General features: G+C 41.5%; 3 protein-coding genes and 1 pseudogene across 4 annotated transcripts; 1 reads left to right on the top strand and 3 right to left on the bottom strand.

Moving 5' to 3' along the window:
- Window positions 1-1,545: 1,545 nt before the first annotated feature.
- On the bottom strand, window positions 1,546-16,236 carry LOC114447243 (serine/arginine repetitive matrix protein 2). The gene is made up of 8 exons (XM_028423401.1): window positions 15,897-16,236; window positions 9,361-9,506; window positions 8,698-9,289; window positions 6,128-6,665; window positions 5,530-5,591; window positions 4,604-4,700; window positions 4,377-4,495; window positions 1,546-2,420 (listed from the first exon to the last, which is right to left on the bottom strand). Exons 1-8 carry the CDS (start codon window positions 16,098-16,100, stop codon window positions 1,851-1,853), a joined length of 2,328 nt encoding a protein of 775 aa, XP_028279202.1. The 5' UTR covers window positions 16,101-16,236; the 3' UTR covers window positions 1,546-1,850.
- A 3,281-nt stretch (window positions 16,237-19,517) lies between these two features.
- On the bottom strand, window positions 19,518-24,397 carry fam98a (family with sequence similarity 98 member A). 2 transcript variants are annotated; one of them, XM_028423252.1, is made up of 8 exons: window positions 24,262-24,397; window positions 23,441-23,589; window positions 23,139-23,273; window positions 21,785-21,966; window positions 21,599-21,679; window positions 21,405-21,521; window positions 20,858-21,025; window positions 19,518-20,790 (listed from the first exon to the last, which is right to left on the bottom strand). In XM_028423252.1, exons 1-8 carry the CDS (start codon window positions 24,297-24,299, stop codon window positions 20,131-20,133), a joined length of 1,530 nt encoding a protein of 509 aa, XP_028279053.1. In that variant the 5' UTR covers window positions 24,300-24,397; the 3' UTR covers window positions 19,518-20,130. The 2 variants fall into 2 exon arrangements, with proteins under 2 accessions (XP_028279053.1, XP_028279054.1); XM_028423253.1 differs by lacking the exon at window positions 23,441-23,589 and having other exon boundaries at window positions 24,262-24,389.
- Window positions 24,398-26,388: 1,991 nt separating this feature from the next.
- On the bottom strand, window positions 26,389-27,683 carry LOC114447537 (nuclear factor 7, ovary-like; annotated as a pseudogene).
- Window positions 27,684-33,004: 5,321 nt separating this feature from the next.
- Window positions 33,005-67,772, top strand: rin2a (Ras and Rab interactor 2a). Its single transcript, XM_028422766.1, has 12 exons — window positions 33,005-33,238; window positions 45,561-45,645; window positions 49,260-49,360; window positions 51,732-51,942; window positions 52,135-52,246; window positions 54,293-54,365; window positions 55,036-55,127; window positions 58,891-60,498; window positions 64,790-65,098; window positions 65,179-65,310; window positions 65,399-65,562; window positions 65,651-67,772. Exons 2-12 carry the CDS (start codon window positions 45,586-45,588, stop codon window positions 66,107-66,109), a joined length of 3,321 nt encoding a protein of 1,106 aa, XP_028278567.1. The 5' UTR covers window positions 33,005-33,238; window positions 45,561-45,585; the 3' UTR covers window positions 66,110-67,772.
- Window positions 67,773-71,533: the final 3,761 nt, after the last annotated feature.

Here is a 71,533-nt window from a genome sequence, read left to right as displayed (position 1 = left end):
GAGACACGCTGCTTGCTGTCACGGTCGCCGTGGAAAAGCTCATCAAGCTGTGACAATGCTGTGAAGAAGACAGCACCGTGGATAACCTTTCCTGCTTCAACCTCCGACCATAGTCAGGGAGCACAGAGGACGAGCTACGGTGCTCGTGGTTAACCCCCACCGTCACAAACAGCTGGAGGACCAGAGCACTTTCCTGTCCCTGCAGGGCGGCAGCTTTGTTCTCATATTCTTTACGCTGTACATATACTTCTGGTTAATAAATCGCTCCTCTCTCAAGCTAACAAGTCATCTTCTCTTCCACTCCTACACAAACACGCTGTCCTGTATCCTGCACACTCACACACAGGTGAGCACACACGTACTCACTGCCTTCCTATTATAAGGCATATAGGCCTACAACTCTCATAACACAATGATAAAAACTAAAAACTTTAAACAGTTGCTTTTTATCCAGTTTACACATATGTAAACTGTACACATAAACCGTGTGCATGTATGCATGTATGGAAACGCGACATAATTCCATGACCAGGAAAAACGGATGCAAATTTCTGAGTTTTTTTCTCGTAAATCTACGACTTTAAATCTCAGAATATTGCCCCCCCTCCTCTTCCGGGTCAGTATTTTGTTTTCTTACATTGGCCCTAATACGCCGTCGTACAGTAAATAAGTGCGTGTGAGAAAAATGTGCGGGCCGCACTAACACTAAACTTTGATGTCAAGTGGGGGGCCACAATATATCTTTCTAGCTACTTTGAGACCCCTGCAAACCATCACCAGGTGTCTGTGGTGGGACGGACCCTCAGGGATAAAGAGAGGAAAAGATGATGACATGCTCATCAGGTCTGTTCTTGGCTCATTAAATCTGATAAACATTGTGGCGCTTTAGAAAGATTTACTTTCACTATACCAATGTTGAGTGCAATTATTCATTTTATTAAAGATGAAAATTAAGATGTATATTCATTTGTTTATTAAAGTTCATGCAACACAAGAATCTTATAAAATGTTAGCAAAGCAAATGTGAAAGCTGCACTTTTATTCTTTTAGTCTGGGATTTTCTACACAGAACAAGAACACTTATCTTGTTTGCGATATTATACTTATACCTCTAGCTAAACTGAATGTGTTTTTACACTCTAAATTTCCTCTAGGTGCTTTAGTGCAGGTTCATTGTCAGTGGTAGAAAAAGCTCCCCGTTCGACAGGAATAAACCTTGAACATTGAGCAGTGAGCAGGAGAGAATTCAGGAACAGTCTTGTTCTTTTTTGTATGAATTTTCTGAACATTTCTTGGCCAGCTTTTACAAATGTATAAAAAAATAACAATCAATATATCATTTACTGCTAAAAGATTTGCAAAATTTTATATTTGAGAATTATCTTTAATTATTTATTTAAAGATAAAAGGTGATAATGTCTAAAACTCTGACAAATTAAATTAGCCATGTGCAGGCTAATTTAATGTTGAAATATGCAAGTGATGCTTTTCTGCGAGTGAACTGGAAATGACCGGTGAAGATGAACTTGTTAATAAACAAAAGCTAGCTGCTTATTTTTTCAAATCATTTTATTAAAATACTGAATCAGGATGCAAGGGCACACATCAGCATATACACAGTCATGTAGAAATGTGTGTACGTACTTGACAAAAAACGCACACACTGACATTTTGGGAAACAAACCTGTGTGTCTAATAACACTATAAGTTCCCAAGTTAGCTTAGCCTTGGTGCACACGGCTCAGGAGAAGGAAATGATGAAGAAACTGTTAACACAACGATGATGGCAACTAGAAAAGAATGTAACAACCTGTTTACTGGGACGGCAGAGATGGAACTGGTGTATACTTTTAAGACTTGTGCTCTTTCTCCTTCCCTTTCTTCTTCTTCTTCTCCTTCTTCTTTTTCTTTTTCGCATGTTTTGATTTGGCTGAATTCCCTTTGTAATCATCACTGCTGTCACTGCTCGTAGCTTGTTCTCTGCTGCCCTTGGATGACCTGTCCTTTCCGTCTACATCTCCCACTTTGATTTTGCTGTGGTTCCCAGCTGCCTGCTCCTTCTTCACCTCCTCCTTGATCTTGACGTTTAGAGAAGGTGAAAGAGGAGGAGGTGTCCCTCCACGGGACACTGTGATAAGCATTCTCTCTCTTGTCATTTCATCTTTTAGGGAGAGGTTTTCCTGATACAGCAACCTTTGGCCCTTCTGCTCGCTGTCGAGTTGTTTGCTTCTGTTGTCTCTGTCGTCCCTCCAGTTTCTCTGGTAGGTTCTGCTGTCCCTGTGCTCTCCTGAATCTCTGTGGTAACCATAATCCTTGTGATCTCTCCTGTCTGTGGGGTGTGGGTGTTGCTTACTGGTGATACTGTGATGATTTGAGTTTCCTTTGTTGTCTTTAGCATGTCTGTCCTCTGACACTTTATGCTAAAGACACATGAAAAAAACAATGTAAGAACAAAACAGAGGATCTGTTTTTCATCTGGTCTTCAATAAAGCTAAAATAACAAGAACGACCTAAGAGAGGGAGAAAAGTCAATACATAAAAGAGTAAATCAACAAGGAACCCGTACATGATGTACAATTCTACCCAAAAACATGTGACCCCTGTATGTTTTACACTCATTAGACACTGTATTAGGTCTACCTGTTCAACTGCTCCCTAATGAAAATCTTGTCAGCCAATCACGGGGCAGCAGCTCTGTGCATTTACAGTAGTGCTCCAAAGTTTGCGAACCTTGTAGATTTTTCTATCTTTCTGCATAAATATGACTTAAAACATCAGCATCAGGGAATTAGTCTTGTCCCTGACATGCTGACATGCTTGGAAAGCTCTTTAGTCTTTGCCATGATGAAGAGTTTGGAATCTGGATTGAGCGATAGCTTCTGTTGAGAGGTGTCTTTTATACAGGTAACAAGCTGAGAGGGCTCCCAATGTCAGCTCCTTACCTGTATAAACACACCTGGTAGCAGAAATCCTGCTGATTGATGGAGGATCAAATACTTATTTCGCCGTTGTCAAGCCAAGCCTCATTGAAAACACACTTCCCCATGTTTTTTTAGGACAAGCAGGTGAAGTGACTCAACATGCAGGCATCTCAAACATGGCGGCAAACTGACCAGCAGTTATCGCGGGATTTGTAGTGCCACGTTCCAACAACGGTAGCGATCCAAGCCCCTCAGAAAGAGAGACAATGCAAAAGCAGCTTCTGATTGCAGCGTTTTACTCACTTTATTGAAAAAAATATAAAAATTTGACCAGATAAATTTAAGACCTTTGGGGGAAAATCCGGTCGTTTTAAGACTTTTTTGGTCCTTAAATTTAAAGTTTTAAATTTTAGACATTTTTAGACTTTTAAAAACCCTGCAGGAACCCTGGTCAGAGGTCAGAGGAAAATGCTCAGACTGGTTGGAGGTAGATAGAACAAGAACTCAAAGAAGTCTGCAAATGAGCACCTCTGAACGCACAACAACCTTGAAGCAGATGCACTACAGTTCTGACTACTGATTTGGGGCCAACAGTCTGTAAGACTCCAGTCTAAAGGGAAAGCCCATATTTCAGGTTGGAAATGGAAACACACCTGCTCTCAAACTTTCTGAATATTTTTATATTTTTGGATATGCTAAAAGAGAAACCAGTAAACCAGCTAACAAGCACCTTCCTGATCAGAACAGCCCTGCTGTGATATTAATACCGTATTTTCCAGACTATATGTTGCACTTTTTTTCATCCTTTGGCTGGGTATGCAACTTATATATGAAAAATTATACAAGTAGTTAGCCTTGTGTCCTGGCGTCCCATTACAAATATAATGGTTGCTTTTCAGTCCCTCTCCTGACGGTTCTCTTCCACCTCCAGCTTGTCCACACTTTGCATTCCAAGCATAGGTGACGCGCACGTTCATGGAACGTGTACTTGCAAATGAGCTGATAGGCTGACAGGTCGCTAATTCCAGACAGCTATATGAGCGCACAGCAGTCTGCCTTTGACTCATTTACAGGATGTTTATAGGAATTTCTGTGCGGTGAAGCTGATCATTTCTCTACGTGAGAACTTGTTGAAATTAAGAGGAATTAAGAAGAATTAAGAGGAACAGGCAACGTTACGCTAAAAACAGTGATTTAACACTTGCCCGCTGGTGCGACTAATAGTCCGGTGCAACTTATCTATGGTTTTTTTTTCTTCTTCATTACACATTTTTTGGCTGCTGTGACGTATACTCCGGTGCAACCTATAGTCCGGAAAATACAGTAGTCATTTAAACAGGTGAATATTTTCTTTTCAGAAATTAAAAGAGTCAAATTGAACAGGGAGGACGACGAGAAGGAGAAGGATTAAAATACCAAAAAAGCTTTAACTTTACTAAGACTACTACTACTTACTGTGCTGGAGTTACTATGCTGGTGGCTGGCTCCATGTTTTTCAGCAGAACTTATATCGCCAATGAACTCCTCACATTTCTGACAGTAAAAGCCAATCACTGGAATTAGAAAATTAATTCCTGCAAATGGATAAGAACAATAATGATCCACACATGGTTTTAGTCACACATATTTCAGAGCATGGGATACAACAAGAAGGTCAACGATGAACAAGGAAACATGCTTACCATCCTGATTTAACAATTCTTCCAGTTCTTTCCCCAAGGACTCCATTTGACTGACTTTAGCTAGTCTCTCTTTTCTCCTGTCTTCAATGCTACCTGCCTACAAAACACAAGTTACAATTTCAGTTGATTTAATGTTTTGAGCAGGTCTCTTTACAGGTCTCAATACCCATGCTGACCTGCAGTCCGGCCCCTGAACAATTCCTAGGCCTACGTTGTCGGGGGGCACAAACATGACCCACTGAGCAGTTTCCCCCTCACCCTCTGACCTCTCCTCTACTCTCCTTAGTCTGGCTCATACTGGTAATATCGTCTCATAATCTGTGTTAACTGTCTTCCTCGTAGTTTTGTGCCTCGCTCTCTCTCTCTCTCTCTCTCTCTCTCTCTCTCTCTCTCTTTGCAGGTCTCAAGACCTGCAAACTTACCTGTAGTCCGGCCCCTGATCTCTCCTGTGCTCATCGACTTCACTAGCCCCTGCTGCTCATCTTTGCTTTGATTACTATCAAATTACTATCACTACTTATGGACTGACGATATATATATAGATATCCATTATAATATAATCACTGTTTCATCTTGCTGTCATGTTTGCTCTGTACTGTATCATGTTTGTATCATGTTTGCTCCTCTCTCTCGCTCTCTCTCTCCTTCATCCTCTCTGTCCTGTCTCCCTCTTCTCCTCCTCTACCCGGCCGACTAGCAGCAGGACTGGTTCCTCCTTAAGCTGACGGGTCCTGCTCATGGTTTCTTCCTCTTAAAGGGAGTTTTTCCTTGCCACAGTGCTCTTAGGGGGGTTCGGGTTCTGGGTCTCACGCTCTGAGTTTCTGTGAAGCGCTTTGAGACAATTTCTGATTGTAAAATGCGCTATATAAATAAAACTGAATTGAATTGAATTGAGCTTCACTCTGACAAGGCCTGAAGTTCTTTACCTTCTGTTTATCAGATGATGTCTGAGGGGTGTCATCACTTTGTGTCCGTTTCTCCTTTGTAGCTTCAGAAAAACATTTACAACAAAACAAAGGATGAATGAGCATGACTGCAATTGACCTACAATTGTCATAAAATCAACATGAGAGAAATAAATCTCAAATCAACTTGGCACATCAGCACTGCAGATATTGCATATATATCCTGGTACTTTTCTGCCTTAAGTGGGTCTGGCTAAACCAAAGTAGTGAAAACAAGGGGGGTGTTACCTGTGAAACGGGTGCACCGAAAACACCCCCATTAGCACTTCGTACATTCCTCCTGATATAACTACACGCTACAAAAAGTCGACCAATCAGAACTTTGGTCGACCCAGAATGTCATTAAGTAATTGTTATTCTTTTATTTTTATTTTTTTGTAAATTGTAGAATATATTGTATCCAATGCACAGCCCCAGACATGTATGTTCAAATCTATCATAATTTAAACCTACATACTAAAAGTGATCACAGTGTGAGGGCATGATTAGTAAAGCAAAACAACATTTTATATACAAAATGTTATAAACTCTGATGAGTGATTCCACAGAAGATGCTCACCTTTGATCAGAGACTGCAGAGACTCCAGAGCTTGCCGTACACTGGGGTTACTTAGTGCTGGCAACGCCAAGTTGACCGCTGCTGTATGTGAAGTGATAGGAGCAGACGGCAGCTCCTTCACCTTTGCCATGATCTCACTGATGTCTGTCAACGTGCCCAGATTTTTTGATAGGCTCTTTACTTTCTCAAAGTCGATTCTGTCCAGAACAGGGTTTGAGGAACCCTTCTGAGGGGGATCAAACAGATCCCCTAAACTCCTGAACATAGACTTGTTCTGCTGATACCGCTGAGTGCCTGCAGTGGAACGATCCATATCAGGTAGTTTGGTTTGTCCTCCGATCTGAGAAGACTCATTCCCGTACAAGAATGACTCTTCATCTTCAAGCTCATCAGCTTTCTGGACTGGGGAGTCATGTTGACCATTACCTTGGAGCCAAGAGAAGTCGCTGCCTACTCTTTCATGAGGCAGCAACATGCTGTCATTTTCTGGTGACTGTGAACTCTCATGTCTGTCCACTTTTTTACTTTCATCTGAAGCCTGTGCAGAAAAAAACACAACAATTAGATTGACTGATGCCTACTAACAACATGTTCAGGAGGACTTATTAACCTTAAACATGTTAAATACGTATCAGCATTCATTCGTCATTTGCTTAAAACATTCCGGAAAACAGTAAACAAATGTTCTGCTACAGTCCCTGTGTGTGTCCAATATGACAACTTTAGTGAAAAATCATGTGAGAACTATATCCCAACAATCTATCACTATGCTTCAAGCAAGAAGGAAAGAGTCACTGACTTAAAGTATTTCTACAGCACCTTGAAGATACAGACTACATAAGGCAATTAACAGCTTGCAGTCATGTTTTGTACAGTTTGTACCCCCACCCCCCTCATGCAATTCTTTGTTTCTTGTGTCCAAAAACCCAAGACCTACATGTCAGATTCTACAGGCCTCACTTAGCATGCTCAGTGTTAATGTGACAGACTGAACAAGTACAGTTTGTTTGAAGGGTTACCAGGAGAAAGACTCTTCTGTCTAAAAAGCACATGGAAGCAGGACTGAGGTTCACTAAACTGCATCTGAACAAAGAACAACACTTGTGGAACAAAGTCCAATGAAACTAAAGAGCAAAAACAAATATATCGTATCACAATATAACATATATATCAGGAGTTTCTGAGAAACTCAGAAGGATTTTCAATGCACATCAGATCCTAGTACACTTTAAGCCCAGCTCTACACTGAGACAAAAACTGGTCCACCCCAAGGACAAAACTCCCAGGGACAGACAGAGCAATGTAATCTATGCAGTTCAGTGCAGTGAGGAATGCTCTGATCTCTACATTGGTGAAACCAAACAACCACTACACAGAAGGATGGCTCAGCACAGGAGAGCCACCTCCTCAGGACAAGACTCAGCAGTTCACCTTCACTTTAAAGAGTCATTCCTTTTCCATTTCCATTTCCTCTAGACAGGGAGGACAGATGGTCTTAAAGAGGAGTCAAAGAAGCCATCTATGTGAAATTGAAAAAACCCTCTCTAAACAGAGGGGGAGGGCTGAGGCTCTCACCTATTCACAACTCTGTGCTTTCATCCCTTTCTAGCAGACTTCACTCCCACTCAAACTCTAACGATGGGCCGTCAACTAGTCCTGCACATGACCCAGACACTTTCTGGTCGTTAACTGACCATTAACCAACTAGTGGGATCTTAGTCATGTGAGTTCCTGCAAGATCCACCCACAGAGTTCCTGAACACATAAAACTCAGATTTCCAACCAGAATAGTAGCAGAACTGAAGAAGCCACTTGGGGGAGTGGCGAAACGTCTTCAAAAAACAATCGATTTAAACTCTTGGAAATGTCCTATGGACACATGAGACATGGAGTTGTTTGGTCTTAATGATCACCACCATGTCTGCTGAAAACCAAACACAACACTTCAGCAGAAACACCTCATACACACTGTCAAGCATGGTAGTTGAGGACTGATGGTTTGGACCCGTTTTGCAGACACAGGACCTGGACACCTTGCAGTCACTGAATGGACCATGAACTCCTCTGTATACTAGAGTGTTCTAGAGACAAATGTGAGTCCATCTGTCTGACAGTTAAAGCTTGGTGGAAATTGAGTCATACAACAGAATAATAATCCAGCTAGTCTACATCAAAATGTCAGAGAATTAAGATTTTGGAATAGCCTAGTCAAAGTCCAGACCTCAACCCAACTTAAATACTGGGGTGGGACCTTAAGAGAGCTGTGTGTAATTAATTGTCCAAAACCTAAAATGAACTAAAACAATGTTGTGAAGAAGAATGGAACAAAATTCCTTCACAACTGTGTAAGTGACTGATCATACAGGAAACCATTACGTCAAAGTATTGCTGCTAAAGGTGGATCTAAAAACTACAGAATCATACTTATTATGACACACTATCAGAAGATGTATATGTTTTACATTGATATACAAAACAGAAATAAAAAGGGGGTACTAACTTCTGAACATTTTAGCAATTTACTGTCCTGCTCGATAAAATACTCAGTGCACTGTAACAGTAAGTCGTACCTTTACAGTGAGAATGGCATCTTTGAGAGTGGGCAACCGCTCTTCTAGTTCTTTGCTGTTCATCACCAGCTTCAGTCCTTCTAGGAGACTATTTCCTGCCAGACTGTTACTGCTGCTGTTGTGGTCAGGACTCCTCTTTCTCTTTTTGTCTTTGCCGTGGCTCTTTTCACTGCTGCTGCTTCGTGACCTTCTGACTCGACTCTTGCTCCGCACATGGCTTTTCTTGCTTCGGCTTTGACTCCAACTCCTACTCCTACTGTGCACCCTGCTTTTGCTTCTAGCTCGACTCTTGGCACGACTTTTGCTCCTTCCTCTGCTTCGGCTGCGAACTCGACTTTTGCCCCTTGCACGGCTCTTAGCCCGAGATCTGCCACGGCTTCGGCCACGGTTTCTGTCGCAACTTCTGCTGCGACTGCGACTCCTGCTCTTAGCCAAATGCTTCTGGCCTTCAAGATCTGACCTTACTGCTTCTTTTAGGACATTTGCTGATTTAAATGCCTCAGCCAGGTTGTATGCCATGTTCCCTTTGAGATAATCTGGGAGAGGTTTGTTGGCTGCTATGCATCGCAGGAATTCCTCTCCAGCTCGTTCACTGGAAATTAGCAAACATTTTAGAGTTCCAGCTATGATTTAAAGTTAGAGTTATAACACATACACACATACCTGTTATCTGGTGGCCGGTGATCTACAGTTGTGGTATTCCATCGTGGGACCTGACGGTCTGGTGGTTCTGCAGGTGGGACAATCTGCTGGCTGCCTCCCAATGCACTCACTGTACTACGGTCAATGGAGAAGCTGCTACAGGGGGGCTGAGAGTATTTAGAAATGCATATTATTGTGCTGAACAAGACACAGCTGCATTGGCATATTTCTGCATTTCTGTGGTCAGGTTGTATTATAATACAATGCTTTAAAAGCCGATTTCCACAAAGCTAGTACATATTTTTCATGTTTTTCAAGAATAAGTTACCTTGGTTTTTGTGAGTGGGAAAGCAATGAAGCTAAAAATCTAAGGAGGCTTACCTTGCACACAACAAAGGACCCTTGTGTTGAGTTACCCTTGTGCACTTAAGCAACTATGCCAAGTGACCAACTTAAACTCGTGTGGGAGAGCAAATAAAGTTGACAGTATGTGTTGCCGAGAGAAACTTGTACATACATTTGTGACCAAGTTACTCTTGTGCAAGAAAAAAAGCTGAGCAGTAAGTATACAAACACAAGCAACTGGGTGACAGATGTATGCACCTCAGTAAGTCAACCTTTGTAGACGTGTGTTTCTGAGTTAACCTTTTATACATCTTGTGTAAGAAAAAGGTGTGTTCAGGTGGCCGAACCTATGTCACAGCTATATGTATTGGGGAGCTGGCTATGAATCCAACAAATGAGTTACTCTTGTGAATGTAAGCTTTTGTGTTGCTACCTCCTGCACAAATGTTTTAGCGAGTTGGTGTTTTATGGATGCTTTATCAGCTAGAATGATTCATTACAAGCTTTTATTTAGCCATCAGCTACTAAACTACAGTTTTCTTCCAAATAAGATGAAAAGAAACTTTTGCAAGTTGCAGCCATGCAAGGCTTAATCACAGTCTCTGTGAGGCTTTCTCTCTTGTGAGAGCAGATATTTCTGCTGCAGAGGCTGCACTGCAAGGGGGTGGATGTTGCAGGGCAGCTAACTGTTTCACTAAGGTGAGTCAATAGACTGTACACAAAAGCTATACAAGGCTGGGCCCATATTTGTACTGTCGACTTTCAAAGTCCAACATGCTTCTTCTTCAAGCATAACGGACGTGCTGCCATGTCAAAAAAGCTCTGTCTTTCTTTTCCTGTCACAGTGAAATTCTCCAAGACCTTGGATGATTTCAGAAATGTTTTGGTGCCAGTGGTCCACTGACACATCTGCATCCAGTTTGCAAAAAGTCCTTCACTGTGAGTACCACCATTTAGTAATAACGTGACTGATGTCTTTTCATGCACTCTTAGTGTTCCTGATAAGAATAATAGCAGGTTAAACAGGCCCCTAGCTTGTCCACTATAATGGAAAAAACAAAAGAACAAATGCAGCTAAAGTAAAGTAAAATAAATTCCTAAGACCTTTTACAATTAATTACTATGTGTAGGCAACCTAGAATCAAGGTCTCTAAAATAACATGGGTAATTTCACCTATTTCCCATTATTTTCTATTGGGTTGATTGACTGCAGTTTCTTTGGGATTTAATAAGCACAGTCTATCCAATCGCTTATAAATTATAAATGGTTTGTCAATCAAAGAGACAGCTGTATGACAGGTCCCATTAGTTTGCAAATAACATAAATGTTTTGGTTACATTACACACCTTTGCATCTTACAATAAACTATGGCCATATGTTCAAGGAACAGACAACATATAATATCCATTGTTAGAGAAAATTTCTCAAAGCAAAGGTCAGAATATATATATTTGAATATATATTTGGTCCGAATATATATATTCCTTTGCTAGGATATGTTTATATATATAGCCTATATATATATGGTTGGATTGATGCATGGAACCAAAACGGCAGTACAATACAGTACAATTTAAAAACTTTGACAATATTTTTGTCACATAATATAGAGCTGTAGAATGCCATCAAATTACATAAAAGTAGAGTTGCATTTTAAAATAAGGGGAAAGGAGGGGGTGTATGTTTGTTACATAATGTTATATAATGTTCACCATAATATTTATTTCCATGTATGTTCATCGTAATGCTGGAAATACTATCACTTCAGACAAAGCTTTTGTTTAATTTACCTAACTTCAACAATACTTTGCTACATATCCACCTCTAGATAACATAACTTATGCCAGCTAAAATCTTCAAATCTCATTTCCATTCAGTATGCTTGAAAATAATCTGTAATCCTCTGTTTGGGTCCTCTCCTCCTCATCCTCCTCCATCCAATGCTGGTTATTGAGCCCTGTACTAACTTATGAATGCACTGATGTTCCAGGTCACAGAAACTGTGAATGCAACTTTCTTTGCATGCACAGATACAGCAGAACTAACTACCCCGTTCACACTGGGGAAATAAATCTGGCTAAAGCGGGATCAGCATCCAGATGTTTTTTTTCTGAGTGTGAACACCTTGAATCTGGCTGTATCCAGTTTGATTTCAATCCGGCTAGATCCACCTACGAGAGGTGGATCTAGCCGAATTGGCTCAAATGTGGCTCAGGTATGAACGCAGACGTGGCTAGCGAATCGGGCTAGCGACGTGATACTTCCGGTTAGCGACATGCTACATCCGGTTCACGGGGCGTGACACGGGACAAAATAGGTCTGAACGCATCCAGCTTAAAGGCTGTCTGGACTCAATCCTGACTTTCTCCAGTGTGAACGGGGCCCCAGTGTTCACACTGGAGAAAGTCAGGATTGAGAAAGTCATTCCAGCTAGAGTAGGATTGAGTCCAGACAGCCTTTAAACTGGATGTGTGCTTAGACCTATTTTCAAATCTGGCTAGCACACACTTGTGTCCGCACTCAATCCGGCTTAATCCAGCGTATTTTGCAGTCCTCCAAACCACTAGGTGGCGCCTCGTAATATACAGAGTCCGTTCAGGCCACGGTAGGACCGCGTGTGCGCATGCGTCGTGCGTTTTTTTTTCCCGTGTCGCGCCCATTGACAGTAAAAACTATGGACAGAGCTTCCGTGACGTCACCCGTTTGTTTCTGAAGAGCCGTTTTGAGTCTCAGTGGGAGGTTCCGGGACGTTGATGACCGCCGCCATGTTGGCAGCGTCACGTCGACTAAAACTCCGAATATGGACAAAGAGGGGGAGCACGAGCGGGGTTTAGGGGGGCGGGCGATCGTGGAAGCAGGAAACTCATGCTGTGATACGTCAACTGTCTGTCACTCAAGCGGCAACGCCCATAATTAGGCGTAATTTTAAGTCCGAATACAATTGAAACGAGTGAATTGTAAAAAAATTCACCCCCCCTACGATTGACACTAGAAGAGAACCTATCATCTGAGACCACAGCGATTTTTTGTACCAGGCTGTAAACATGTTCTTTTCTGCTGTGAAATCGGCCATTTTAACATGGGAGTCTATGGGAAATTACTCGCTTTTGGAGCCAACCCCCAGCTGTTGCAGCGTGAATTACAAGTTTTGACACTTCCGCATGGGCTTCCACTTTGAGCCCCGAAGGTTGCCGCTTGGTCGCGCCCCGTGAACCGGAAGTAGCATGTCGCTAGCCGGATTCGCTAGCCACATTTGCGTTCACACCTGAGCCACATTTGAGCCAATCAGGCTAGATCCACCCATGAGAGGTGGATCTAGAAATCAAACTGGATACTGTCGGATTTGAGGTGTTCACACTCAGAAAAAAACATCTGGATAGGCCCGAATCCCGCGTTACTGAAACCTTACGAAAAATTACAACATGACTATAAGACTATTTGATCGTTTTCCGAAGCATATCTATTTATAGAAGCTGCCGGAATGCCGTACTGGACCGCTCTGGTCCGCTTTGACCCCGGTGTATCGCTGTCTTTCTTTTCTTTTCTCTCGTCTTTTCACGTGTGTATCCTGTCTGCAACTTGTATTGTAGTTGCAACCACCTGAAATGCCCAGATTTGATTGGCTGAGAGTTATCACGTGGGATGGATACACTCGTATGCAATTGGTCTGTGCTATTCCTCATGCGCTAAACCACTACCGTAAAGTCAATGAATGCTGCGGCAGTTAAAATAGAAGCGCCCCGTCAGGTTTTAAAGGATAACCTTTGGTCTATAAATTCGGGTCCGTATGGGACGGCTTCTGGGTCCGGACCTGGTCCGCCATTTGGTGACCCCTGTTCTAGACCCAACAAGTTAAACATAATGTGAACAACAAAACTAGTATGATAGCAAACAACCGCACAAACAAAGTTGGGGTAGGGCGTAAAGCACCTTGCCTTTCCCGTAATCCGAAATGAAGACAGCAAACAAGATTGCTTTCACAAATGTTCCATACACATGCCTGTTCAAAGTGTACACAAAGGCAACAAAATGGAGGATAAAGACTTTACAGTAAGTTACAGTAGAACATACAGTGAACAGTACATGATTCAATGTGTACTGTGAATATTAGACTCACACATGTATTCTGTACAACTCTTTGATCAGCATTTCATTATCCTGCAAAAGCTGGTTTTAAACAGTACCAAATGCAGATAACAATTAACTATCAGTGGACTACACAGTCCAGAGAAACTCAAACTAACCTGGAAATATATAAAGACCAGTAAGTCTACTGCGATTTCATACACTGCCTTACACTTAAACAGTAACACAGTTTAAATAAATGTCCGCAATAACTACTTTTGTGGTTTTGGTACATTTCTAAAATTGTTTCAGCATGCACATCATGAATTTTCATTTGGGGAAAACAAACCTCTCTCGAAAATACACAATTCATAAAAAGTTTTTTTAACCAAAGACTGTAGATTGTGCAACAGCTACATACATCCATGACATACAAACACAGTGCAAGCAGTGTTCTTCCTTCAGTGATCAGTCAGCTCTGTCCTCTTTTTCCAACTACAGGAGGATCCTCCTATTTTTGGTACAATGCTGTGTTTAATTCCATTGATTCATTTACATGTCAGCCTGTAAAATATAGGGGAAAAATCAGAGGATATTGGTTAACCATTAAGAAACAATAATAAAATGGTAAATATGAAATCACGCAAAAAGAAGCTGAAATTATTCTTAACATCAGGGTTGCATGGTGTGGTGTTACAACAATATAATGATACATTTACAATGTGAAATTAGTGCAGGACAGCTTTTGTTGGCATTACTGAACACCCTACGACCCTTACTGTCTACTTTAAGAATAAATTACCAATAATTCATCCACCTGCTATATTTAACCACTACAACAAAATTACAATATATTATCTGGAATTATTGAAAATGTTAAACATAATTAGCAGTTAATTTCTGCAGAAAATATTATATTAATAAGTGCATGACTGGGTTGGTTAGCTACGTAAGCTAGCTATTTACATCACTGATCGTTAATGCTGGAGTGTTAAAATTAGGGAATCAGCATCTTACCTCATGGTTGATGGACTCCTTATCCTCTTTGATTTTTCAGCGTGAGCAGAAAACATACATACTGAGCTTTTTGTATGTTTTCTGTTTTTTTGTTGCATTTTTTCTTCTACCAGATTTATATATACTCTGCCTCCATTTGGTCTAGACTAGCTGTCACTGTTGGTGTGGCCGACACGAAGGTCAGGACCGATCAGATGCAGACAGCAAATGAGACGGTACATTTCCAGCAGCCCTGTCCTCTTTGAAACAGAATCTATTCTCCCACATGCACAAACTTCATGCATGTACTTTCTTTGATCTGAAATACACACCAAAATATACAGAATTGCATTTCTGATAAAAAAAAAAAACATACAACATACACTGCTAATGCCTGCAGTTAGACAGTTGTTTTGTATGTTATATAATGCACTCCACGAATATGCACTATAAAGAATTAACACAACTAAATGCTTTTGCAAATTTGCCCATAGTGATGTATAGAAGACACATAAAGGGCATTTACACTGTACTCAAAGTCATATGCAACACAAACTCTGCTGTGCCCTGCCTCCTTCCACTGTTCAACATACTAGATTTACATGACAGTAATAAGAAGAGCTTGCTATATGACTCAGTTGCACTGAAACATAAATCCAAACTCTACAGATCCTAATCAACCAGTCGATTTTTTGCCATTTGTTGGAAGTCAGTCAAGCCTGAACATCTTGTACGAATGGTTTAATTTGCACAATGTTTCAATTGAAACGTGATTAAACATGAAGAAGGAACAAATTTAATACATGGTTATATGACAAAGACATAATAAGCCATGCCTCCCACACATGCTATTAAAGTAACGATGCTGGTTTTCTATAGGATGCTGTTTTACAGTGTAAACACAGAAGTTTCAGGAAGTGCACATTTGAAATTATCCTGGCCTCCAAAACCTCAAAAGAGGGGTAGGGACTAGGACCAGTACCTTACAAGAAAGGGCATAGCAAGATAGGATGCTGAGCACTACTATGTCCTGATACTTAACTACACAAAAAGCTAGCTACATCTGAAGTTTATCCAAGAGTTAGCTAGCACTATGCTAGCTAACTCTCTATCTACCACGTCTGTTCAGCTGCTAGCTTCAGGTACGTACACTGATAAAATGCCCTCTCGGTGTCCTGTTGTCAGCATAGTGGCTGTCCAGTGCCGAGGCGGAAAATGCTCCGCAAGCTCTGGGTGGTAAATGTCCAGAAGGAGGACCCGAACTGGGCCCTCTGAACCTGAATGGAAAGCCGTGAGGTGGTGGAGGTCCGAACGGCGGCGGTGGACGGTGTGGAGGTTTGTCTTGCCGGTACATGTTCAGATGAGCATGCCAACCTCGGTGTCGCCAAGAAAATGATTAATTTTGTGCCTATGTTGCCACACAATTGAGTGTATCTGATTTTCAGTGCATGTCTTACAAACTGCAGCTGCCGCCGGAAGTGATACAATGATGATACAAGAAAACATCCGGAGTCAGCATTTCAAAATAAGAGCCTGGAAGCTGACCGCTTAAACCTTGGCTTAAACCACAACGTAATCACTGCAATGTTTTTATATGTCACAAAATAGGATATCACTTCAACACAAGTGGTCAATTATGTTTACCGTAATCGTACAAAATAGAAAAATACAAAAAGTTCCTCATCTTTAGCCCATCTCTGGTTTTGTGTACTCACTCGGAGGATTAGTGTCATTGTTTCTCCTGTATTTGATGAGTAGATTCTACATCTGCACGGTTTTCCAATGGTTGGATTTGGATTGGCTGCTTTGCCCTCATCCTGTGACCCAACTCATCCCAAACTGTCTCCATTGGGTTTAGGCCAGGTCATCTGATTCAGGTCAAACAGCCCCTGCATTCCCCGGTGGTGTGTTTGTGGTCATTGTCCTGTTGAAAAAACAGCAAAGCACAAACCAGATGGGATTTCATGTTGCTGCCGAATGATTGACAAAGACACACAAATAACACCTACATTCTCTTTATCAATCCGGTAATTAAAAACAAATGCATTGTTTTTGTTTGCTCCTGTGTGTCATAATCTCATCATTCTTAAACAGTTTTTTTCTGTGGTGTTCTTTTCTATTGAGTTTACTTCCCCTACCCTCAGCTTAATTATATATAGATGGTGTCCTTTCTTTCATGTTTCAGAGATGTCATAAAGGAGACCTGGTCTGCTCTGAGATGATCTTACTGGATGGAAACGAGATCTGATAGTCTATGACCCTTTTAAAGTTCAGAATCAGAATCAAGCAAGGCGTCTGGACTTGTAGAGTTTTCTAGAAGACGTTTCGCTGCTCATCCAAGCAGCTTCATCAGTTCTAACTGTTTGGTGGGGAAACATGGTTTATATGTGGTTACAGACCTCAGTGGGTGGGTCTGGGTAAAACTTACAAACAATAGCACTAAATGTTTCCATACTTACCTGTGATGATCTGGCTGACTGGGCCAGGTGTGTCTAACGACTGGCTAACGACTATGAAACTGCCGGAGGGGGACTGATTGACAGCCCTTTGTTCTTGCTGTGAGTATGTGCAAACTTCCTGGAATGGATGGAATCACTGCATTGTATGTGGTAGAAAGATGATGTCTGAGGCCACCACCTCTGTTAAGGGAAGGTTTTTCCAGCTTAACATAGATGCTTCCTTGACTCCTCTTTCAAACCACCTTTCCTCTCTGTCTAAAATGTGAACATTGTTGTCCTCAAAGGAGTGTCCTTTGTCTTTGAGGTGGAGGTGAACAGCTGAGTCTTGTCCTGAGGAGGTGGCTCTCCTGTGCTGAGCCATTCTTCTGTGGAGTGGTTGTTTAGTTTCTCCAATGTACAGATCAGAGCATTCCTCACTGCACTGGACTGCATATATCACATTGCTGTGTTTCTCCCTGGGAATCTTATCCTTCAGGTGAACCAGTCTCTGTCTCAGTGTTGTCATAGGAAAGGTGGTATGAAAGAGGAGTCAAGGAAGCCATCTATGTTAAGCTGGAAACACCTTCCCTTAACAGAGGTGGTGGCCTCAGACATCATCTTTCTACCACATACAATGCAGTGATTCCATCCATTCCCAGGAAGTTTGCACATGCGTATGATGACCTGGATGACTGAGAATCTTCATCAACAGAATCAGAATCAGAAATACTTTATTGATCCCAGGGGGAAATTGCTTTCATTCCAGGTGCTCCATGTATACTCAAAAAAGACAGGTTAGAAATATAAATAAGGTAAAGTAGTAAGCGTAAAATAAAAATAAAACCTAATAAATTCTAAACAATAATAAACATTCAAGTCAAATCAAATCCTGGCAAGTGAAGACTAAAGTCATATATAATACAACTTGTACCGTGTGCAGTAAAATCTTGTCTAAATAAATCCAATATGGATATGATTACAAGACAGTGTGTTCTGATCTCAGAGGGAGGTGTTGTACAGTTTGAAGGCCACAGGAAGGAAGGACCTCCTGTGGCGCTCAGTGGTGCATTTAGGAGGGATCAGTCTAGCACTGAACGTACTCCTGCACTTCAGCAGCACGTGGTGTAGAGGATGGAAGCTGTTCTCCAGGATCCCCTGCAGCTTAGACAGCATCCTTCTGTCTGACACTGCTGTCAGGGAGTCCAGCTCCACCCCCACCACATCCCCGGCCCTTCTGATCAGTTTATTGAGTCTGTTTGTGTCCGCTGCTTTCAGTCTGCTGCCCCAGCACACAACAGCAAACAAAATGGCACTGGCAACCACAGACTCATAAAAAATCCTCAGCATAGTCCGACAGATGTTAAAGGACCGGACCCTCCTCAGAAAATAGAGGCGGCTCTGGCCCTTCTTGTAGAGGGCTTCAGTATTTTTAGTCCAGTTAATTTTGTTCCAGCCATTGTAGAGTTGTTACATCTCCACTCGGTACACTGATAAGTGGTCAAATGTTTTTTCCTTCATATTAATTAGTTCTGGAATACTAATAGCGAACCCAGTATGTTCTTTTTTAACCTCTGATTCATCAGTGTATATGGGTGCAAATGACTGATGCAATGATCTCAGCCCCCCACCAACACCAGCCAATCTCTTTATCTTAATTTTCTCTTGCATATAAAAATCAATGTCAGGGGACAGGACATCAGGGGACAACCAGGGTCACTGAGCACTGTACTGTAGTTTTGTTCCCTTCTATTCACATTTCTTCTGCCATTTTATTTACTGCCCTGCTGTGGCAGTCTTTTCTTGCCTTTCCACTTTCCCGACACTGATGAAGTTATCCTCTGCAACAGAGGTAACTCTTGGTCTTCCTGTCCTCTGGTTGTTCTCATGAGAAAGAGTTTTATCAGAGCATTTATGGTTTTATTGGATCAAAATTCTCGAAATGTTCTGGGCTACCTGACCTGGACTGGGTTTTTGTCATAATATGGATTTGAACATTAGCTGAATGGGGCTATTCACTGTAGAAAACTGTGTTCCAACCCTACCTCTGCACAACACTGATGGTGTCAAACACATGAACAAATTCACAGATGAACTCATGACACAGCTGTTCATTTCAATCCATTCCAGGTGACCTCATGTAGCGGACAGCGCTGTCATCAAAACAAAAGGTGGATGCTTCAAAGACTCTAACATATAAAACATTCTGGTTTAGTATTCTTTAACTACAGCCTTCAGTTTTGAAAAACATGTGTCTTCTACACCTGCATCTGTCTTAACAGTGTAACATTTGATCGGTTGTGTGACTGACGATCAGAACGCTAAATGACAAAAACTGACAATAATCCATTTCAGCTTTATTGCTCATTCACGCATCCATGCAAACCTTTCAACATCCATATCTGTGTGCACACAGTCTTCTGTAAGCAGAACGAGATGGCATCTTTTAAATAACAAAGGAGATTCCAGTCAAATCTACTTAAACAAAACCAGGACTGGAACAATAAAGCTGCTTTCAAGTAACTTGATGAAACTAGAAGAATTTCAAGAATCCTACAAGTACTGTAATAAGGACGTGCACTTGAAATGTCAGATAGACAGTGGGTGCACCAACACTGAACTCTTCCGACCTTTTCCTGCTTTTCACAAAAATGTCCACTGTAAGGCTAATTCAGTATGAAGATGAGGTCAAAACAGCAGAGTCCGACTAATTAAATCATTTATAGCAGAACCTGGAAACCGTGTTAACAAGGCAAAGAAAGCAAATCAAGATGAAAACACAAAGAACTGAACCATTACTGCCTTGTGTGGTGAAGCAAAAACTCCAGAAATGTTTACAGTGATTGTATTTTAATCATGCTGACATTTTAATATGAGGTGATAAGGCGTTTATCTCTCATAAATGATACGTATTCAGTCAGGACTCTGCTGCAGTACCCCATGCTGTCTTCAACTAGTATAATGTCTGCCTTGATTAAAGCCAGCTTGGTTGTAGTGCTGCCCGCCATGTTGGAAGAACTGTTCAAACTGTCCTCCTTGGTTAAAATTCTGGCCTCCTCTCCCTCCCCAGCCTCCTCCTTGTCCTCCTCCTCCTCTGCCACCTCTTCCTCTACCCCCTCTGCCTCCTCGACCCCCACCTCTCTCCTGATGCCAGCCTCCATCTTGGTGATAATTGTCATGGTATCCACCACCACCACCTCCTCCTCCATAGTAGCCAGAGTCCTGAAAGCCTCCTTGGTTGCCTCCTCCTCCTCCTCCTCCGTAACCTCCTCTTCCTCCTCCACCCTGATGACCACCTGCATCATGGTAGTGGCCCTGGTTGTAACCGCCTCTTCCACCACCTCCATCTCCCCAGCCTCCCTGCACTTTACCCCCTCTGCCACCACCTCCTCTACCTCCCCTCTCTCCTTGTCCTCCTCTATCGTAGCTTCCACGGCCACCCTGGGAGTGGTGATCATATCCCCCCCTGCCACCTCCGTGTCCTCCACCATAGTGACCTCCTCCGCCTTGGGGAGCATCCTTACGAATCTGCCAGGAGGGCATCTCTGGAGGCGGCGGCTCGATTTCACAGGGTCGGCCTCCTCTGTCTGGGACTCGGCCCATCAGGACCTGAGGAAGGGACAATCATCTCAGATTTGATTTTTTATATAAAACTATGGTGACATCATCAACCCACCTTATTAATAGCACAAGCGGTTTTCTCTCTCATCTTGCCACTGCTTGTGCGGAGGATCTTGGAGAAGTCTTGTCGGGCAGCAAGAAGGTGGGCAACAGAGATTTTACTTTTAGTGCCGAGGGCAGAACGCAGAGGCGGGTAAACTTTGCCCAACTTTTCAGATCGTGTCTGTAGTAAGACACAGAACAATCTTAACCACTTTGAAACACATATCATCAAGTATCATACAACATAGCAACCATCAACAGTACAATAAAGAGGTGATTTAATTTAATAACAATCATTCCTACCTGCATTTTCACAGCCTGTATAAACCATTTTCCACTCTAATCTTCACATCAGCTGAACACTCACTGAGGTTTTGTCGTGTGACTGCTAGTCAGTCGGTCACTGCTTCCTAGTTGCACTAGGAGTGCAACTCTGCTTTCCATCTCATCCATCTGGGTCTGCTCTTTGCCTAATAGCCAACACTAACTAAACATAAAGTCTTCCTGTGTGTTTGTACTATCATGCATAAATGTTCAGAGTATTCTAAGCTGCCACGTACCTTTGCTCTGTCGGACCAACCAAATGACTGCACTGTCACGTCGAGACGTTTCAACAACATCTTCCTTCTCACTTCATACTCGTTGACTAGAGCTTGGTTTATAGCTTCAATTTTTTCCTGGTGGGCAAAAAACATCAGTGTCATGCAATGTTCCATGGTTGTCCTGTATTTCTTCATAATGCCTCAGTATTTACCATGTGCACAGGTCCAAGAGTCTTTATCAACAAAGGCTCTCCTACGTGATTTGGTGGCACTCGACCTATTGCTTCTTTCAGCTGGGAAAACAAGACGAAAGGCTATATGTGCAATATGTAGATAGTAGTAGCAGTTCTACATGAGCCACAATCAAAACAGACATCATCATCATTGGGCCAACTAACCTTCTTCTCAATGCCACTGAAGAATTGGAACATGGTGATGTTGGCTGGAGGCTTGGACATGCCCAGTGACATGCAGATGCCCTTCAGTTCCTGGAAGACGGGGGTGCCGGATTCCTGCGCTTTCCTCTGAGGCTTGTTAACCAGGATCATTCTGGATGCCTCCAGCTCAGAGACCAGAAAGGCTGACACAAAAAGAGAATTTGGTTAAAGTCTTACTGCTGTTACAGAATGCCTAGGTTTCAGGAGGAACACAGGTGTAAGTAATGATAATAGCAGTAAAGATAATGACTGAGCTGAATTTCTGCCTGATCATTGTATCAGCACAAAACTGTCAGCAGACTAGTTCAAGCCCTACCAGATGGATTACTGTCAGATTTCTGAAATGTTGTCATCATGAGTCATCATTCCTTCGGGGCTTCTAGATTAAACTGCAGTAGTCTTGTTTTTCTGGCTAAAATGTTTCGTAGTTAGAATCAGCTTTTAGAACTGTCACTGCTGGAGCTTTAATGAGTAAAATCAGTTTAACGAGCAGCTTCATGGCTGGCTGGTTAAGCCTGATTTGCTACAAACGAACAAAACTCACATGTAATTCAATCATCGGTTCTCATCTGTCAGATAAATGGTCATCTTCATGGAAATCCCTGTGCATCTTTTTTGAGCATTATCATGAAAATTCATATTTATGCACTTGGCAACTCAGTCATGTGACAAAGGTGTTCCAGCTGCTGCTACCCAAGAGCCAAAGCCAACACTGCCACCAAAGGCAATTCAATACCAAATAAATATCTGCCAAAGGTGTGGGAGCCTACCCTCCTAAACCTGTTGCACACAGATGCCTCTGCATATTTTCCTGTGTGTATAATATCCTGCTCTGTCTTTTCTAACTTTGGAATAGTGATTGTAATGAAATTACTTTTCTACATGTGATTTGGTCATCATGTGTAGTTTTGTCCAACTCACACCTAAACCAAGACAATAACTGAAAACAACCCATACAAGTGTGCAAAAAAATTGCTAGCTGCCTATACTGCCCTCTGGTGGTGACTACATGCCGCAACATGTGAAAGTGAAACCTGTGGTTATCACAAGCTTCTCCTGGATTTTGACATCTGATCTGAGTCATGGCTGGCTGACTTGTTGAAGGAAGCAATGCTGCTCTATGGGATCGATGCCAATAGTATTACAGAATGTCACTGCTACCTGCAGCCTTTGAAAGAACTAAAAGCAAGAGTCATTCTCTAGTGATCTGGGAGAGGAGCTTGTAACACCAGGTGAGTGTAGATGCAAGACAGAAATGTTGGTTCTGGTGTGATTCCACTCTATATGGGTTAAAATGAAAGTGATGTTATCTTACTGAGGAGCAGCAGACAGTCCGTCCTGTTGAGGAGTCTCTGGGTGACATCCCCGCTGGTTAGGACAGAGTACGGACAGGCCAGCTCTGACAGAAGACCGCTCATCTCCAACTGGAAGCCCTCGGCTTCACTCGGACCTGGGACAGGCAGAGGAACAAAAACACTTCACACACTGTTTTTACAGACAAAGTCCCAAGTTTAATGTATCTAAAGTTTGAAACACTTAAGCACATGGCATTAGAGATTCCCCTGTCTCTTTGGCAGGTGACATTTTAACTTAATAGTGATTTTTAAGTGCTCTTACAGTTAGTGGCATGGACATTTTCCTCTAGTTTGCAGTAGAGTCTAAGCTCTGAGACAAGCCAGGCACAGAGCTTAGTAAACTCGGGTGAAGCAGCTCCTCCACTCACAGCAGAGTCCAGAGTTCCATCCTCCAAAAGAGGGCCTTGATACCTACACACACACAAATACATATATAAATCCTTGTGTGTTTCTTAAACACTGCACTTGTTTCTTGACTCCCTTATCAATACTTTAGGGCAGTGATGATAAGCAAGTGTAAACTTGATTTGGTGAACACACCCAGACCGTTTTAAAAGAGTGCCAAACCACATTTTAAAATCTGGCTATTTAAGGAGGCCTTACTCATTGCCAAAATGCTTACAATAGAACACACAGCTGAGGAGGTGTAATGACTGGGAGAAGCTGCTACATATTTCACCATATAACGAAACATGACAACACTTCTCATTCCTTCCTTCATTCAAGTCCTTCTGTCTAAACCCTGGTGTTGAACTGGTTAACAGAAAGGAATGTTTCAGCTCCCTTATATGCATCATAACGGGAGTTGGTTCTGCTGACGCAGCGTGTTGCTTAACATGTAATATCAGTTTACATCTCAATATACACCGGTATGTATGTAGACATATGTCACGTAATTAAATAGAAATGTATAATCACACTGCTAGCTTACCGTTAGCCACAGCAGCATGTTAGCTGTCTAGCTAAAGTAGCTATATTGCATTACGCTTGCTAAAATAGAAAAGACGGAACGAGACCGGTCACTGGAAGGCGAGTTTTGCACATAATATTCATATAGTGACAAACATAAGTTCTTCAACTCACCCTAAATCTTCGAGAGAGACGAGAATGTCATTCTCCATCCCTATAATCTACAGTAATATTCTACAATCACGTCCTATGAACCAGAGAAGTCACATCGGCCACCTCAGCTGATACACGTTTGAAGGCTTCTTCTTCTACTTCTTTTATTTAGCATCGAATGTCAGGAGGAGCTTTACCGCCACCTGCTGGACTGAAGCGGGGGGGGGGGGGGGGGGGGGGGGGTGCATCAGGTCAAGGCAGTGCGAAGCAGGCTGAAAAATATGAATGACATAGAAATAATAATATAGAACTACTGGTGAGATTGCAGACTGTAAACCAACCTGGTCAAATGCATAAAGAATTACCTGCATTTCCTGAAGAAAATGCAAGTTTGGTTGCCACAGCAAGTTTGTTTTTACCAAAAAACAAACTCTGCTGTCACCATGGTAACAGCAGAAATGGTTTCTCTATCTTGTAATTTGTAGGAGGAGTAGCATTTTGCAGAAGACATGGAAATAATTAATATCTTTAATATTATAATATTTGCAATTATTATTGACGGTTTCCCCAAATGTCCTGAATGAGCTGAATCTTTTTGGATGCATGGCAACATCATGTAACATCAAGTAGCATCAGTCTGTCACCATGGTAACAGAAGAAGAGACCTCAAAAGTCCCCGGTCATTTGAATATTTGCAATTATTATTGACGGTTTGTCCTGAATGAGCTGAATCTTTTGATGTTTGAATGGTTTGAATCGGCCCATGCATTCTGAAGATATGCTGAGCCAACCGAAGACTGTTTAATTTAATATTATAATGTTTGCAGTTATTATTGACGGTTTCCACACATGTCCTGAATGAGCTGAATCTTTTGATGTTTGAATGGTTTGAATCGGCCCATGCATTCTGAAGATATGCTGAGCCAAAGAACGTACAGAAAAATAACAATAATAATAATAATTATTATTATTATTGTTATTATTATTATTCTATTATTTATATATTATTATATTAGTTTGGTTGCTGGGCAACCAAACTAATAAAGAACTAATGGGCTGAATCCAGTATTCCACAAAAAAGGGTTTCAAACATTCCAAAAAAGTACAACTGGTCCAATCTTCTGAATCTTTATTAATAACAGGTCAGAACATAGAACCAGAAGTAGTGATTCTGGGGATAGCAGGGATCACACAACTGAACTATTACTATGAAACCATACACTCTGGCAGTTCATAATAATTCAGAGATTTAATGTTTTACTCAGGCCATTAGTGCATTTGCATTTAAACCATCCATCTATCTGTACATTTCTGTCAACACTCAACAACACCTTAAGGTTTTTTTTTTATTTGGGCGCCAAACATTTTAGACTCAAAGATGGTTTTTGTTTGGTGGTAAAGATCAGTTTGACCTACAAAAACATGATCATGCTGATTATGACAAACCCCTAGTTCAGGTGCACAAACACTCCAGCACATGCAAGGTTGTGACTAACTGTATAATTTGAGAGCATGCATACAGTGGATAAAAATAAAATGGTATTCAGCATTGTGAATATCATTTCAACATTTCCTGCAAAAACATCAACAAAAACATCAGAGGATTATTGGGAAAGGAAAGACTGTCTCATCTATCAACTTTTATTTGAAATGAAACCATGTAACAACTGTGATGCACTGTTAACAACACATGTACACATAAATGATGGAAAAACATAATAGTAGAGAGTACATTCTTTCTCTGAAAATGCAAGGGAAGAACAAAGTAGCCTAAATAAGCAACTGAACATTTGCTAACTGAGCTAATAGGGCAGACCGAAAGCTGGAAGACTCTTGCAGATATAAATTATAATGGTAATATATGATGTGCAATTCCAGAAATTGTAATTTTTTGCTAGCACTCCACAGTTTTTTTGTTTTTGCACACAAGATTACACAAAAGCGAATTTCATGAACATACTTCATCAGAGCTGACATCACTTACAGTACATAAAGCCTGTTTACAAAGTGAGCTATGAACTAAAAACAAACAATATAAGAATCCTCTTCACTTCTGACTGCTCTTCTTCCTCTCACTGAGAGCTTCAGTGAGAATTATCGTCAGTGGTAGCTCATCCCAAGTATCAATGTATGGATACATCCTCTCAGTGAAAGTGTGTATGCGTATGTTAGTGTTAGAAGGATGGCTTTCCTCTGTTCCAGTCCAGATCCACCCTGATCCTCTGTCTGTAGTGTAAGATCAGTAACTGGAGCTTCTAGTACTCCTGCTAAATACTTACCGTGAAAAAACCCTATCCTCCACAATCCAGACTATGACCCCCTTCCTCTGGACAGATTCAGTGGACACATCCAGGATCCAGGATGCACTCTCCCCAACCTCGACATCCCAGCCATGAGACCCTGAGTTAAAAACTGTGGACCCCAACACAGACCAATGGTGGTCAAATCTCTCTGGATTATCAGGGAGCTGCTGTCTCTGTCCTTCTTTAACACTGATCACGTTAGATATAAGAAGTTTTGGATGAGGTGTTTGGGTCTAGAACCACAGGAGCATAACATGTCCATCATGTTTTTCCAGATGTTAAAAATCAGGTTGCCCAGGTGCTGGCCTCGTCTATGAGAGCTCCTAAGGGCAGCTGTGGGGTATCCAGCAGGGGGACACGCTGAACTCTTTTCACTGCTTCCTTGCAGTTGTGCAGAAATGAGATGTCTTCAGCTCTCATGGCTGCTCTCTGTGGCTCTGACTGTGTCTGCAACAGCTGCTAGTTCTCTGCTCAGAGCATTTATCTTTTCCTTCATCATCCAGCTCTTCTGCCCCTCCTCCTCTCTCAGTGCAGCTATCCTGGCCTTCTCCACCTTTGCTAGAAACCGGTGCAGCTTTGTAAACTGCTCTTTAATCTGCCTCTCTGTGTTTCTGCCCTGGACCTCAATGTGTTTTACCATCTCAACAAACTGCACTTTAACTCGTTCTAAAACCTTTAACTTGTCCTGTAGGGGCTTGAGAATTTGTTGCAGTTCCTTCCTTTGCTCTCGTGCAGCTTCATCGATGGGTCTGAATCTGTGGTTGATGTGGTTTTCTGAATCCCTGCATATGAGACACACTGCCTGTCGATGATCCAGACAGAACAGTTTGAGTTTCTCTGAGTGCAGGCTGCACAGAGCCTCTGAAGCTCCCTGCTCTCTCCTTCCTCAACACTCAGTTTAAAAGTGGTTTTTCCTTTGATGATCTTCATACACTTGTGCGTATGTCTCTCTCTCCACCACCTCCTCAGACAGTCTTTACTAGGCTCTCTAAAGATGTCATGAAAGACCGGACAGCAAAGATCCTCCTCTAATGTGGAAGCCATTTATTGAAGCTGAAATAAGAAAACACATTAAAACAAGTCAGTAAAAACTGATCAGTCTTACCTTCTGTCTTTTACAGACCAGAACACGTGTGAACAGTGTTCTTGGTCGAGTTCTTGTTTGTAATAACAGGGTGGAGTTCAGTTTCAGGTTCATTTATCTGTGAAATAGAAACTAAGGAGTGGATGATGTTGGTTATTTCAGTTTGTTCAAAATCCACTTGTGTCAAGTTATGGTGCTTCGACCACCAACCTCACACTGTGTTATTATCATCATCATCATTATTATGATTATTAGTACGGTATACCTCCTCTTGTGCTGTAATAACTGGGGTTGTCAATAAAGTTTTTTCTATTAACTTCCGCCTCAGTTCACAACTGATGAAGCTGCTTCAAGAAAACTCTACCAGTCCAGACGCCTTGCTTCAATCTTCTCTACGTATGATGACCTGGATGACTGAGAATCTTCATCATCATCTTCCCATTGTTCATTGTTTTGTTTTTGAAGAGACGTGTCATGTTGTAAATTTTACACAAATTTATCCGCAAGAGAAGAATGTATCTGTGAGAATAGTCATGCAGCGTGCCACATTCTCTTCTCTCCCCTTCTTCCTCTCCAGAGACAGCCACTCAACAGAAGATCCTCTCCCTGCTGCTGGAGATCAAAGATGAGCAGCAGAGGCTGTGGTGCTGAGGGACATTCAGGCCCGACTGCATGGTCAGGCGGACTACGATGAAGAGGAAGTGGAGGCTCTGGACATGGATCTCCCTCTGAAGTCCCTCAAGCAGCTGGACAAGATGGAAGCACAGCTGGAGGACCCCAGGACTCAGAAGAGAATTGTACTTAAAGGGTTTCAGTTTGAGTGCTATGCTGACTATGTGAATGCTCAGAGCCCGCTATTCTCTCATTCTAGGTATCTTTCCTGTCAAGAATGGGCGGGGCCACGTAGGACGATGTGGTGAGACATCTGATGCAGGCTGTACTTTCATTCGCTGTTGGGTCAGAGCTCAACTGGGTGGGCCGTGGACCGAAGAAAAGCTTCGGGAACACACGCCTCCAGGGGTGCTCTTCCGTAAGTGTGCATGCCTGCACCTCTAGATCTATAAGGCCATGATCACCCTTGAAAAAGAAGGCATGCTCCTCCAAATAGGTGGAATTGTTGGTTAATGGCTGAAAAACAGGACCCTGAATTGAGAGTTCACTGGTTAAAGTTGGACCGATGCTCCATCAGTTTATGGAGTTCAAATCTACTCTTTCAGTTGTCCTGTTCCACTCATCTCCCGATCGAAAAACGCACCAGGTGGTAGGCACTTCAAAGGTCCAGCTTGGTAAAAACCCGAGCTTCCTGCAGAGTCTCGAAAGCAGAGTTCATTAGCGGTAGAGAGTAGCGGTTCTTTATGGTTATTGCATTCAGTTTTTTGTAGTCTATGCAGGGTCGGAAAGTTTCATCTTTCTTTCCCACAAAGAAGAATGGACCTCCCACAGGTGAGGTGGAAGGCCGGAATTATACCGGAAGCCAAAGACTCAGAGATACAATTTTCCATTGCCTCTCACTCAGGCTTAGCTAAGCTATACAGCTGTGCTTTGGGTAAAGTAGCCCCTGGCAGGAGGTCGATGGCACAGTCATAAGGACGATGGGGAGGAAAGGAGAGAGCTCTGTCTTTGCTAAAGACTTGAGCTAGGTCATGATACTCGGGCGGGACTAAGGATAGGTCTGGTGAGGGCGGCGCCTAAGCAGGGCCAGAGGGGTCACTGGAAGGGGGTAGAGCTGAGCGCAGACAGGTGGCATGGCAGTGGTCCCCCCAGCCAATGAGCCAGCTGGTGGGCCAATCAATCACAGGGTTATGAAGGACAAACCAGGGGTGGCCAAGTACTACTGGATTATTGGGTGAGTTGAATACAAAAAATCTGGTTTGTTCGTGATGATTGCCAGAGATTATGAGGTGAACAGGAGCCGTACGAAACTGAACAGAGGAGACCACACGGCCATTGAGAGAAGTAACTGGCACAGAGTAATTGAGTGGTTAGATGGTGACGCCTACCTGCCTGGCCAGCTCATGATCAATGAGGTTTTGTTCTGAACCGGAATCCACTAGAGCTTTAACTGGGAGCGTGCCATTCTGAAAAACAATAGAAGCGTCTAGAGTACAGGAGTTAGTGAGAGATGAGCCCCCGCTCGCCAGGTTACCCACAGTTACCGACGAGCGAGGGCGTTTGGGTGAACCGGGCATTCTTTAATCACATAACCCCTCTGACCACAGTAAAGACACTCACCAGACCTCATCCGACGATCCCGTTCGGCCTGTGTGAGTCAATAGCTGCATGGGCTCTTCAGCCTGGGTAGCAGGCGGGGAATCACCTGTGGAAGATGGTAGAGAGGGGGTTAGCGAAGGGTTCCGGTTGTTCGCCTTTGCATGAGAACTGGAGGATTTATTCCTATCCCGAAGGCTGTTCTCGATCCTCGTTACTAGAGTTATTAGTTCAGCGAGTGTGGGGGGATAATCCACGGGAATAAGTTGGTCCTGCTATTCTCCAGAAAGCCCATTTAAAAAGGCGTCAAACAAAGCAGTAGGATTCCACCCACTGTTGGTAGCCAGAGCTCGGAACTCAATAGCGTAGTCCACCACGCTGCGTTTTCCTTGGGAGATGTTGAAGAGAGACCGGGCGGCCTCCCTCCCGGGCCGGGATCGTTGGAAGACCTGGGTGAAAGCCGTAACGCAGGCCTCGTAGGTATCGCAGCTGGGGGTAGCGTTGTCCACCTCCGCCGTAGCCCATGCTTTGGCTCGCCCGGACAGACGAGAGATGAAGCAGGAAGTTTTCGATTCATCCGCGAAGGGGTGTTGAGCGAACAGGAGTCGGAACTGGGTGATACAAGGGCGACAGTCATTTTTACCTGAAAAATGTTCTGGGAGAGCCACAGGAATCTGGAACATGGCGGTCTGAACTGGTACCGGAGGAGCGGCGACGTCGGCGTGCGCTGGAATGGCAGGTGGGTTTACGGGAAGGCGCTGCTGTTGTAAACTGGTGAGCGAGCCTGCCGATCTGATCACTCAGGGAAGCGAATTGTCGCTCGGATGTTCCCGACAGTTCCACGTAAGCCTGATGGAGATGCTCAAGTTGTTCTTCCTGCTGGCTCAATCGGCGGCCTTGTCCAGAAAGCGACGGACTGGCTCGACGTCTGCTGTGTCCATTACTGACCAGTTCGTAATGTCAGGGCCGATATAAGTTGGAGGACACAAATGCAGCAGACGCTGCTAAAACTCAAATTAATGCAAACGATAAACAGATTAACAAAGTAAAAGCCCTGGCTCAAAACCCTGACAGAAATAATCATAAAGGGAAATTACATATCATTTTACTGTGTATATTTCTGTGACATATCACGTCACAAATTGAAAAAACAATTCTGCAGCCAGCCACAAGGGGGCGTGCCAGGCAGGGATAAAAATGGCAAAAACTCTCATGAAATGTCATATTGTAAAGAAGGCTGTACTTCCATCAGTTGTTTTGATATTTTTAAATCTGGCAGGATCAAAATCATGTTGAAAGAAAGTAAACTCCTCCCATACATACCTCAATACTTCGTAACAGTGTCAGAAGCATTAAAAATCTGGGAGGACCATTGTGTCTGAGCAGAGACAGCAAACAACTTATAATCAGCCAAAAGAAAACAATCTACTGTACTTAAAGTAAACAATAGCTTCCATCCATCCACTCATCTGAAGCCGCTTTGTCCTGTAAAACAATAGCTCCTTTCCCCTCTGATAAAATGACGCCTATTCAACCATGTATTTTAACTCTTAACTCTACTCGCAGTCAGAGAATCTGCCTTCATGGATGTAATTAGCCTTGTTAGCAACAACAGCTAACTACTTATGTCACATAAACTACTTTCCATTCAGTACACTTACTCTCTTCATTCAGCCTTGCAATTCTCAGTTTATACTGCAGGGGGCGACAAGAACAAAGTATTTGTGTATTTAGGCTGGGTTTATCCTGTGTTGCAGAGGCTCCAGCTTCACCAGCCAGCACAGCTCCTGCCACAGAAGTCTCATTAAATAGTGCTTTGTAATTTATTAAGGACATTGAATATATTGTCTAGTTCCATTTTACAAAACGTTTTACACAAATTACAAGTGAAATGGAGACAGTAAGTGTTTGCACTGGAGTTTAAACTCGAGCATTACATATTAGGGAAATGAAAGTTCATAGTTCATGATGTGCTCATGTAAAGGCATGGCTGTTTCTACAGAGTTTGCACTCAGCTGACCTGAATAATTCTGCCAACACACACACACACAGCATATATATCAGTTAATAGTTAATAGTCTTTCTAGGAAACTAAGTTTTATTTCGAAACAATGCACAACTTTTTGTGGGCAAAGTTTACAGGAAATTAGGTAGAACATAAGTTTTTTTAAACAAAGCTTTGAGGTTTCTTTAGGCTCCATTGGTGCTCTGTGTTAAGTGTGTAAAAAAAGACAGCATGTTTCCAATGGAAAATCATTTACACTATACACTTATTAATGGTTTAGAGACTTGTCCTCTGACTCACCAGACACCAGTCTCCTTTAGAGAGGACTCTAAGGCCCCGTTCACAATAGAGAAAGTCAATCTACTGATTGGAGTCTCATGTTCTAGTTAATTCTGTACATTCTGTACAAGACCTCTCTAAGAATAGAATAGTAATTGATCTGCTTAGTACACACCTATATATAATTGGGACCATTATTTTGACATTTCTATGAACTCTAACTGTAATTCATTGTTTGATTGTCCTGATTATTGCTTTCAGTCAAAATATTTTTAATGAAAGGAAAGTCTGATTTGTAAAAAACATGTTGATGATTCTCTGTGATTGTTTTGTATTTTATATATATTTAAGTGTTTAGAAACAATTCATATCACCACCTCTTCTGTCTTTATATTCCAGGCATGGTGGACCTTTTTCACAATTTCACATGTGGCACTACGTGGGCCACAAGTGTATATAATAAAATATGATGACTCACTTCCATGCTGTTGTTCCGTTTTTGGAGGTGTTTGTGACCCTGTCATGATGCCTCACCAGACCAAATTAAAATTAAAAATGTGCGATGTTTTGGAAATCTTGACGCTCTATTTCTGTGAACATGATTGATTGCGACCAATGCGGCTCAAAGGTTTTTATTATTATTTTGAACGGTGTAATAATACAGTCAGCAGAGTGGCGGTTGGAGGTTCGTTGAGCCAAATGCACAATGTAATATATACAAACATATGCACACTGTACATATGTTTAGATTTATTATTATTATTATTATTTAAAACAGTTTAGATACGTTAATGTTGACATGTTTCGTAGAAGGCTATTTAAGGTCGGGTGATATTTTATTTTGAAAAGAAACGGAAGTAACCTTTCCTTGTGGTTACTCTTACACGAAGACAGTAATAACTCCCCAGAAGAAGAGTTTGGGACCATGGAGGAGGGAGCTCATTCTCTTCACTTGCCTTCCTCACCCGAACAATAACCCGACTTTTTTTTAACTTTCACAAAGTATACCAATCGGAAGTAACTTCGACATGGAGCTATAATGGTGTTGAATATCCCTCAGCTCGTCCGAGTTTTTGAGATTTCCTCTGCCGAACCTGGAGTAACGCTCTCTCCGCAGTAGTAAGTACCGTTAAAGTTAGGCCAGCTGTCCTTTGTGTTGACATTCTGCACCGGCGGATCACCGTGAGTCTGTGCATGTCGTCCCTCATATATCTCCGCTAAGAGGCGTTTTATCCATTGTGTGACCGAAGCTTTTTGCCAGAGGAATCCTGCGGGACGTGTTGTTCAACTTACCACCACCTGTCGCACGACTTCAGCATTTAACCAGTGCACATGAAAACATCAAATGTTTGGAGAAGAAACACTAACCATAAGATGTGATTTTTCTTGAAGTCAGTCAATCTATCCAAACCACATAGTGTAAGGGCAAGTAGCTCAAGATGAGCTCATTATTAGGGCTTTTCCTTGTTTATCATGGTCTGTGGGTGCTTTATTTTAGGACACGTTTATAATTGTGTACTGTACACATGTACATATCATACCATGTATTTTTGTTGTTTGCTTTGAGTCTTTTGTTAGAATAAGTTCTGTAATGCAGAAACAATGGCCCCGATTAGAGAACGTATACTAGTTTCCAAATGCCACAGCAGTAATGTTGAGAACAGAGGAATTAGCTAGAATTACGGATATAATGAGCTCTGAATCACCATCTCAAGAAAACAATTCATGCGTATCCCCAAAACTCTTAGTGCCTGAAGCATTTGTTGACATGTGAGCAGTGTGATATTTCAGCTCAGCCCAGAAGTCCACTTGTGTACACTGGTGACTCCTTTTTGTTCCACGCTCACAGATTGGTGTGTCGGTCTTTTGTTTGCATGGTAATTAGACTTCTGTTTAAAGATTGCTGCCAGGCATTTGCGTTCTCGGGGTGTAACTCTACCCATGTAGCATTGTGTTATCCATCTTCTCCCACCTTTTTTTTTCCTCTGGGAGAAACATCAAAAAAAGCAAAAGTATTTCTTGGTACCGGCCAAGACCCTGGTTTTCCAATCTCCTCAGAAATCTGCTAATGTGCTTAGTGCTCAATGTTGGGGCCAAAGCAGACTACTGCTGTTGTCTACCTCAAACCTGAATCATAGGTCAGGAATTCTAGGGGAGGGTGCACTGGCCTGGTAGCCTGGTGGCCTGGTCTGGTGTTTGACCGCCTCCCTTTGAAAGTTATGCTCATTGTATTTGCTCAGGTGGAGTTGCACAGTCATGAGTAGGGCACACAGATGATTGATGTTTTTCAAACATCAGCTTGTTTGGTAGTTGTCATGTTGTTGCTGCCGCTGTTAGTGTGAAGTAAGAGAGCAGCTTTCTAAGGAATTTCTGCAAAAAGTGTTTTTCTACTGCAGGAACTTTGGGACTGTTTCAGAGCAGAGTTGTAGGTGTTTACACTGTAACTTACCTGTCAGGGGAAGTAAAGGGCCTACTCTACTGAGCCTGGAAGACTTTGGGCATGAACCTGATTGGTTAACCTCAATGTCACAGATCATTTCTGGTTAAACATGAAGGGAAGCAAAATAAGAACTAAAGAGAGAGTGAAAATAAAGAGACAAAGACAAGGCTTTGCTTGCTTATAGGAATGTGGATTGAGTCAAGAAATTTTTCTGATGTTACATTGTGAGCCTTGCACTGCAATGGATAAACAAACTTTGAATGGGCTAAAGAAAGGGCCATAAAAAATACATTAAATCATTTCTCCCCTGAGGTTCCACATTCAAAAAATATGTAACGTTGTTTTTTCTCTTCCCAAAACAACAGTAGTTTTACTTTTAGGAATTAAACCAATTAGTTTATATCTTGTCATATTAAACAAAAAGCAGATGAGACAGAAGTAGGCTCTGACTCACGCAATGGTGTAGTTAATGCCAGTGTATCTTAAAGACCTTATTTTCCAAAAATTGTCTAATTTTTTTCTGCACTTTTTTTTCTTTGGTTACTGTTATTGTGATAACCACTATTGCAGTGTTTGCTGCAGGTGACTTGGCTTTGAGGCTATCCAATACACATATACACTTTTCCACTTTTTTTCCAGCTTTGCACTTTGCATAACTGATACAGCAACAACTGCTGTCTGTGTGAAGTTTTGAAAATACTTCTCACCTTGCTTTTCACTTGGTGCTTTTTGGATTTGGTTGACCTTCAACAAGTTGCAGGGATAATGTAGTGTTGCAGAAAGAATGGTATTTGGTACCTAGCAGTTCAATTTTCAGTAACACAGGCAAGGATAATTGCAGTGTGTTGTTGATAGAAAAGTACATTGTCTACACCAACTCATACTGGATTAGGTAGTCATCATATTGGAGCATTCTGTCAGACCTGTTCAGTAGCTTTGACCGATGAGATCATAAAGTGAGCATCTTTGTCTGCTAGTAATGATTTGACAATGTGCTCTGTGTCTGTGGTTGTTTAGCAATCTGAAGACTTTCCATTGAAGCATCATTAAGCATTGAATGTTTACTAGTTGATTTGAGTGTATCTGCCAGAAAGGGTTTTATTATAACAAGAAACACACATGCAGTAATAAATTGTTGCTGAAACCAACAACGTGCTGTGAATGTGGTTATGTTGCTGCTTTAGTTTTTTACTGATGTTGCAAAATATTCAGGCTTTCAAGATTCTCCAAAACCTTTGCCCGTTTTGCTGTAAATATTGGTATTTTTAGTAATTCTACTGTTTCTGTGTAATGTCATTGTGCAATATGAAATTCTGAAGTGTACTTATGTGCTTCCTCTGCCGTCTCTCAAACAACACCAGCAATGTGATTCATGACATCAACACAAGCAGTCACTTTTTCCTTGAGAAGCCTGCACATGTAATGTATCTCCTATGTCAAATAAAAGATGGACAGCTCACTGTTGCACAGAACTAAATAGGACGGCCATGACCACAAACTGTCACCGCAGTATAATTTGTTCTGCCATAGTTTCATAAACATGGAAAACAGTTTTACACTCTCGAAGCTGAAGTTAGTCTGCCTCCAGTAAAACAATGTGGTCAGTGTTGGTGACTAGTAGCAGGAATGTAAGAGCCTACCAAGGATGGCTATAAGTTCACCTTAGAATATAGTTTAGTTGTCAAGGTTGGTATGCTAATAGCAACTCCTTATGAAAGCAAGTGGCTGCTGATGATGTTTATTCTTCTTCTACAAATGAGGAATCACAGTGTCCTAAGCAGTTCACCTTATTTATAAATTAGGGCCGTAAGAATGTATTTTTAATGCAGAATATCGTGGATTTGATATAATTTGACTGCAATGCTGTTTTGGTGTGGAAGAGGAACGTACAAGGCACAAGCCCCTTCCACAGACTGAGCCCCTCCCCCTTAAAACAAAACAATGTAAGCATGGTGAAACGGCTGCCTACTGCGGCGAAAAAAACTGCAAAACTCAATGCTAACCCTTCAGTACAGAGCTGTGCAGTTCCTGAACAACTTCTCTGTCAGGTGAGCTGTTATTTTGAAGCTTCTGTCAACACTCTGTTGACTGGAAACGTAAAAATACTAACCACTGGAGAGGCCTGAGTGCACGATTCCCCCCTCCATCTACTACTCCATCAGCTCAGTTGATTGTGAACGGAGCTTTAGCAAATACAAAACTCTTCTTACAGACAAGAGAGACACTCACTGAACTCAACATAAAGAGGCTGGCAATCATGTATTTCAGTGGTGATGTCTCTGAAGTTTAAAATGTTTGGTTGTTGTTTTCAACTCTCAACTAAAGTTTTATTACTTGCTGCTTGATTTGATGCACGTTAATGTACCGTATGTTACCATATCGAGGAAGGGTGTACATTTTAGTCATTTACATTAAAAACACACTATTTTTAAAATAAGAGTTAAAGGTAAAAAAAAGAGATTCCCAAAAACTAAAAAATGAAAACAGAAAAAAAAACTGAATTTGGGAAAAAAATCAAACTTTTATATTTTATAGGGCCCTAATAAATATCTGTGTGTGATGTGTGGCTGGTAATAGCTTGTATTTTTCTCAACAACTGTTATTCTGGTCATCTTACTTGGTGTGGGGACCCAGGTGCATGTTTGTAGCAGCAGCTGCTGGGACAATTTGCTAACACACAACCCAAGAAATGTTTGTTGCATTTCTTTCTGTGTTGTCTATTCTCTGCTTTGCTGAGCCAATGTGTGTGTAAATTGGGTGATCAAACTTTTAACAAGCACTGAGGGATGAGTGTTCTTGTTTGGTCAAAGAGTTTGTCGGCTATTGCTAAATTAAAAAAGTGCAATGAATTTCCCTTTGGCCAGCAGCTGCTTATCAGGACTTGGCAGTGGCCCTACTACAACAAGACACTATTAACAGTTCATAAAGCTTTACTCCTTCACCTGTTAAACACGACACATTGGCTTACACTCATGTTAACTACCATTGCACTAAGCTAGTTAAAGGACTCTTTTATGGTACACATGTAGTTGCCATGCTTATAACCTGCAAAATGAACATAGCATCATTAATTTGACTCAAGAACCTACAAAAAGCCATAATTTAAGCCATTTAAAGATCACACATGGAATTAATTGTGCACCTTTTTTGATTTTTTTTGCATTTGTAGGGTGCCCCACCATGTGTAGTTTTTCACATTTATTGAGGTGGTGTAGACGTTGACTAGGGTGGAGGGTGTGCAGTGCAAATGCTTTGATAGCTGCCAGAATCCTTAGTGGTCAGTGTGTGCGAGTTTACACAAAATGTGCCTGCAGGAAACTTTCTCTTGTGTCAATCAAGAAATGTGTTGTGCATAGGTTTGATTTCACCACCGTGGATGGTTTTCCATGCAACAAATCTCTGCCCTGCAGAGAAAAGACACACCCAGTCAATATACAGGGAAATGGAATGTGTTTTACACACTTTCAGGAGGCGTTTTAGATGGCAGAAAAAGCTGCCATCCTATACTCCAGTCACACCACAGCCCACAGGAAATCCTGTCAAATGGGGGAGAAGCGCTAAGGAATGGTGGTTATTGACAGGGTCAGGAGGTGCATATATAGAGCTGTGGCTTCCAGTTTAGTGCACTATATGACCCTACTGGATTTATAAACTAGGGGTAGCTGGTTTGTGTAGCGCAGCATATCTTGCATTCAGAAAAATAATTTAGAATAACCCTAACCATAAACCTAAAACAGATTAAAATGAAAAGGTACTGTTTCAATATATCATCATTATCATCATCATCATCATCAATTAATTAAAAAGTAAAGAAATGTGAGCAAATAATGTCACCGACTAACGTTTTAGTGTCTTGTGCAACCACACAATAGTTCTTGGTACTGGTAAAAACTCTTCAGCACAAAATGTCTCCTGTTTAGATGTTGATTTAGCAGCTGATATCTTCATTTACAGTCCAGTTTAAAAAGGAAGCATCAGCAAAGGAGCTGAAATGACAATCAATCGTAAATGACAATACAACATGATTAAGTGTAAAATTATCAGTATAAATGATCAATATAAAGATATTTTAATGAAGAAAAGCACTTGATGAAATTGTCTTTTAGACAGTGAACTGTCATCACCAATTAGAAATGAGGATAGTCTATGGTTAAGTCAATGTATAGCACACCACGAGTATCTGTGGTCTCCATAACTACATGGGTACAACTTTTCTTATCATACATAGTTTTTAGTTGTTATTGTTATTGTTAAATCAATCCCTATACCTGACCTCACCTATACTGGGCCTGCAAAGCCAGGAAGTCAATTTCCGCTCAGACATGGGTCAGAGCCGGTCCTCCTCTGGGGGGATGCAGCTGTAACAACAGCTACACCTTTATCTGCTGTTGGCACAAGATTGCACACTGTTGCCAGATTGCAGAGGAGAGGTGAAAGACTAGCCAGAATACCATAATTATTGCCACTTAGCCACAATGTAAAGCAATCCATGGGGCTACTCAAAAACAACTCAGTGTATTTGTGGCAGTTTTAGGGTCTTGATTTTCCTAATGATAATGGTAAACAGAAATGATGTGATGGAGCAGTGAATATCAGTTTCATTTGGGATGTGCATTTGTGAATCCTTTACCCTATCCTTTACTTGACAAGTATGGTATTTTGTCTTTCAGACAGACCACTGACACGTCAGAAAGTTAGTGTTATATGCTACGTAAGGAGACTCGGAAGTGTGACACAACTGCTTGTGGTTGACTTAATGTGTGTGAACTCTAAAGCTGGATCCATACTCCGCGAGACAAAGACATTTTTCCCCCCTGCAGACGTTACGCCCACAAAATGACGTCATTTTTTGTCTCTGACCGCCCGCTGATCCGCACTCCTGTGCACAGGGTCCGGGCCGAACTTTGTCTTTCAAGGCTGTGCGGCAACCATGCTGTGATTGGTCGGAATTTATTGTGGGCGTGATGAAAGTGGAGAAGCGCAAGAGCCTCTCCAGGTATATAGGTAGGTGTATAAACAGCACTGATTCAACAGATTTAGATAAGACCATACCGTTTTTGCATGATGAGCAATAAAAGAAAGAAAGAAAGGCAAGTCAGGGTGATTTGTCACCCATAACTCCAGACATTCACACATACCAGATGGTGACTGTTATTACCATTCTATATACTCCTACATACCCGGGCATAACAGGCTCGTTAACAATGTCTGTATATCTTTGCTATTGTTACTTTTAATGTCGCATCTTCACAGCTCATCACTGGACAGTTTGAAGTATCGCAGGCACATTGGAACACAGTAGATGTGCAAATGTGGTCATAAAGGCACAAACACTGCATTTTTGATATTGTTACTTTTAATGTCGCATTTTCACAACTCATCGCCGGACATCTCACGCTGTTGCAGGCCCCCTCTCTGTATAATGCCCTCTTGCCATGGCACAAGTCCTTGTGGTGTGTTAAAAAACTCAGTAAAGTCTTTCCTTATAGTTTAGTGGGCGGGCCGTATGAGGAGTTCTGCACACACGCGTCTCGCGGAGTGTGGTACCTCAGTGCGGAAAAGACCTTTTTTTTGTATCTCCTACCACCCGTGGAGCGCGTTCTTTGTCTCGCGGAGTATGGAACAGCCTTAAGCCTCAGTAACCTGTTGGCTCATGTCATATCAGACAGGCTCAGACAAGCAGCAGTAACCAAAGGCAGCACTGAGCTTTAACACAAAGCCAATGTTTGTTAAGTTTGTAAATATTGGAATGACATAACTTATGAATTTATACAACTCACAAATGTAATTGACAATTTTAAAACAATGGCTGTTTCTATTTCTTTTGTTGCTACAGCCTTTAATGTACTTCATACCAAGTGCTTGTCAGACTGTGATAAAGGAGAAACCCCACTCCCCCTTGCTTTTCTAATGTGGTAGCTGTTAGAGCTTTTTCTACCTTACCATAACAGACAAATAGTCTAAAACTCCTTCTAAGCAGTGCAAATACAACACAGACTGAAATGTATCCCTGTTCACACTCTGTCTGTCACTGTTGTGTGTATGAGTGCAACACCATGAACATATGTGAGGAACAACTGTTTAAAAAGCAACTTCCAAATCCCCACTTGTCTTAGATATACTCAGACAGCCCCTTTGTTTCAAGCCAGCTGGACCACACTCCAGTTTCAGATAAAGATGTAGCGTAAGGGGGCAGAGTTGCTGTAGAATTTATTGGTTTTGTTTGTATGGACTGCAATCAGAAAGTTTTTTCCCTAAGTATATAACAGCAAATTCAGCTAATGGAATGAATGAGGCGTTTAGTTCTTCATAGATGCAGCCAAACCACTTCATTAGGCCAAGATTCCACTAACGTTTGCCCTTTATTTCCTGTCTAGTAGAAAGGAGAATATAGTAAATGGATAGATTTAGACTGGGCTTAAAATGGGTCATTACTGCTTCACAATGCTGTGTAACTCCTCCAGACAGTTTTTATGTTAATCAGATCTTAGTGTTATAATTTCAGCTTAGTTCAAAACAGGGGTGCATCTGATATTTTGTGGCCATATTTAATTAAGAATAATTTATTCAGAGTAAGAATAATACTCTTGATGTATTATATTCTGTAGTAATAGTAGTAATAAAACCTTTATGCAGACCTGGAACAAAGTACTACATTATGAGAGTACCCGAGTACGAATGACGACTGAAAGCTGACTGAATATTAGGTGGTTTATTGAGGTCTGACAATAGATTGTTGGCTTCTCAAGTGCTTACATCAGCACTTGTTTGAGCTTTGGCCATTTGAAGCCACAGTAAAACCTAAAGCTAATTTTGATTTGCAGATATGCATGAATTGGTCCTTTTAAAAGCATATTTGTTAGTTTCTTTAGCATGAAATATGCAGTCTGTGTGAGTCAAGTACTATTTAGCATATAACTGGACAACTGGCAGTCAAGTGTTTACTTTTCATTGACTGACAACCACAGTACCCTTCCTGTTTACCAGGTCTGCACTCTGAATCATTCACACACACACACACACACCTAATTCTAACCAAAACAACTCCAACTCTACAGCTTTGTTTTGACAAGAGAGCTTGACCCAGCAGAAACCCCCATTTAGATTTGTAGGGAGAGAAGGAGGAGCCAGTAGATGGAAAAACTTAAGGTAGCATACCTTCTGTCAGTTTGTGTCATATGTTGCTTTTCAGGAAATAAACCTGTTCCTGTCTAGGTTTCTCAACCTTGCATGCATGTACATGCCAGTAAAAAACAGGGAAATCTATTCAGATTTTTTTCTTTTGAAAAGTTTCATCTTCTTCTTTACTCTACCAGCAACAGGCCTCACAGTTACATTACAGTCATGTTCAAAATGTTCTTTCTTTTATGTGTAAAAACTAATACAGCTGATCGTTGTGGGTTGAGGCAAATACAACCTTATATGAAAAACTACTTTTTTCACAGTGTCATTATTCAGCAAAAAATGAAACCAAAGGGGGAAAAACATGCGGGCAATAGTAAATACTGCCCATGATTCAAGGGGGGAATCATCATAGGGATGAGGGATTTTGGCCCACTCTTCTATATAACATTACTCCAGTTCATTGGGGTTTATACATTTTTATGTCAGTTCCTTACACTGAATCTAGCTGACCTCAGCCATCCTTTGGGGAAAAATATTCCAGGCAATTTCTTCATGTCCAAGGTTTACAAAAACACAATACTCGTGTACTCGTACTCCCTACCAACATAAATAAAGCCTCCACAATCTGTTTATTTGTTACATTACAGCACATTTATGCACTGTAATATATAACATATGAAAACAAACATAAATGTGTGACAGTTTGGAGAAAGATACAGTCATGTCTAGATGTTTTTTAGGTTGGCTTACATCTGCTGATATTATATATGCTTTTTTAAAAGTGGGAACTTTCTATTTACACTGTAAGAACAAACTGAATTTAAATTAAAGCTGCAAGTAGCAATGACAGGCTCTTGCAATCCTTGTAGTCCGCGGGACCAGCAGCCGCCACCTCCCCTATCATCCCACGACCTCTCTCCCCCCTGTAGTGGCATGAGTGGTCTGTATGCAGAAGAGTACACCACAACACACACATAGAAAAGACAGGTCCTCCAGCCAGTAGGTGGCACAGTGACTGTAGCATAGCACCATATCAGTGTGTGCAGAGTCAGATGTTCAGCATGTCTGTAAAGTTTTATCCACATAGGATGAAGTATGTGGGAGATACAGCAACAAAAGCATCCATTTCCTTGTCAAAGGGTCAACTTCATGGCGGCGCCACAGCCAGACCATATGATGAAGTGCTGCATTTTTTAATAACTTTTGGTCCCTAATGTCTTAAGAGTAACAAACCAATTTTCAGCTGGATTGGACAAATCCCCTAGGAGGAGTTCGTAAAAGTGCGGGGAGTGAAAAAAGCAAAATGGCAGTTTTTTCAAAATGGCAGACTTCCTGTGCGTTTTAGAGGATACCTCCAGGAGACTTTTTTTCTTGTCTAGAGGTGATACATATATGTACCGATTTCCATGTCTGTAGGGCAAACGGGGACTCAGATCTCATTTTAGGGGGCGCTGCTTAGACATATATGGCCACGCCCTCATATGATGATGAGGGGATATGAAAAGGTGCACAGGGGCTGATGTCAGAGGAATGTAGGAATAGTAAATCAAGAAACACAGCAGCTTTCTCTATGGTGGTGTTGCCCTGCCCACACGGTGTAGCATCGAGCTGCATTTTTGATAACTTTTGCTCAGCCAAGTCTTCAGAACCATGTGACAAAATCTCAGGTCTGTCAGAGTATTTCTGTAGGAGGAGTTTGTTGAAATACGAGGTGTGGAACATGGAAAATCAGCCTGAACACAATTCATACTGCCAGTAGGTGGCGCTATGAGAGTATCAGCTCATTACCATATCAATTTGTTCAGAATGACAGGCTCAGCATGCCTGATTTTTTAAATCCACATAGGATTGTATGTATGTATGTATGTGTATAGTATGTGGGAGATACAATCACAAATACATCCATTTCCTGTGCGTTGGCGAAGGGTCAACTTTGTGGCGGCGCCACAGCCAGACGGTATAACGAAGTGCTACGTTTTTGATAACTCTTGGTCCCTACCCCTTAAGAGCTAATTTTCAGGCGGATCAGGCAATTCCCCTAGAAGGAGCTCGCAAAAGAGTGTGGGGAGTGTGAATTGGAAGATGGCGTGGTTTTTTTTAAAATGGCGGACTTTCTGTATGTCGTGGAATTTTCGTCCAAGAGGCTTTTTTTCTTGTCACAAGGCGATACATCAGTGTACCGAGTTTAAAGTCTGTAGCAGTTGCGGTGGACATTTTCACACTTTAGGGGGTGCGGTAGAGCCAGACGGCCACACGATTTTTGTCAGGGGACAATTTTGTGCCAAATCTGGTGAGTTTTTGAGCACGTTCAGGGGGTCAAAATCGCGATACCGTGGGTGGACCAAGAATAACCGATAATAATAATAAACACTTGCATTTCAATAGGGCTCTCACACGTTTCGTGCTCGGGCCCTAATGATATTAAATGTGAAATAAAGGGATCAATTTTGATGTGTGAAAAAGCAAGCATTATCTATAAAACAACATATAGTTGATCTATTCCCAGGTAAATGCTGGCCTGCACATGAGAATGTGTATATGTTCAGAGCACCTCTCCAGATTTAGGATAAAAAGAATTCCAGCTGCAGCTTTCCTTGTTTGGTCCAGCAGTTTTCTTCAGTGAGTCAAATACAAAACACTGTGTCTAGCCATATGATTTAGGGTTTCCAAGTCTCTGTTGATGGAAGTGGAAAGGATTTGGGGTCAGTATGTAGATGCTGAAGCTGTTTTCCTCTTACTCATGTGTTTCTTAAAGGGAGGTCTGGTATGTGTTTGCATGCCTCCACACAGCTGGCTCATATCAGCTGCTGAAACAGGATCCACCACAACATCTGGCTCAAGCGTGCCTGTGTGCCTGCCTCTGTTGTTGTAAAATGACAACATATTTTGTAGGAAACACAATGAGTTGGCTTTTACAGTCTCTGTTTTGAGTGGTTGCAAGCTAGGAATTTTTAGAACACGATTTACCTAAGAAGAAGAACTTCCAGTGACGATGATGGGAAATCAAAGTGTTACCAAATTCTGTTCTGCACAGGTGTGATCTTGATATCCTCACATACAGACCAAACTGGATTCATTGCTACTGACACACGCATATATATTTTTCCCCACCTAAATGCAGCAAGCATTAAGTTTCTCCTGACATGACAAATTGATTAATTAAATTTGGTGTAAATAAATGTAATTTGGCTCCTCCTTGCCTGGTGAGTGCTAAAGTATCAGCACCTCAAATTGTGCACACACCTGGCCCTCTTACGTCAAGCCATGCACATGAGCATTAGTTGTCAGTTTATCTGTCAAACCAGGGGATCTGGGTTCGGGCCTTGTCAGCTTTTGTTACTATTTTTGCAGTTGTTTCTTTTTACTTGAGTCTCTGTTTTAGATGGATTTCTCTCTATTGTTTTAGGTTTAGGCACAAAGGGACTTTGTTAGGGGGTCTCATTATGGTTGTTCTGATTTGTTTTGAAAATCACCTATCACATCTTAGTCTGTTCCTCATGTTTAAGCTTTTAATTGAAATCTATTGAATGACTGTTCATGTTTAAAGCTGACAGAATGCATCTATAAGCTTTATATGTGTGACACTGACCATCCGTACACCAGCAGATAATTTTACTGTTTCAAATATTTGAGGCTGCTGTGTTTAGGGTGTTTGTGGTTATAGGTTCCACAGAGTAAACGTCTCTGTATTCCCAACAATGATGCTGCTCAGGTTCAACCAGACACACTGCTGCTACATGTGACCTCACCAACTCTTAATGACCCAGAAGAGCTGAATTACTCTTTCACATACCTTTGCACCTTATGGCTGATCTTGAGTGGCCTTGTTTTTCTTTCTTTACATATCTGTAATGTATGTTTTCCTTTTTTTAACAGATACAGAGAAGACCACAGAGACAACATGTCTACAAGTGTCATCAGTCAACCCTGCAAGCATGAGAGGAAGGGCAGTTTCTTTAAGGTGTGTTACTCGGGGTATTTAGAAGATGTAGATGTCTGTGTGGTCACAGACTGCTGCAGGCACATCTGGCTCCAAGCAGGGAGCTACGGGTAGGGGTACTGAACCTTTCAGTTAGAGGGTAAACCTGGTAAAAGATTAAAGAGGATGAGGAGAGAGGTGAAACCGGCCTGTGTACAGCTTTGTGGGTTTTTTCCCGTGAAGCTTTTTATTTATTTATATTTTATTTATTTATTTTATTTATTGTTTTTGTAAATCTGTATTATTCATCAGCACAGATTTAAGCATCAGATTCACTATGCAATAAGACACTGGACTTTAGGTTATTTCCCCATTTTACAGATTTAGAGATATGACATCAGTTTATTTTTGTCATGTATAATTTATTATTAAAAGAAACATACAAGAGGAACTCTGATTTGGGAAAACAAATCATGTGGTATGTGTTGATGAAGATTCTCAGTCATCCAGGTCATCATACGTAGAGAAGGTTGAAGCAAGGCGTCTGGACTTGTAGAGTTTTCTAGAAGACGTTTCGCTGCTCATCCAAGCAGCTTCATCAGTTCTAACTGTTGAACAGTTGAACAGTTGAACAGTTAGAACTGATGAAGCTGCTTGGATGAGCAGCGAAACGTCTTCTAGAAAACTCTACAAGTCCAGACGCCTTGCTTCAACCTTCTCTACAAATCATGTGGTACAGCATATCTGCAGTTAGTGTGCTGCTTATCTACCTGATAAAAGCAGTTCAAAGACGGATCCTTGCCAACTTGGTGTACCTGATGTAAAGCCTGTGTTACTGTTTATCTGTAGTCAGTAATACTTACTGACCAGCCCACAACACACATGGCATGTAGTGTAACCATGCCTCACAAATTAGCAATGTCATCAAGTGTATATGTATTATTACACATATTACACATGTTATTAGTGTAATATATGTCAGAGTTAAATTTAAAATCATTAGCATGATTATTATATATATATATGGGAATTTTAGGGTTACAGCAAGGAGAGAGAAACAATGGTTTTGTTATCAGGGAGATGTCTTCTGTCAGACGTATGAAATAAAAGTAAAAAATGCTCAAGTGGATCAGCTAATATACTATATAATATATAAGTAAAATCTATGTGGGAAACGAGGTAGCACTGTTTTAGTGATTTCAGCTATGAAGTCAAGCAGTGTTTTTGTGTCTGCATCCATGTGACGTCTGCAGACAACACACAAGAATGGGTGTTCCCGCTCTGAGTCATCATTGATTCTAATGTCCACACTACACAGGATTGTATAGTCCACTGTACACACACTATCCTCGTAGTATTTCTAAGTTCCCTTCTTCTCCCTTCTTTACATTCTTGAATAACCATGGGCTGCAAATTACCTATTTACTTAGCGTCTTGTCAGGTTTAGAGGTTGTTTTGTGTAAAAGGTTCCCTCATAGCGAATGGTCCTGTTGATCCAACAAACAATTGTTGGAAATGCACAGGTTTGTGTACACCCTTTAGGAGTATACGCTCTTTAGCTATGCGTTTCTGACCACTGACAGATGAAGTTATTAACACTGATTATTGTTACTATGGCACCTGTCAGTGAGTGGCATGTATTTTGTCCTTAAAGTTGATGTTAGAGTCAGGAAAATTCGGCCACAGAAGGATTAGTGCAGTTTTAACAAGGACCAAACTGTAAAGATAGACAACTAGGTCAGACCATCTCCAAACATGCAGCTATTGGGGCTGTTCCCAGTCTGCAGTGGTGTGGAAAAGAGGAAGGAAGAGAGTCGAACCAGCCACAGAGTCAAGGGTAGCCAAGGCTCACTGATGCATCTGAGAATAAAAGGCTGGCCTGTGTGATTTAATCCAACAAATACGGCACTGAACTGTTGAAAATGTTACTGCTAGTTCAAATAGAAAGATGTCAGATTACACAGAGCATTGGTTTGTTGTGTATGGGAGCTGAATGCTCTGTCCAGTAACATGCTACGGGTAGATGCAGCTAGATGAAGCAAGTTACGTTTGCGTCTTTCTGAATGTTTATTCTGCCCTCTTTGGCGTCCGGCCAGGCTCAATGCCGAGCATGCATACTTTCCTTGTGACACCTGAAGGATGATTTTGTTGAATGTAGCAGCTCCTGTGAAAACATTGTGCCAGTGGCAGTTTCCTTGGTAAATATGGCCATAACAGATTTTCAGTAACAGCTTAAAGTTTTTATTTAACTTTAAAATCATTTTTACAAAATTTAAAAAAATAACATGAGTAGATTAACTTCAGATATATATAATCGCTATACAAGCTATATGTTTTAAAAAAGGTTAAAAACAACGACAAAAAACTTTTCCATTGTAAAATGCAGGTTGGTTTCTTTGGCTTTATCCAGTAAGTGATCCTTGCATTGTAAATGTCTGAGGTTGTGAACGTCATGTGCCTTTTTAAAAAAAAAAAAAAAAAAAATGAAGCCGTCCAACTTTATGATTTCCTGTCAAACAGCTGAGCTCATTGTTTCCTTGATCTGTTGAAGCTGCTGTTGGGGTTGCCCAACAGGAACACTCACCATCTAGACAGATAACTGGGAAATGAAACTAATTACACCACTGTCACACTGAGGAAATTCAGGGTCAAATTTCAGGAGGATAATTGTAAAGAGAAGTCTTACAAGAGAGATTAACTTTGGTGTTGCATTTTTAGTAACACACGAATAAGAATTTAGCTCATATAACATGTAGCATATGAGGTGTTGGATGAGACCTTGGTGTCTGTTACTGCTGCTGGTTTTTCTGGATTTGTGTGCACAAGATTGAGGTTTGAAATGGAGACCTCTGCTGGCAAGAGCTGCCTAGATTGTGTCATTTTATAAATTACTTCTACAGATTTTACTGCATTTATTTTTGCCCATCTGAGCTTATGGTGCTTCTAGCGTCTGAATGGCAGTCTTCATTTGGTCCTAAAGCACAACTTAGCCATGGTAAACCAGCATTGATTCAAAAGAACAGCTAAAATCAGGTTGCTTCTCTGCAACAATGGAAAACATCAGTAGTTATCTAAATCCTGAATTTGTGCACATTCGCTAATTAAACTATAAAGTGTTCCAACAGAAAGAATTGTTTCCTCTGTAGCAAGTCAGGTTAGTCAATAGGAAGCATGCGTGTGCGCATACACACACACACTCTCTCTCTCCCTTGCTCTCTCTTCAAAATGACATTTATTGACAAAATCCATTTTCTAGTCCATTAACTTAAAAACATAGACAGCTCACCCTGAAATCCCAACATCCAATATGCAGATTATTCTGGTGGCTCAAGTGTTTAATATATATGGATAATCCCTAGACCTTGTCAGCTGTTATGGTTATTTCCTTCATGAAATTATTTAGAAAGAGGCCAGTGAAATTTAACTCAAGAAATTTAGAAAGTAACTTGAGTACCTTCTAGAAAAAGACATTGCTGTTGAGGTTTTTAATTGACATACTGGTGCTTTTAGAACCACACACAGATTGGCATTTAGTTCCATTTGAAGCAGAAATAGCCACTATTATCACCAAAATCCATAAAAACAGTCTGAACCATTAATCAGTCCTATACAGGAACTGAATGAACTTAAAATTCAGCTCATCTGTCTCTTTGTAGCTGATTGACTCGTTTGCCTGGGAAATCGGCACTCTGAAGAAGGAGATGGGTAAAAAGACGCCGTCTGCAGAAGGAGACCAGAAGACAGAAACACTTCTGGGGTGAGCACACACTTTTTTTGAAGCCCTGTTTGGTGTTGCAGTTCCCCCTAACAACCAGCAGATAGCACTCCTGACAGGATCCTGTTAACAGATGGGTTGCGTGTAAGAATGTGTGAAAGGTGATGAGCAGATATTGGCTCAAGTTATGTCAACAATCAGCAGATTGTATGACAGATGTTAAGCTGTCCGGGAAATGTGATGCAAAGTGTGTTTCCTGATTGTCATTAAACCGTACTAATCACATCTTAATCTTGCAGAGAATCTTGTTCTTTGGCACACAAACCTTTCTCTTATTTCAACTGAGCACCTTAGCTGGAATGTTCAGTGTACATTTGTTTTTAATTCCTCTTGTAAGAGACAGTTTCTTTAGAATTCTAAAAGTACCTGTTGGTTGTTGAGGAAGTGTGAAAGAGGTTGGCTGGTCATGTTTTCCAGTAAGTTCTCTTTATTTTTGAATTTATGAATCATAAAAAAACTGAGTTAGTCAGCACCTGATAGATTGCAGTAACACCTGAAGAGAAAAGCTGTAACAAGCCTAAAAAGGGACAAAGACATCACTATCCTTCCAGCAGACAAAGGCAGATGCACAGTGGTATTAAACACAGAGGACTACCACTCCAAAATCATGGACCTCCTCAATGACACAAACACCTATGAGTCACTTAAGAGGGATCCAACTAATCAATATAAGCAAAAAATGGTCAACTGTCTACAAACATTGGAAAAAGAGAAAGTAATTAACAAAGCTGTACTACCAGCTTTACCCTGGAGAATCCATTCCATGTATCTATGGAAGATAGATGGCCTAAGATGGTGAGAGAACAGCTGGCCCGGGACAACACAGTTGCAGACAGAACCCTCTTAACACCAGACCACATATGTGATCTACTGGACATCTGCCTAAACACCACATATTTCAAGTACAATGAGAAATTCTACAGACAAAAACATGGCTGTGTTTTTGTCACCTGTATCCCCAATTGTGGCCAACCTTTACATGGAAATGGTGGAGGCTAGAGCCCTAGCTTCCTTCCCAGGAACAGCTCCATCCCACTGGTTCAGATATGTAGCTGACACATGGGTGAAGATCCGAGCTGGTGAAGTGGAGCACTTCACCAAACGCTTAAATGCAGTGGACAAAAACATCCAATTCACTCGGGAGGATGTCAAAGACAACAGTCTGGCATTTCTTGACTGCCTTGTTCACACTGAAGCAGACAGGGGCCTAAGCATTGAGGTCTACAGGAAACCAACCCACACAGACCAATATCTACTTTTTGACTCACGCCACCCACAGGAGCATAAGCTGGGGGTCATCAGGACCCTACAACACCGGGCACAAACAATACCCACAGAGACAGAAGGTAGAACTAAGGAGCAAAAACTAGTAAACACAGCACTCAGAACTTGTGGCTATCCAAACTGGGCCCTGGTGAAAGCTGGCAAAAGTAAAGAGCAGCAGACAGCCCAACCAGAACAGGACCAGTCACACCGAAAAAACATTGTCATCACGTATCAGGAGTTTCTGAGAAACTCAGAAGGATTTTCAATGCACATCAGATCCTAGTACACTCTAAACCCAGCTCTACACTGAGACAAAAACTGGTCCACCCCAAGGACAAAACTCCCAGGGACAGACAGAGCAATGTAATCTATGCAGTTCAGTGCAGTGAGGAATGCTCTGATCTCTACATTGGTGAAACCAAACAACCACTACACAGAAGGATGGCTCAGCACAGGAGAGCCACCTCCTCAGGACAAGACTCAGCAGTTCACCTCCACCTCAAAGACAGTGGTCATTCCTTTGAGGATAATGTCAAAATCCTAGACAGGGAGGACAGATGGTATGAAAGAGGAGTCAAAGAAGCCATCTATGTGAAATTGGAAAAACCTTCTCTAAACAGAGGGGGAGGGCTGAGGCATCAGCTCTCACCTGTTTACAACTCTGTCCTTTCATCCCTTCCTAGCAGACTTCACTCCCACTCAAACTCTAACGATGGGCCGTCAACTAGCAACTAGTGAGGCAACAGCTCTCACCTGTTCACAACCCTGTCCCTTCATCCCACAGTTTCTGGTCGTTAACTGGCCAACTATAGGGATCTTAGTCATGTGAGCTCCTGCGAGATCCACCCACAGAGGCCTGAAGAAGCCACTTGGGGGAGTGGCAAAACGTCTTCAAAAAACAATCCTTGAGTCCAGTTGCCTCGATTAAACTCTTGGAAATGACTATGACCTGGATGAATGAGAGCATCCACAGATATACTGTCACCCTAGAGTTTAAAAAATCCTGTGTTTGTATCTGCTGCAACATTGTGTTAGATTTTTACATAAATATATATATATATTTTTTGCTTTGTCCTTTAATTATTAGCCTGGGTGAAGAAGTAGGAGGCCTCTTCTTGCAGGCTTCACCTTGTGCTGGGATTGCCACAGGGCTGGCTGGAGCAAGAGACTCTGGCTACGACTCACTCCACAGGCGGCTCAGTGTTCTGGACAGACTGGTGCACACACATGCTGTGTGGCTGCAGCTGGGCCTTAGCCAACAGGAAGCCACACGCATACTGCAGAACCAGCCTACTGGGGTAAGGGCATTAACACATACAGTAATAATACACAACAAAACTGCAAAGTCATGCCTCTGTAACGACAATAAACACTTTCACTTGAGTATGACACAAAAACCAGACGTATGGTATAGGATTGTAGCTTGTGCCTTCTTCTGCAAATGTTGAGATAAGTATTATGAGTGGGTGTTTCTTCCTTCTGGCTTATAGACATTTGTGGTCCGGAAGTCAACTAGCCTGCAGAGGAAAGTTATATCTCTCCGGATGGACAAAGACTCTGCAGTTCCCGTCAAAGAATTCTCTGTCAAGGAGAGCCAGTACAGTAAGCATCTTAAATGTTTTTCTGTTTTTTTTTTTGCCCTTTCCAGGCTTTCTGTGAAGCACTTTTTAGCTGCATCTAAAAGTTAATAAAACGGATATCTTAAATGTTAAATAGGAGCCCACAAAAAAACTGAACTCCAAACTCCTTAGTTTCAGTCCTATAAAGACGGATTTTCCTGAAACGTTCACTCAGCAACTCTGAACACATCCTGTCTTTTTATACCTGTGTGTGTGCTGACATTTGTCTCTGTCAGTACCTGTTTGGAATTTCCAAATGCTTACATAGTGATAATATCTGCTACGTGTGAATCACTACACTCTGCAAACTTTACTCCCCTTTTCTTTGTCCTAACTGCTGGTAAAGGGTGTGGACTGTAGAGTAATACAAAACTGAGAATTTGATTTCAGAAGTAGCATAATTAACACTATAAGAAAAAAACAGATGTCATTATTTTATGTAAATTGTTCACTGTGCCGCAGTTGTAAGATCCCGGGAGATGGGTGCGTCATGCAACATTTTGCAACACATTTATTCATTTTAAGGACTACATGTGCTTGTGTGAACCTATCCCATAAATTTGAATTTATCACTGTATTTGCATTCATCACATTATCAATAAAGTTAGTAAAGTTAGTAGTGTCTGAGACACTACTAACTTTACGGGAATTGTCTTGGAAGCACAGGTAGTTACTGCTAGCCCATATTTTTGTTGTTGGTAATTTCTTAGGAAAATAGATCATAGAGCAAAATCATTGCCAAAATCACTGTCGCAATAAATGAGCATTATAAGGCACCCCTTATAACAAAAAAATATTTTGTACTGAGTGACTTATTTGTCTCGGTTTTGTCTTGGTTACTGGAGAATTATTAAGTGACATCCAGTTGTTGCCTTGTTCTGTGCAAGTAATAAGATATAGGCTGACAGGCCACACAAGGTGTGTAGCATTTAATGAAAAACACCGAAATTGAATGTAAAATAACACTATTTGAAAAAATATTTATATAGCTATTACATTAAAATTTTACTTTGTGTGCCAGCTTCCTGCATCTACGTATTTAATGTATTATTAAAATCACAAGTGGCTTTGTTAAATTAACAATCTTCTCATTGAAAAAAGTGTCTCCTATAATACCAGTGTATCCACCTAGGTAATGTGTAAAAGTAGAGGGTGCCAATTCAAACGTAGCTGCTAATGTTAGCTGCTGCTGCAGGTGCCGTGGACTTGGCATTCAGGCTATCCGATACTGTTTTTAGCTTTTTGTTTCCTCAGATTTGATGTGTGATGTGTTTCATTAATCGGCACTGCAGTTTACATTCCAAATATTGCAGCCAACACTAGTATGTAAAGTCTTAAAGTGTCCATACTTGGAGTTACATTGACTCACCACTGCCCTGACCTTGTTGTTCTTACAGTAAACAAGGTGCAGGGGTGAGATAGACTTTTGTACCTTTTTAAGTCTTTCAATCTCCCATATTTGCATGTCTACAGATAGAATTTGAATGACTCTCTGACCTATATTTAAAAAAAAAAAAACTTGACCTTATAGAATTCTGTTTAATGTAAAATATAGCCATACAACCAGAAATGAATAAACACAGTGTGATTATTGTAGCTAAAAGGATTTTAAATGCTGTAGAGGATGGCACTTGTACATGGGTGTGCTGCTTTCCAGATGTTATTGATTTACCCTTTTTATTTTTTCATCATACCTCACCTATCTATGCTGTGACAAAAACAAGTTTATTGTTCAATATATTCTTAATCGTATGCATGTCAAGAATTTCCTTCTCTGAAGTATTTGTGCAAGCCATTTCCCTGCAGTGTTCTGTTACAAACTCATGAAGCAATCATTGGAAAGTAGTTGGTGCAAGAAGTTAATTTATAGTTTACAAAGAAATATATCACTGCTTGTGCAGCTCTGTCCTCTTTGCCAGAGAAATACGTTTAAACATAAGAATTGTAGAATCAGTTATCTGAACCAGAATAATAATAAAAAAAGACTGGCTGCCTTTCAGATTGTTTTCTTTGTATTTTGCTCCTACAGCATTCTCTCTGGAAGGATCAGGCTTGAGCTTTGCTGACCTTTTCCGCCTCATGGCTTTCTGCTGCATCAGCAGGTGAGTTCACCAGTCACTATGACTCATGACTACAGGAAGACGTGTAAACTATTTAACACTTATTTGTTACCTGTTGTTTCAATACATAAATAGCATCTATGACACAAAAATACTTTACTCCACTGCTAGTTGGGGTGAATCGTCTTAATACCAAACTGCTCTTCACAATACAAACTTACACATGTTATTGTTTTCACTAGTAAGAATGGAACAGTTACATTCAATACAAAAATGCTATGTAGGAAGTTTAAAGGACAGGGAAAAAATCCACAAGATGCATTTTTAGATTAGCGAGTGGTCAAAATAGAGCATGACTGTGGTATTGTTACACATAACAAAATAAAAATGTTGTGTTTGTACAAATCTGTATGTACGCAACAGCAGCATTCATTCACTCACTGTAAGGTTTGCTTAAGAAATGTCTTTCCTTAATTTTCAGCTTTGATCACTCACTTTTGCTCAACTAAAACCTTTGGAACCTTTTAAAAGCTTTGGAAGGTCTTGTAAAAGACCCACAGGGCAGAGAGCAGCCGGCACATATTACCCTCTAAATCCACACCCAGGCTCATTTCCAACTCAGTGACTCACATACTTTTAGGAATAGGCATTTAGGCTCCCTCTCACTTTTCCTTTTTCTAGTCTTTGACTCTGTCTTTTCTCGTTTTGTCAGGGATGTGTTGCCCTTCACACTGAAGCTTCCAGAGGCCATTTCTTCAGCAAGGACTTTTGCTGATCTTGACGAAGTTGCTAAACTTGGAGCAGGTTTGTTGTCTTACTTGTATTCAATATATAAGTCTCCGGGACAAGCATGCAGAGAGTGATTCTCTGTAACCAGAAAGATATATATGAACATTTGCAATTTACATTTCTACAAATTAATAGTCTATTGTGGGAAACTTGTAACTTGTATGTAAGCAAAGCAGCAGATGCATTAGTGTACAAGTCGTCTAGAACAGGGGTATTCAACTATGGTTGAGGAGGTCCAGTTAGAGAAAATTTCTCGAAGCAAAGGTCTGAATATATACATATATATTTTCGTGTATGTTCATCTGCTGGAAACACTATCACTTCAGACAAAGTTTTTGTTTAATTTACTTTACTACTTGAACAATACTTTGCTACATATCCACCTCTAGATAACATAACTTATGCCAGCTAAAATGTTCAAATATCATTTCCATTCAGTATGCTTGAAAATAATCTGTAATCTCCTCCCTCATCCTCCTCCATCCGATGCTGGTTATGGGATGGATAAACTCGTGTGCAATTGGTCTGTGCGTTTCCTTGTGCGCTAAGCCACTACCGTAAAGTCAATAAAAGCTGCGGCAGTTAAAATAGAAGCGCCCCATCAGGTTTTAAAGAATAACCTGCTGTTTGGACTATAAGTTCGGGTCCGTATGGGACGGCTTCTGGGTCCGGACCCGGGCCGCGGTCCACCAGTTGGTGACCCCTGATCTAGGAGCTCTCACAGACTGAGAAATCTCTGCCATGTATGAACGTCTGCATAAAGGACCTATAGTAGGTCATGTATGCAGTGGAGTACTACTGAGCTGTGTTTTGAGTTAGAAATCTTCCCCTTTGCATTAACTCTACTGTCAGACCGAAGCAATTATTGTAAATATTGCATCAGTTCTTTGTAGCCAGATAGATAAGCATTCCCCCACCAGCCTCTTTAAGACACCGAAAGTCTTTTTCTTCATTCCACATCTGTTGTGTGTAAAAAATTACGTTTTTTTTCTTTCCTAAGGCATGACACTTGTAAAGTCCATCCAAACTGCACTGCCCACTTCTTAAAGGGTTAACTGGCATGCCAGTACTTAATGACTCATCCCTGGGGGACAAAAGCCTCTTGCAGGCCCACATCAGTGCTGCTCAGCTGGGCATGGATTCAGGGTAGAGCTGGGCCCCTCTGGAGCAAATTCATAAAGTATCATTTATATTGACTTATGTCTATCTAATACCACCATTTTAAGTTTGTTTCTTAATTTAGCTCAGAGAAATAGTGATTAAAAGTGCGTAGGTGTTGTTGGATTTAACTTCCACTAAACTTCCCTTTTCATAACCCACTCAGTGACCTTTCTGTCCATTCAGGCTCTGCTGCTGTGAATCAGATCTTAGCTATCACGTGTAGTCCGGGCTGACTCTATCAGGCCTCCAGTGTCCATCAGTCTGACAGCTTCTTTAAGACTCTGTTGCGATAACACACAATGATTCCATGGTACACTCTCTTTAATGTGGTAGGGATTTTTTTTTTCCAAACACAGACGTTTCCTCCACAATTTCCCCCACATTAGTTTCTCCTTATTGTCTCCCTTTTTCATTCATTCATCAAAGACCTCCTGTTTAGTGAGGTGAGACAATGGTGTGTTTTGTGTCTATGAAGGTAATGGAGTGGCTTTGAAGTTAAACCAGAAGACAGTCCTGACGCACATTCAAACAATACTGTGTGTGTGCATTGCTTTCACATGTGACAGCAGAGATTAGAGGACTGTTGACTTATTGAAGTATTATTCAAATTGTTTCATCAGTGTTTGCCTCTGCGTCAAGCAGAATTTGACTTAAAAGCTCTAGACAAAGCTAGAAAGTGGACTTTAAGTTTGTCTTCTTTCCAACTTCAGTCATTCAGTTTTACATTACTTCAAGAAAAACAGATACATAAATTACAACAGACTTCCAACACGTTGTTGACAGAGTAAAAGCTCAGTTAGCATATTTATGGGACCGTTTCTGTGTAATTTGTATTACTCACTGTATTATTACTCACTAAAAGCTGCGTGCAGGCCACTTTTAGCAACTGGTCAGCGTTTTTCAGTTGAACGTTTAATAAAGAGGGTTAAAAGTGGCTTTAATCTCTGGCTAAAAGTTACAGTCAAATCTCTGTTTTCCTCTGCAGCTGCAGTACAAGCAATTTAGCAATAAGATTTATTTTAGTTTGCTCTGCTGCAGGTTTGCCTTAGCTAAGATAAACCATACATGCAAACATATAGTCTATTGTTTGTATAGTTTACTAATCTGACACACAAGGCAAATTGTGCCACTTATCTTGACATAACTACTGTGGTGCTACTGCTAACCCTATTTTTGGCAACAGTTCAGCTGTCAAATCTGTCTTTGTGATGCCCTTGACTTTCCTGGTTCTTACATCCACAACGCTAAACCACATTCCTGTCTCTGTACAGTAAGTGTGAGTCAAAAATGTCTTACCTAGACCTATAATTCACTCAGAGAAACTGAAAAATATGTGTACACATGAGTAGAAGGGAAAAAGGAAAACTTGCCTCAGTGTGAAAACAGAGACCACGCAACTTCAGTGGAAAGGGAGGGAGGGAGGTGGGAGCAGTGTGCTAACAGCCCGCCCACACAATCATTAGCGCAAGTGACTCACAACACTGACTGTGAGCACGGCAGAGAAACCAAAGGAGTTTCAGCTCGTGGAGGCAGTGCATTTTACTGCACCATAGAAAAGGAGACTTACAGATCAACAGCTCATTTGTGTCATTCAGCTTTGGGACCACAGTGAGTATTGTTGCCCTCTTTTCTGTTGGGTGCTTGTGTGAAGGAGCTGCACTGTGTCTGGCACTAGTATTCCTCATGCGGCATTGTTTACACTGCTGGGTGTCTGTCTTGGTTTGTTCTGTGTGGTATGGGTCTAAAGGCTAAACATGGTTGTGTCCAATAAAGTGATGTTTCTGTGTATGATAAAAGCAGTAATTCTGGCAGGACTCATGGATGTAAACACATTTAGGCATTTTGCCGTTTTCACAGCCGCTTTACTGTACGGCTGAGTTGGAAGGCAAGTAATGCAGTTTCGCAAAAACGGGGAAAACAAGACAAGACAGGGCAGCTTCCAGTAATTGGCATAGCTTGGTGATCAGCAAATCAGCATACTTAGTGGGTGTAATTTTGGTGCAGTGACACCATCTCTCACTTTACTTCCCCTTTTTGATTTACTACTTAATGGAAATAGGGGGTTTTCCTGTTAGCTGGCCAGTACCATCACCATAGATTTACTACTGTAGCAGTCCATAACTCATACTTAATATATATAAATATAAATATAATATAAACTGGACTCGTTTATATTCCTCATGTTGCATATACTATAATTAGACTGTATTTGACTACTGAAAGTTGTAATTTTTTGGCTCATGGGGCTTAACTGTTAGAGCCAGTAGTTTTGTCCTCATAGATTCTTTTTTTGTGTGAAAGGGAAGAAGTTTCTTGAGATCAAACATTTAAACAAACTCAACTGGCCAGCCGTGTGGTCGCTGTGAATCAACCTGGCAATTATGTATGTGCTTTAGGTGTGATGATATCCTAGATGCCTAGTTTGATCTTTATGTGCATATTTGCCTTACAAAAATAACAGGAGTCACTTACTAAGATGCTGAGTTGTAAGCTTCATTAGTTGATATGAAGTTGGTCTTGTTACAGATAGTGACTGAGAGATGTATCAAATACAAATTGTATCAAATGACACCCACTTAATATTTATGAAGTATTTTCCTCTCACTGTCTCACACAGACTTCTGGGATGCTCAGCTGTGTCGCAGAAGGAAGAGCTCAGTGTCATCATCAGGGGCAGTAGCTCCAGACAGACCACCCCCACCTGCTCTGAGACCAGTGTCCCTGACACCTGCTTCAGGCCGCCCTCAACTTCGAACTCGCACCCCATCTGAGCTCGAGTGTTGCCAGTCCAATGGAGCACTGTGTTTCATCAATCCTCTATTTATAAAGATTCACCAGCCAGATGGTGCTGAACAGACCCCAACTCCCAACACCCCTGACTCAGCAAAGCAGGCCCTGAGTGGGAAATCAGACAAAACCAACAACAAGGAAGCTCAGCACTCCTGTAGAGACACTCCTCAAGTCTGTGACCAGGCAAATCAAAAACACCTGCAGGTCCTTGGCAGCAGCACTCAGCTACAAGACAGTAACAATCAAACCAGCAGCAATCAGAAGCTCAGTGGTGCAGAAGGTGATTCTCAGTGCCCACCTCCCCGTCCACCTCCACCTCGCTTTACGCCTCAACGCTCAGCCCCTCCTATCCGACAGCGCAGCATGCCCGAAAAGATATCCTGGATCAATGAGCCCAAGGAGAAGGTGGAGGAAAAAGAGAGGGGCAGCAGCCTTCTTTCTCGCCTTGGCTCCTCACTAAGCATCAGCCCCTCATCCTCCCCTCCCAAGAAACTCAGCATCAGCTCCCCTATATCCATCCCCCGTCGACCACTGCCCCTCTCTCTGTCATCTCTATCCCCTTCACCACGTCGGGCCAAAGCCTCGCCATCCAGCCAAGAGGATGCCCAGTGTCATCTGGCGCTAGAGGACCAGACCATTGAAAAGGCTCTCAGTAGGGCTAAACAGTCCCAGCAAAGTGCTGCCAGAAACACCAGCCAGGATTTTTGCAGTCCTCCTGACCCTTCCCTAAGGACAACAAACAAGCATGCCAAAGTGGAAGGTGAAGAAGAAGCAGGGGAGGAATGCAGTGGGGGTGGCCAACGCCTCAGTGATATGAGCCTTTCCACAGATTCCTCAGACTCACTGGATTTCTCCCAGTCTTCAGCCTTCTTTCTTCCCCCTCTGCATGACCCCAGCCCACCCACTGTGGCTGATTTTAACACCCACCTTCCCCTCTCCCTCCCACCATCCCACCTGCCTTACTGCAGCATGGAGGAAGATGATGATGATGACGAGGATGAGGATGAAGAGGAGCCAGACTATGGTGTCAGCCTCGAGAGCGATCAGGACCAAGACCAAGACCTAACGATGGTGCCACCTGGGCACCGCACAAAACGGCGAACCAGCGCCAGTGCATTGGTTCTCCAGAAGGCCCTGAAAGGACACCTGCGCAAGATGAGTGGTGTTTTCAACTCACTGCTGACGCCTGAGAAGAGGGCAATCCGCAAGGTGGTAGAGTTGTCGAGGGACAAGGGGTCGTACTTTGGCTCACTGGTACAGGACTATCTGAGTTACATGAGCGAGGGTGCTGGCACCCAGGCTTGGCAGAGCTATGCCTCAGGACTAGAGCTACTGCAGACGCTCCGGCAGTTCATCACTCAGATGAAGAGCTACCTGCAACAAAGCTCTGAGATGGAGCCGCCAATCGAGAGTCTCATCCCTGAAGACCAAATAGGTGAGTTTGAAATGAAATATTTTCCTATTTAATTGTGTTTTCCTGTGCACTGAAAATGTAGCTGTTAGCTGCCCCTGGAAAACAATGCCAGCTAAATGCTTTAATTACAGTAATTGTACCCAAAAAGTTTCCTCAACCCCTCTTAAATTGCTGCTGCTCTTTTGGCACATTTTTACCTTCTAAGCATTATGACCTCATCCTCAGCTCAGCCAGGAGTGCTTTGGGAGTAATTTCTGTGAGTGTGTGATTTCGGGAAGTGTGAAACAGTTATGTATGTATTTATGGAGAAGCCTTAAATGTTGTGGAAAGACTATGTTGGAGGATATTCTGTTGCAGCAGTTTCACTTCACTACTTTAGCTGTGAAGACACTGGAAAACTTGCTCTCACGTGTCAGTAGACAGATGTACGTTATGTGTGTTTGTGTATATACTCCTGGTGAAGCCATGTATACACAGCAAGTTGTCATGTATGTGGGTAGTCTGAATAATAAAGCAGGGGCAAGTGATAACGCAGTAAAAATCTGAGAGAAAGCCAAAAAAGATTTTTGCATTCCTTTCTTATTCCCCTTCATTATACCAATGCCATCTAAATACCATTTAAAAAGAGGATCAGACAGTGATACACAACATCACACACACACAACACCTGCCGGAAGAACGCTCTGAATCCTTTATCCAAGATTCAGTGGCTGCATTAGACCTTGGACAGAGTAACATGTAAACAGAGAGCACAAAGAGAGTTTTATCTCAAGAGGAAGGAGGCCACTCCATCAACCTGTTTCTACTGGCCTGGTTCAGATAGTTCAGCAAGGGGTGTAATTATGAAGTCATGAAATGGGCGTAAACACCGTGCTGGAGTGCTAACATTTTACATTTTGTATTTTTCCTAAACAGTTTTTTTAAAGGGGCGCTCTATTTTTTGCATTAAGTTATATTTACTCTAGTACTAGTTTGGAACTTTGGAAAACAGTTTTTCCAGTGCCTAAAAACTGTAGTCAAAGCTTCGGATGCTTTGCTGGAAATACTGCTTCATATAAATTGAGCTTGGCCCATACTATAACTAAAATGATATTATATCATGAACACTAACTTCATGAAACTACAGAAAACAGAAATACTGTTTTGGCAACCCAGTTTTAGTCTGTCAACAACTACCAGTTCAGGCTAAAGGCTAAACTAAGCTAATCTATGGTTGAAAATGCTGTCCTGTTCCCTGTTAGTGTGCGGCCCCCTCTTGTGCCTATTCTCTGAATATCCTGTTTTTCACAGGGATGCTACACTGGGAACTGCTGTGGTTTATACTTCTTGGAATAGTTGCACAATATTTTGTTGTGGTGGTTTCAGACAGTGTTTTCTACTCAGCTCAGAGGCCGGCAAGCTCAAATGCATCTGGGTGGCTGTCTGCCAAGTCGTGCGATCTCTGTCTTACTCCAGCTCCAGTTCTTTTATACCAGCTCTCCAATCACAGTGAGAGGATTAGAGGCAAGCCCCCAACACACTGTCTCACTGTGACACACTTTGCATTCATTCCCTGCTTGTGTTTTTTCCCCCTCTATCTCTCTGCTACTTTAAAGTGCCTGTATTCTGGGTTTAATGCAGTGTTAATATAAACAACACAAGTTCAACAAATATTGAGTACTATCTTCAAAAGAAGTAACACAACCTTTGTTAAATGTATTAGGTCTAGATATAAACATGCAGCATCAAGGAAAACAGTTAAAGGCATCAAACAGTATGGATATGGAAGATGATGTTGTTCTGTCTAGTGCTCACACCCCAGCCATATTTGGTAAAGGGTGTCTAGGCGGGGTGAAGAGACTGGAAGTAGGCACAGTGGAGTTTGTCGTTTTCCATTTATCTGCCAGCCAGAGCCAGCTCCGCACCATGAAGCTGTTTCACAAAATGTTATAACCTCAGCAGGGTTTTCCCCGATGTTTATGTTAACAGGCTGCTGACTTCTTGTACACAGATGTTCCATGTTTCCCTCAAGTCTTGATAGGAAAACAGTATACAGAACTGAACATTCACTACAACATTTTATATCAATAATAACATAAGATAATCCTTTATTAGTCACCACAGGAGATTCACATTAGGATACAACTCAGTGGTTAAATGATCAAGTCATTTGTTCAAGCACAGGCACAAAGACTATTTTAATGGTGTGCGTCATTTAGCAGGAAGTTGTAGCAGACTATCAATACTTAGAAGAGACACAGTCCCATTGTCTGTGTGTGTTTTTGAGTGTAGTTAGGGACTTGGTCACAGTTAACTGTCGATACAACTATATATTTTATGACAGATCATCCAGCATCCCTTCAGTATTTGCCTTCACCATTGTCCAGGACGAGATAATCAGAGATTACTTAGAGGCTTCAAGAGGACAGACAGGATGTTTGGTGACAGGATGTTTGTATCAGGTGGGTTCCACCAGAGTGTCTGATAGCCTGTTTTAGCTGTCCTTGACTGATATACTGACTCCACTCTGTCTGTCACAGTGTGACTACTGGAATCAGTTACATGTCAGGATACATTGAATATAGAATAAAAAAAACAGGTAATTAGAGAGGTCAACAGATGGCTGTGCCTCTTCATATTAGGCACTTAAATATTCAAATTACTCCCCCCCCCCCATTCTACAAGCAACGCAACTATTCATTTTATTCCAAACAATCTTCATCCTTTTATCTACAAAATACCACAAAACACTGTCGTCAGAGTGATTAAAAGAACATCTGCATACTAGCTACTTAGTCTAACTGAAAAAGGAGAAGAAGCTGCTACAGATCAGTATTGTTATTGTATCAAAGGAAGCTAAAGAAAATGATACTTGTGTTTAATAAGGAATGCCAGTTTATAACGTGGAGATTTAAAACTAAAGAATCACACCCTCGATTGTTAATAGCTGTCAAACTGATTCAACACTCTTCAGTACTAATCTGTGCCAAAGAAAAACAGCATGTTCTCTGTGCTTCTTATTGCCACTGTGTAGTGTTGTGAGGAAATGAGGAAACGAGAATGAGTGCTGTTGTTAAGAGGCTGGCACAGATTCTCTGATCACCTCACCCTCAGCTGTCTGAATTCACCCCAGTAGAAATATGTCAGGAGGTGTGGAGTATGTTTCCACTGTGGACTCACACTTCAGAGCAAACAGGCTGACAAAGACTGATTTATGTGGATGGCAAGTCGAAACGGTGCATCTGCAGATGTGCTTATCCAGAAAACAAACTGCTGACTTCACCGTATTTCAAGGAAAAGTCAGCAACACACACAGAATTCTTATTTAGCAGTGCTGTGGCTAGCTCTGTCTGCATCCATCCTGTCTGTATTATGATATCATGGTGTGTGTGTGTGTGTGTTGTTAGTCAGACTGCATGAGCTGAGTCGGTAAAAGCTTGTGATGAACCAGTCTCCATGGCAGCTTGTTGGTATTAAATATTTCTGCTTGTGTAACAAAATTATAGGCAACACATTGTTCACATGCAGCTGATGAATCCACTACTACTAACCATGTAAACAGCATACAGCATGTTGAGAGCACATTCAGAATGTGCACCTCATTTGGGGTATTTACTGCAGTTTACAACACATTGCCTCTTGCCTATTTACAGTCAACTTGTGTTATAAACAAACCAGCTCTGCAACAGTTTGCAAGGGTACCTGCTAATCTAGGGTCTATAAGTATGAACAACACTGGCCTTTACAGAAGGGTTCCAGCTGCAAGTAAACAGTAATATTGGCCTTGTAAACAGCTTTGTGTATTTTTAAATAACAAAAAAAACACATTTTGTTTTTTATTTTGAGTACGTTAGAAAAAAAGATACTATATAAATGTTGTATTAATCCTCAGTCCTTTTTAATTTATTAATTGAATGATTTGTAATATCAGAAAATGTTTCACAAAATTCACAACTTTAATCTTAAGTTATATTTTATAGCATAATAAATGGCTGTACTGGTGAGAATGGCAGCATGTTCCTAAATGTGTTAAGTTTCAATTAGCTTTAGTTGAGGTTCTTCTGAAGAAACGTCCTGGGAAACAGGAACATTTAGTGGATCTCAGTTCCTTTACCTGTGACACTACCAGAGGAACCAGGGTCTAAATCAAATTCAAGGGAGTTTTACATGCAGAAAGTCCCTGGGTGGTAGTGGCTGTTTGGTACAGGGAGATATTGGGATTCTGCAGCATTGTTATACACACTGCATGTTTTATCAGGTTGTCTTTGGGCTGCTGGGAGTGTTACAGTTACAGATGTGTTTGTAATGCTTAGCTGTTCCCCTCTTTTTTTAGGCCAAGTCCTAGAGAAGGCTATGCACAAGTGCGTTCTGAAACCCCTCAAACCTGTGGTGACTGCAGCCCTGCAGGAATTTCAGGTGCGCAGTGGGGCTTGGCAGGAGCTTAAGGAGAACCTGTCATTGGCAAAGGCCCGGCAGCCGCAGGAAATGGGTGTGGCCGACACTCTTCCTCCAGACCCTGTGGCCATCGAGAAGATCAAACACAAGTTCCACACCATGTGTAAACTGTACTCTCCAGAGAAGAAGGTTACCATGCTGCTAAGAGTGTGCAAGCTCATCTACACTATCATGGAGGACAATTCAGGTAGACATCACTCACACCCATCACACGATGGGCTGGTACAAACCGCTGGATCTCACCACCTAACGGTGTCTTTGTCTCAGGTCGTCTGTATGGTGCTGATGACTTCCTGCCCATGCTGACCTATGTGCTGGCCCAGTGTGACATGCCTCATCTGGACAATGAGATACTTTACATGATGGAGCTGCTGGACCCCTCACTGCTGCACGGAGAAGGTGCCTAATTAACCTTAGACTAAAACACACAATTCTTTTAGAAATCCCCATATGTTTATAACATTCCACCTGTGTGTGTCACATGTAGGTGGTTACTACCTGACCAGCGCATATGGAGCCATGTCCCTGATTAGAAACTTCCAGGAGGAGCAGGCAGCCAGAGTGTTGAGCTCTGAGACCAGAGATACACTCCACCAGTGGCACCGCCGGCGTACAACCCAGCGATCTGCGCCATCTATTGATGACTTCCAGGTAAGCACACACAAACACTATTCTGTATTACCGTTATTTTTAGGTGCCAGTCAGTGACAGAACTCATTTCCTTTTCTACTCTCCTCAGAACTACCTGCGGGTGGCGTTGCAGGAGCTGGACACTGGCTGTACAGCAAAGACCTTGCAGGTGCGACCTTATGCCACAGTGGAGGAGGTGTGTCAGCTGTGTGCCCACAAGTTCAAAGTGCTAGACCCTAAGAACTATGGCCTGTTCCTGGTGATGGAGGGCAGCAGCCAGCAGCTGGCTCTAGACACACACCCTCAGAAGATAAAGGCGGAACTTCACAGCCGTCCACAGGCCCCTCCTTTCCACTTTGTCTTCCGCCGTGTGGCCCCCAGCTTTTCCCCAGCTGACCTTGATACTACACCCAACAACTTCAACCTCACTGTAACCTCTGAACCCCACAACCTGAATGACCTCAGTATGGACCTCTTAGCCCCCACCCAACCCAGTGTCAGGCCGGGTCTCAGTCCATCTCTGGGCCTCAGTCTGCCACCCAGCCTCCAGAGCTCCATCTCTATATGAATAAAAGAACTCTTTTTCTTCCGATGGCTGATGGCTCTTTTTCTTTGAAAAACACGGCTCTGTGAGCCAGAGATGGTTGAACTGGGCAAAAGGCTGTGCCGTGCCAGTCTTTACAAAGCCTGACTTCTCCTTTTGGATGACACATCTGTCTCAGTCAACATCCCTACTCTGGAAAGTTCTGTCTGACAGACACGGCTGAAAGAGGAAAAGAAGAAAGGAGGGAAGGAAGTGCAGTTATTTTTACTTCCTGGGCTTTGGATCAGAGCAACACATCAATCAACATGACTCTGTGAGTGTAAACACAGAGGTACAAATGAAAAGTGTGTATAAGCTGGAGCTCCAGGGTCAGCTGTTGTTGCAACTACACTCCGATCTCACACATACGAGACTCATTTGTGAACTTTTTAAGTATGCAAACATTTGTGGACATGTGTGTTAAGAATTTATGTCTTACAGTTGCTGGTTAACTGTAACTGTCTTTCAGATTTTACGACACCTAGTGGTGAGTGACACACATAGCAGTGTCATATTTTACCAAGGTTTTGGAGAATGTTTATAGTCTGCCGCTTTGTGACAACATAACCAGAAGCTACAACTTTCTCTGTTGACCCACATTAAACATATTTCAGTAAAAATCAGTGGCTACATTGGCAAGCAGTCATTCCTCTTCTCCTATGTAGCTTTACCTGTACAGAGTGGAATTACAGCTGGGGAAAATTTTGGTTTAGACTTGTCCTGCTAGCAGATAACACATCCTTAAAAGAAATCTATTAATTCACCATAAAATTGGGAAAATAGGTGGAATTTAATTTCAGGCTTTTGACAGAAGCAAAAGACCCTAATGTCAATATATGAGGCTGTTTATTATTAAATTAAAGCATCCCGTTCTATTACAGATTTGCCTGTCTCAATAAAAAACAAAGTGCCCTCAGCCTTAAATACATAAAAATGCCATTATTACAAAGTGAAAGTAAATCATATCTACAATAATGTTAGGGTTTAACAGTATAGTTGTAGTAAAATATTGCATGTTTATAGTGTATTTTTAGAAACAGGCAGGACTGCCAGTGTTGGTATTTACTGATTATCCTGGTGATATGAATGAGACTGTATCCTTTTAGATATAGCTTGTTAGCTTCTCTGTTCAGATTAACAGAGGATGTGACAGAGAAACTGTGTCTCTGTACTACTGACAGCATTCTTTTCTTTTTTAATCTGGTGACAAAAAGGTGGTGTGGGCCTGTAAGCTGGTCTCAGGTCACAGAGACAGACATGCTGTATGAAAAGTAAATGTATGTGAGAACAGTTTGGTGGTGTTGTTGTGAAATACTAGAAAGAAAGAAATGAAAAATGAGTTTGGTGAATCACTATATGGTGAGCTCAGCAGAGAGGGAACTGAAAGTGATGTGGCTTAAGGAAATGGTTGTTTAGCATTAATGTCACCTACAGTCTGTATATAACCTTAGCATGTATATCTATGTGGGTAAATCCACATGTACTGCCATGTTATTGTAATCTAACCTTTTTCCACTGAGTATTTATGTCTGTGCGGGGATTTTTCACAGATTTCATGTCTACAATATTTTTCTCGTGTTTCACCTGTCATTGAATGATATCTGAAATATTCTTTTGCACTTAATAAATGTTGGAATTGAAATTGTTACTCTGTGTGCTTTTATGTTCTGCAGCTGTTCTGTCCAGTACTACTGTACTAGCCTTTCACCACTAGATGGTGGTCACACCTTAGATTAGGCTAGCAACAGCAACATCTAACGTTGTTAAGGAAAACTGCATGACAGAAGAGATGGGGCTTGGCCTATCTCATACCCTCATCTATCATTGCACACCTGCTCTTGTTCAACTACACATTTTCACAGTTATTAATTTGACATTGGTCTCCCAATGTATAAGTTCATTTTCTATATCAAATGTTTATAGAGAAGTTTAAAAGATAAGATAAGATAAGATAAAACTTTATTAATCCCGAAGGAAATTCTTGTGCCAGAGGTATCAAGTTACATTAAATGCAGTTAAGTACAGAGTATAAGAGTATAAGTGTCACTATAATCCAAAAGCTTTAACATTTTTGGAAGGGTGATTTAAAAAACATTGATTGCTGTCATATACTAGTATTTCAGAGCAGACTTTACAACACCTGCTTCTGAGAGTTTTGTCATTAAAGTTGAGAGCTTGCAAGCTGTATGCATGGTCAGTATAACTTTTAACAATTAATTAAAAATACAGATTGTAAAATGAGCGACAAGAACTACAAGTGTAGTCACCTGTCTTATAAAAACATGTAAATGAGAAATATTGTTACTCATTTTTTTTTTTTTTTTTTTTACAAAAAATGTGTTCTTACAATAGGGGAGAGTGCTTGTGAGTCTGCCACAACCATAGCCGTCACATTCACAACTATATTATTGTGCATGCTCAATTATAATAGCTGGTCAGAGAATCAAGAGGCCTTGCATTTCTCTTGGATTGCTCACAGTTCTGAGAAGGTAGCTGGTGGATTACTACAATATTATGTGTGCTTTGATATTTTGTTCATATGAACACTGATTACCTGTGTAATCCGCATAATTTTCATGAATGGTGTACACTGAGCTTACAAAACAAGAGTTTGTAGGCTCTAAGCTGTTAATTGACAGGATGTTCAAAGACAACACCTACCTCAGCCGCTGGGAGCTCATGTTGACCAGAGAGCCCTACTGCTCAGAGTAAGGTCAGATTTTATTAATGATCTTTCTTAAGACTGTGTGTTTCTATGTCACACACATTGCTTAAAACACCTCTTGAATACATTTTTCCCCAGAACATCCTGCACCTTGTACACATCATCCTGGTCCTCCCTGTGTAGCTGCAGTTTGTGAGAGAGGCGATCAAATCAGACATCCGTCCCTTCATTCAGAGTGAAAGATCTGATAATCTAATAATCAGTGTAGCAGGGCCATGTCTGGAAGGTTTTGATGCTAAAGAGAGTGTGACAAGCTGGTTTAGCCAAGGCTTTGGCCTTGGCTAAACCAGCTTGATCTTTGGATCAAGAAGGCCAAACTACATTAAGCCATCGGAGGGGCATGTGACTGCAATGGAGGTTAGTCCATAAGACATTGAGCCACACTTTTATTTTAGATTTTCTTTTTATTTTATTTAGCTTAAGATGTTTTCTTATGTATGTTTTCTTCTTTAAGGTGTTTAAATTACAGCTCAATGATGCACTTTAAGCACCAACACCTTTTTTTGGCAGTAAGTAACCTTTCTTCTGAATATTGCCTATAGACAGCGAAAAAAGTGCCGTTTGACTGTGTGATGCAGTCAAAAAATTTGGGTGCACCTAAGAAAAAAAAGTTGGGTGCACTAGTACAACCACTGCAAAAATTAGTCTAGAGCCCTTGTGGCAATTGTAGTCAAGTCATTCCTATATATTCATGCTGCCTCCACACCATCTGAGCACCTCTTCTCTGTAGCTGTGAAACATTGTCTCCAAGAAGAGAGCTAGCCTTGACCCAGAACATGTAGACATGCTAACAATAACATGCACTGCAATAAGCCATTAGTTTAATGAATTTCATACTGCAAAGTAAGTTTTGTTTACATATAACTAGGGCTTTCAAAATTAGCATGTTAACACAGATTGACTACTCTGTTAACCTATCTGCAGCACAGAATAACTCAAAGTCCTTGAAACGTCTCTGGCAACGCATGTTGGGCAGTCCAAGTAGAGTTACCATCGCACTTGTGCAAATGGGAAGTTGATAGATGGGTAGTGACAGGCAGCAAAATCAACTTGATATGGCAGACGATAAACAGCACATTGGTAATAAAAAAACACATGGAACAGTTAGCCGACAAAGTATTTTGCGCACTCTGCAGGGTACTGCCTGCCCTCTGCCACCAGGATCGTGTGATGGAAACCTCTAATGATGACCCTGCATATAAAAAGCTAGGTTTAATACAGCATTCCAGGAAGACCTAAACTCCCATCAAGAAAACTATATCAACAATAAATGGCTCACGATTGCAACAGCTTTGGATCCTTGTTTCAAGGATTAAAGTGTGACAGAGAGGGGATTTGGACCATACTTGGAGGACTGCTGCATGAACAATCCCCACCTCAACAGACGTGTAAAGATGAAGCACCCAAGAAAAGGAGTCTTTTACAGATGGGTCAGATTCAGAATCAGATGAGAACTTAATGCCTGAAAGAATCATGCACTTGTACAGAGCAGAGCCTAACATTAGTATAAAGGACTGCCCCTTGGAGTGGTGGTCAGCTCATTCAGGAGGACATGACAAGCTGGCACTGCTGGCTTGCAACTATCTCACCACTTCTACAACCACTGTTGCATGTGAGAGACCAGGGCTCTACAGTGCACCCGTTTGGTGCAAGTGAATATTTTTGCTGTGTGACTGACTGAGGTAAGAAAAACAGGAGCAGTTGTGTGAGTTGTTCTCTCAACACTGCCTGGTAACGTGATGTTCAGTCCGCTCAGTCTAGTAAGAGTAAAAATGATTCCCTGTGATGGTGGGGACAGGGTGGGGACAGTGACAGTGTGTGACTGTCAGTGTGTGACACTGACAGTGTGTGGCATAAGAGACCACACTTTCGGTGGTTATGCTGCTGTGCCACATGGCTCCGTCTCTCTCTCTCTTTAATTAAACAGCAAAAAAGCACAGCAGGCAGGTTATTACTTCCACTGAACTCCCCAATGTCCATCTTGTAACCATGTTCACCATCCAATTTCCTTTTAGGTTTGAAACACCTTTAATGTTTACAGCCGTACAACAATTAAGGCTCTGAGCTGTGCTCCCTCACCAACAATGGACTGAGTTTTTTGTTAATATTACTGGAATGTTGTGGGTAGTTTACATTTATGTGAAAAATTGAAATCTTACATTTTTGGGCTGAATAGAACTTTGCAGTGGGCGGGATGTGGCCTGCAGGCCTTGTGTTTAACACGTGTCGTAATGAATCTCCACAGAGTGCCCATCTCTAGCATTGAAAACTGGATCCATGCTGGGCAGAGGGCACAACGCCCAAATTACAAAGCTTGGCCAAGCAATGCAGAAAAGTTGACAGTTTATTTTAATTGTATTAAAGTCTCAGACTCTTACAGGTGGGGGTGAGTACTAAGGCCCAGTATTGGGTCCTGTTAAATTCTTATAAGCTGTAGTATTGTCTGGCTATGACACCAGAAAACTTACTCCCTATCACAAACACGCATATTAAAGCAGCAGCATGTGTCCGGGTGTGTGTGTGAAACACATTGAAGCAGCAGCACCTGTGTGTGAGAGGCAGGAAGTAGATAAAACCGAACATACCAGAGACTAATTACACATCACTGGAGCTGATGATGACAATGCTCATCATAAGTGCAACAAGTTGTTATGAGGGACAGAAACAATTTATCTGTCCAAACA

This window comes from Parambassis ranga, chromosome 15 (genome assembly GCF_900634625.1).
Source record: "Parambassis ranga chromosome 15, fParRan2.1, whole genome shotgun sequence".
Taxonomy (NCBI): Eukaryota; Metazoa; Chordata; class Actinopteri; family Ambassidae; genus Parambassis; species Parambassis ranga.
This window is presented reverse-complemented; position numbering and strand designations above follow the sequence as displayed.

What these genes read in the sequence shown, in the direction of transcription:
- LOC114447243 (XM_028423401.1), bottom strand. Translation starts at nt 16,100, where the DNA reads ATGTACCGGCAAGACAAACCTCCACACCGTCCACCGCCGCCGTTCGGA. An exon ending in CGAGAGGGCATTTTATCAGT is followed by an intron (nt 9,507 to 15,896) that starts GTACGTACCTGA and finishes AAATACTCTCAG; the next exon opens with CCCCCCTGTAGCAGCTTCTC. An exon ending in ATGCCATTCTCACTGTAAAG is followed by an intron (nt 6,666 to 8,697) that starts GTACGACTTACT and finishes TTTTCTGCACAG; the next exon opens with GCTTCAGATGAAAGTAAAAA.
- fam98a (XM_028423252.1), bottom strand. Translation starts at nt 24,299, where the DNA reads ATGGAGAATGACATTCTCGTCTCTCTCGAAGATTTAGG. An exon ending in AAATGTCCATGCCACTAACT is followed by an intron (nt 23,274 to 23,440) that starts GTAAGAGCACTT and finishes TGCCTGTCCCAG; the next exon opens with GTCCGAGTGAAGCCGAGGGC. An exon ending in GGACTGTCTGCTGCTCCTCA is followed by an intron (nt 21,967 to 23,138) that starts GTAAGATAACAT and finishes TTTTTGTGTCAG; the next exon opens with CCTTTCTGGTCTCTGAGCTG.
- rin2a (XM_028422766.1), top strand. Translation starts at nt 45,586, where the DNA reads ATGTCTACAAGTGTCATCAGTCAACCCTGCAAGCATGAGAGGAAGGGC. An exon ending in TGCAGAACCAGCCTACTGGG is followed by an intron (nt 51,943 to 52,134) that starts GTAAGGGCATTA and finishes TCTGGCTTATAG; the next exon opens with ACATTTGTGGTCCGGAAGTC. An exon ending in CATCCCTGAAGACCAAATAG is followed by an intron (nt 60,499 to 64,789) that starts GTGAGTTTGAAA and finishes CTCTTTTTTTAG; the next exon opens with GCCAAGTCCTAGAGAAGGCT.